General features: G+C 41.8%; 1 protein-coding gene across 1 annotated transcript; it reads right to left on the bottom strand.

The window, feature by feature from the left end:
• Nucleotides 1-9,108: 9,108 nt before the first annotated feature.
• Nucleotides 9,109-47,245, bottom strand: LOC141810185 (SH3 and cysteine-rich domain-containing protein 2-like). The gene is made up of 11 exons (XM_074697567.1): nt 46,675-47,245; nt 32,539-32,887; nt 29,303-29,397; nt 26,092-26,176; nt 20,362-20,477; nt 19,809-19,878; nt 18,179-18,309; nt 18,003-18,091; nt 14,581-14,632; nt 11,272-11,409; nt 9,109-11,009 (listed from the first exon to the last, which is right to left on the bottom strand). Exons 1-11 carry the CDS (start codon nt 46,759-46,761, stop codon nt 10,911-10,913), a joined length of 1,311 nt encoding a protein of 436 aa, XP_074553668.1. The 5' UTR covers nt 46,762-47,245; the 3' UTR covers nt 9,109-10,910.
• Nucleotides 47,246-53,727: the final 6,482 nt, after the last annotated feature.

Here is a 53,727-nt window from a genome sequence, read left to right as displayed (position 1 = left end):
TCTTGTGGAGGATGTTGATTAATGACTTCAATGAAGCTCATTAAAAGGCGTTTAGTGTGAAAGACTCGGAGCTTCAGGCTCTGAGGAGCAGACAAGAGCTTCTTCTCAGGCTCAGTTTCATTTCATGTATCTGTTGACTAAAGAAAAGGTCAGCTTTGTAGAGAGAAGATGACGTGAGTTGCTGCTGTAACAGCTCAGTGTGTGTGTGTGTGTGTGTGTGTGTGTGTGTGTGTGTGTGTGTGTGTGTGTGTGTGAGTGTGTGTTATACACAGAGCAGCACTTCACTTCTGGTGACGCCTCTGGCTGCAAACTCTTGGAGAGGGAAGAAGAGCAACAGGAGAGATAGAGGGCGAATGAGCCCGTGGGGCTGCTGCGACTCATGTTTCATTAATCGAGCGCTTCACGTAGTTTGTGTTTCTCCGTGTGTGTGTGTGCATGGGGCGACACGGGGTCACAGTTGCCTCTAATTAGAGTAAGAATGTTAAACAAATGTAGGCCAATCACTGATTTGCAGGAGAGCAGCCTCGACGTTCGTTTTCATCTAATCAGCCGTGATCAGGGCGAGCCGAGCGATGCTAATGTCGGGAGACGCTGCTGAAGAGTGATGAGGCAGGAGCGGGTTTGAGACATCAGTCATCATTACGGCCTGAGTGCTGAATCACAGTCAGACCAGCGTCTCCTGGTAGGTTTTGCCTCCTCTGAGGGACGATGAAGCTACGAGCCGTGCTGCCCCGTCTCCCTCCACGTCCGTCTGTCACTTCCAATCATTATATCTGTAATAACCTGGGACACGGCGTGGTCATGGAGAGACTGACCTCCTCTTCCACCTGCCGGTCCGTCTGTCTGAACTGTAGTTTCAGACAGAAGTGGTGGAAAAACAAGAATCTAAATGAAAGAATATTTGCTTCAGATTCAGTTTGGATAGAGCTCAAAGTTTCAAAGATCAGGTAAAAAAAATTAACTTAAAAAAATCCCAAAGCTCAGTTCAGTTCAGTTTGGTTCGTCTCGGCAAGGCATGCATTATACGCCGTGGAGCTACAACACTACAGACGCTTGATTGGTTGAAAGAGTCGTCACTTCCTTCCTGTATTTTCTCCTAGCGGCACACAGCTTTCTCTGAAACTTGATTGCTCTTCGTTGGATTTATTAGCGGAGTACACTGTGTCGCGCTGCTTTGACATCACGTTTTTATTTAACTGATGCGGCTATGATCATCTGGCTTAGCCGTCGCTTACTAGGGGTGGGAGAAAAAATCAATATACAATATATCAGGATTTTGACATAGACTGTATAAAACATGGACGTAGTTTCCCCGAGATCACCCGTCTGTTTCTGAAACCGTAATTGAAGCAGATCAGCCATAACGGCCATATTGGAAGTGGCAAGGGCTTATATCTATATGAACATAGATATATAGCGTATATCTATAGGGCGCCTGTTGGTAAAATAATAAATTTTAAAAATAATGAATAATAAAAATTGCAAAAAAAAATCGTAGATATCGAAGTATCGCAATTCAAATCAAATCCACAAGGGGGCACAGTTGGCTATGGAAACGCAACAAAAACAGGCTTAACCGAGCCAACTCGTACTGATCTAAACTGCCAAAAACTGAAATCTTATCAAGTGTTTTTGTCTTATTTTCAGTAGAAAATGTCTTTTCAGACTTAATATGAGCGACATTCACTTGACCAGTCCAGAAAAATGTCTTATTTCAAGTTATTTAAGGACAAAAACAAGGTCTGAATTGGTTGTTTCAGATTATTTTTTTCTTGTGGCAGCAATTCAGACCTCAATTTTGTCTTCAAATAACTTAAAACAAAACATTTTTTTTGGACTGATTAGTTGAATGTGGCTCAAATCAAGTTTAATGTGACATTTTTTTACATAAAATAAGACAAAAACACTTGATAAGATTTCTGTTTTTTGTAGTATTAACAGGACTGCCAAGTGGAAACGGGGCCTAAGTCAACATTCATGTTCAATCTCTGCTAACATTTTAAGTGAGCTGACCTCCAAACAACGGCTCAGACGCAGCTCTTTGATCTCACCGGGTGCAGAATCTTAAATGTCAGGAAACGGATAAAATGTCAAAACACTACAGCCGAGCATCTTTCCAGAAACATCGCCCTGATTAGAGCCTTATCGTTCCCTTCAGAGCGGCACCAATCCACATCTCTTCTCTTAATTCATAGTTACCAGCCGTCGTTTCACGTGATAACGCTCTGCTGCGAGTACAGTGTATCCAGCCCCTAAATAATGATGTTTACATTCTCTGAAAACGTGAAGCTGACCAGTCGTCCCATCTCCTCACACCCTTTTTTCTCACACATGATTTAAACGCCGTTCTGCTGCAAAGACAGAGGCGTCACGTCTCCTCAGAGCTCGCTGAAAAACACCGTCACTGATTCTGGAGAACGTCAGTCTGGATTTCGTCTGCCTCTTATTTCTCCCCTGTGTGTACTCCCTGCTCCTCAGCCCTCGTTGTGTCGTGGTGTGGGCCTTTGAGGTTTGATGTATTGAGGATATTTGCATTTTTTTCAAGCCTTTATGTCTTATTTATCTTCTGTTAATGTGAGATGAAAGAAGCTTTTACAGCGGGGGATGTAACGGATAAACCTGTGCAGCATGTGCCATCTTTAAACCACACACATGTGACAGCGTTTGCTTTTGTCCGTGTGTGTGTGTGTGTGTTTCTGACAGTGTGTGTGAGGTAATTTAATGTCAAAAGCCAGTGATTGCATTGTATTCATTCCTGTGTGGGTGAAAAAGAAAAGGTAATAGTATGTTGTACTCACAGCTGACAGCCACTATCAGAGGTGTGTGTGTGTGAATGTGTGTGTACGTTTGCAACCTGTGATTACCTGTTGTTCCTTCAATAACTATTCATTAATTCAGCTCGATTTCTGCACTTGGATTCTCCTGGCTGCGGCTCTTTTAATGATCACTTGCAACAGGAAGTGAGAAAATTACACACTTGTAAACAGATGCATGAGGAGAACTATGGTTATTATGTCAGAGTTTCCTCGAGTGGAAGTTAAACTTTGGGGTTTTGATTCAGATTTTAATAGGGCTGCAACGACAAACCAATAAAAATCGTCCCCAAGTTTTTTTCATAATCAACGCACTGTGCGGCGCTATTGCTGTATTAGTTTGTCTTCAGTTTCTTTGTCTTCTTCCTTTTGTTAGATTATTTAGAGGTTGGCAACTAGCTGAAGATGCATTACCGCCACCTACTGGACTGGAGTGTGGATTACCTGGGCTGTGAGGCTGTATGCGTCACATGTAAAGTGTTCGTCCAAAAAAACTACAGAGTTTGGGAGATTTTCAGGGTGTGGATTGTAAAGCCTGACCGATATGGGATTTTTGGGCCGATGTCAATACCGATACTGGGGGCAAAAAAAAAGGCGATATCTAATATATCGGATATCGGCCGGGATATATACTGTATATGATCACAAATCATTATAATACCCATATTATTCAAGACATAGACAGAACACTATTAAATTAAAACAAGGAGTTTATATTATAAAACTGTCAACATAAAAATTGTAGCTTAAACCAAAGATACATAAGAACAAGCTGTAAACACAATAATAAATAAATAAGTCAGACTGTAAACACCTTAAATAAATAAGTCAAACTTTAAACACAGTAAGTATTAAAAAAATTAAAAATGTTAACACACAATGAGAAACTTAAACGATGTTTAAACGCCAAATTATAGTCTTACATTAGATAATGGTTGACGTGTGAATTAACAGTAGCATTTATCTCTGTTTATCTCACAAAAAAGCAACTAACATTATGTCATTCTATAGCATTACATTAGATAATGGTGGACGAAGGGGGCGGGCACTCGGGCAGCGTGCAGCCCAACACACAGGAGCAGGAGCCACAGAATCTCCGTGGAGCAAAAATTTTTTTAATCGGCTACATTTTGACCCATGTCGATTCATCAGTGACAGGCATAATCGGCCCGAGCTCTAGTTGATTGCAACATTTGCAAAAACGACCTCAGATGGCACGGCAGTACAACTGCAATAATCCAGCACTTAAAACACCGACATGTTAGGCTAATCGATGATGAGCCAGGAGCTCAAGAGCGAAGTGAGGAGCTACAAAATCCTACAAACACTCCTTTATATGTTGCGAAATGCATGGTATGTTCTTATGACTCATTTTGTCTTTTTATTAAATCATCACACCGTTTGAAAACTACGAGGAGTTCATTAAACAAACGTTAACGTTAGCATTAGCGTTGGCTGCTACAGATAGTGGTAGGGCAGAGGGGGTGAACTGTTTGACCTGTAGGTGAAAAGACTGAGGACACATTTTTATTTATTTGCCTTTTTGGCCCACTAAGTTCTTAATCCGATGACATAACAATATATTTTCTGTTATTTTGCCCAAACTGTTGATTCTGTAGCATCTGGTCAGTTTAATTATGTTCAAATATGTTATTTCTTTGTGTATATCTTTAAGCAAACAATAGTCATCAACTAAAATAACAACACAAGTTCAGTTTTTCATGTTCATTTCATTCTTTTTTTCCGATTCGATTAATTGCAAATATAATCATCAGAGTAATCGGTTCCTAAAATAATCATTATTTGCAGCCCTAGAGTTTAAAGAACGCTAATTCGCCAAAACTACTTCTGTCGTCAAAACGCATCACATCTCCATGATGACGTAGATAGTAGGCTTGGCCAATATGCTATCCTCGCAATTCTATTCTGTTACGATTTTTTGGGCGCCAATTCGATTTCAATTGCGATCCTTTGATGTTTACAACTTTTGCGATTTTTAGTTTGATTTTTTTTACACCAGACCATGTGAAAAAGTTAGATAATGATGATTACGTCTACAGACTTTATCAGGAGCCATATTTTACCATTACATGAGTCAGAGAGAAACATTTCGCCCCCTGCTGGAGAAAAGTGGTAACTTTTTTTCAATCCAGTTAATTAACAAAGACTGAAATGAAGACTTTTTGACAAAGAATCATGATTTTGATATTGGCAAACAAAAAGATCCTGATATATCATAGATTGATTTTTTCTCCCACCCCTAGTAGATTGTAAAATCATTACACAGCTCAGAGATATTCCCTTTTTGTTTGACGCTGTATTCATTTTTCTATAACCTAACAAGATAATGATTTTAATCAGGACTGTCAACTATCCGCTCATAGTCTGGACACGATCATCCGCTCTGAGCTTCTGGCTCAAAGCTGTCAAATTAAACTATCTTGTTCCTGTCCCTGGTACTGTCTCTCAAGTCGACTCCCAAACCACACAGCAACCTCCAAACCCCCGTGCACAGAAAAACCACATGAACGACAGAAATCAGAGGAGGAACACGATGTTCAGAACAGCATCTCTGTTCCCTATCGATGTAACATCTCTTCACCAGATTCGGGGTAAGGCAAAGAGGCTGTTAGTCCTGACACTCGCTCGGAGGCACCTCGAAAAGGTCACGAGGCGTAGTAATATCACCAGGGGACATTCTGAATAATGATAGTGGACGTTTATTATACAGGAGCTAAAGCAAACCCCTGCAGGCTGCGTGCGGGGTCAGCCAGATACGGAGCTCAGCCACATTTCAGAAATAACCACGTCTACACCAGGCCTTAATTGCCGCCCTCCTGACGCTTTACTACTGTTGTGGTCGAGCGGAGCATTAGCAGCCGGCTGAAATGAGGCCTCGTTAATGGGTAATTTTGCTTTCAGCAGCTTCCCAGGCCCCCCTCCCTCCGTACGTGTGTTCTTATCCAATAAAGCGAGCCCAGACTGAGCTTTGAAAACTTCAATCATACGTTAAAACGAGAGCACAGGAAATAGACATCCCCTTGTTTGTGTCTCTAAAGTCTAACCCGAGACATCGATGGAAACAGAAGACGTGAGATTGAGTCTGAAGATTAAGGGAGACGGAGAAAGGAAGAGAAAGAGTGATGGTGCGTGTAACCGTCTGAAGCGTGAGAGTTAAAACGAAAGCAGAGGGAGATGAAGAGAAAGAGAGAATAAAAAATGGAGGACTGAGACAGAGATTGGACTGCTCAACAACCCTCACTCACACTGGGAAAGTTTCATCAAGTTGAGAGGACTCTCTGTCCTCTGAGTCACAGCAGATGGGCAGCTCTGTGGAGTGCTCATGGACGTCCATCGATGGTGAAACGCAGCCAATTCATCGACCACCAGAGATCCTTTCTGTTAAAACACAGACCAGTGTTTACCTGACGCTCGCTGGTGCCAAACAAAAACAAACCTCAAATCAATAACTTGGACAAGAAAAGCTGGTGGAAATTTACGGAAACGAAGCCAAGAAAGAAAATGTTGGATAAAACAAAGGCATCTAAACCTCAGAATGTGAGCTAGTTTTTTTTAGAAATCCACAAAAAAACCTATTTCAGAATCCATCAGAAGTATGTCCAAACCTTCTAAAGTAGTAAATGTGAAAAAATTGTAAAAATGGAAAGAAAAAAAAATATTCCAGTTTATAGCTGTGATTGGATAAAATAGAAGTTTCTTTTACACTGATGCTGGAGCCCAAGTATTAATATCAGGGTTGAAATAGGGATCGTTTTCTTCTTATGTCCAATTTTTGTGCATCTGAGTCCAATTTTTCTATTATTTTTCATAGATGCACAGGGGTGGTATGCACAGGGTAAGGATGCACAGGGTAATGATTTACAGGGTAGGATGCATGGGATAAAGGACAGAGGTGGTATGCACTGGATAAGGATGTACAGGGTAAGGATTAGTGCCAGTACCGATACTGGGGGCAAAAAAAACTTGATATCCGATATATCAGCTGATATATATAATAAATTCATTAACATACACAGGATATATACTGTATATGAACACAAACTATTACAACACCCATATGATTCAAGACAGGGACAGAACACCATTAAATTAAAGAAGTCAAACTTTTAACACATTCAGTAGAAAAAAAGTCAAACTGTAAACACACAATGAGCAACTTACACGACGTTAAAACGCCATATTATAGTCTTACATTAGATAATGGTGGACGTGTGAAATAATAGCACCATTTATCTCTGTTTATCTCTCAAAAAAGCAACTAACTCCACGTTAAAACGCCGTTCTTAAGTCTTACATTACATAATGGTGGACGGAGGGGGCGGGCACTCGGGCAGTGTGCAGCCCAGTACACAGACGCACAGGAGCAGGAGTGACAGAATCTCCGTGGAGCAAAAATTTTTTTATAATCGGCTATATATATTGGCCGACGTTGATTAATCAGTGACAGGCATAATCGATTAATCGGTCGGGCTCTAGTAAGGATCCACAGGGTAGGATGCATGGGGTAAGGATGCATAGGGGTGGTATGCATGGGTTAGGACGCACAGGGTAGGAAACATATGGTAAGGATACACAGGGAAAGCATTATATGGGGTAGGATGCAAGTTATAAGGATGCATAGGTGTGGTATGCATGAGATAAGGATGCTTGGGGTAGGATGCACAGGGGTGGTATGCAGGGGGTAGGATGCACAGGGTTGGATGCACATGTTAAAGATGAATAAAGTAGGGTAAGGCTGCATAGGGATAAGAAGCCTTGGATTAGACGAACAGGATAAAACAGCACAGGGGTAGGATGCAAGGGTTAAGGATGAATGGGGTAAGAATGCACAGGGGTAGGATCCACAGGATAAGGATGCATTGAGTAGGATGCACAGGATAAGAATGCAAAGGATAGGAAGCACAGGAGTAGGGTTCACAGGATAAGGATGCACATGGTAGGAAGCACAGGGGTAAGATGCAGGTAGTAGGATGTGCGGGTTAAGGATGCACATGGTATTTGGATTTTTGGGGCTGGTCAAAAAGTGTCAAGTCTCAGGGCTCTGCGCAGAAGGTAGAGAATTTCAGAGAGTAGGGGTTGCCTAGCTGGAGGCTTTGTCGCCAAAAGCCTAGTACGGGGTCTAGAGAGCAGGCCTAGGTCAGAAGTCTGTAGGGTCTTAGATAGAATGTGCTGGTGGAGGAGGTCAGACTGGTACTGGGGGGTTCGGGCTTGGAGGGATTTGTAGTAGACAAGGAGGTGGCTCATGTGAGTGAGACCCTTCATACTCCACTGCGGTAGTCCATCTAGTAGGCAATCAAAGCATGATGGTCTGAGACGGCTTCTTGAGGTGAAAGAAGGCCGATTAGGTGTTTTACTGGAGTGACAGGGTTGCGTCATGGATCACGCAAGGGTTGCAGACTTTGGGAGATGGGGAGGTGGAACAAGACGAGATCCCAACCTTCCAGAGCAGTTCTTTGGGGGCCACAACCATAAGCTTGGTCTTTTTCAGTCACGTGGTGACATATGATCTGACTGAGGGGAGCATGTGGATGGTAAAGAGTAGGGGACCAAGTATGGAGCCTTGGGGGACACCTCCCCGGCTTTGGTTTCGTCTGATACCAATGTGATTCAAAGCTGATCCTTGTAATTATTTTATGGGATTGTGCAAAAGCACTGTGAGTAAATCTCCAACATTAACAGGAAAAACAGTTTAACATGGATAAGTAAGGTGCTTAGCGTGTACATATTGCAGATTACCTCCAGAGTTGCTGGTGTAGCTGCTCCTCTATCACGCTGTTTTAGCTCTGCTGATCAAAAATGCCTCAACCTGCAGATGAAGTTATTTGATCCATCCTCTCAGGAACATTAAGCAGGAAGCACACAGACGTGAGAATAGCTTCATTTTTTCATTATCAACAGTGTTAAAAACATCTTATCCTCACAGAAAGACTCTGCTGCTTATTGAGTCTCCAGTTCTGACAGCTTAATTTCACACAAGTTTTTGTCGCAGAAAACAAAATAAAAAAACATCAAATTGAGTTTTTCTACTTTTCTTCAACGTCTTCTCTGATGTGATTTAATGAAAACAGGTTCCTCTTAGTGACTCTGTGTGTAGCTTCCTGCCATCAGCAGACTTAATAAGCTGTGAATACTATTACAGATAGCATAAAACACACTGTCACACAGGCACACAGGCACACACACACACACACACACACAGGCAGGAGTTTCTTCCACGCATGCTAGCAATGAGTCAGAAGCTGTTTTGTAAAGATGTTTTATTGAGGTACGTGGCCAAACAGAGTCAGAATACATCAGACACACACTTCACTAAGACTCCTCAAAGGTGTGGACGAGTGGTGCAACATGAAACGAGACACAACACAAGATAACAAAGAGTCAAAATGATGAATCCAGTTCTGGCCTGACTCCTTTTTTTGTCCTAGATGGCTGCTGTTGCCATATCCTTTATTTTATTTTACATTTCTGATTCTTTTTTTTAAAACATCCGACACACAAAGACGACCATCAGCCTGAAGCGAAGTGACGCCCGCAGCGATCACTCTAAAGGACAAACCTCCACGAAAGGACGACTTATTCTGATAACACAAAGTAAAGTGCTAATCTTGTTATTACTAGAAGAGGAAGCTAGAATCTCACAGTCTCTAAAAGCTTTCACTTACACTGAAATGTAGACCAATGAAAGAAGACGATGACATTCATTTCAACGTTATTTTAAGTGCCGTAATTCAACGTTTCTGTGCTTCAAAACATTTCTTTTCATCTTTCCCAAGTTTCTGAAAGCAAAGTCTCTTTGGAGCGTGATGTTCTTTTAAAGAAATACTCCAAGTTCCTGAATAAATCGACTGTAGTCCTGAAAAGTTGACTTTCACACCTTTCATTTCGTGTCACATCAGATGAGACACGTCGATGCAGAGAGGACAAGACAAGCCGAGCGGGAGGAGGAGATAAAGATGACAGTTTGACATTTGATCGGTGATGACTCGCACACCCACGGGTGCATCACTACCTGCATGCTCCAAACGCTTCAACCCTGATGTAACTCCTCGTAGCGCGATGCTTTGGCAGCGTTGCCAAAATGTCAGTGAACTTTAAAACACCCCTGTTGTTTTGTTTCCTCAGACTGGCCGTGGTTTATTTCCTGAAGCAGCAACAAGTCAACAGAAACCTCAAACTTCTCATGATGCAACACCCAAACAAAAAAGCAAACACGACATTGAACGGAGCATTTTAATAATTTCCTGGAAGTTTGAGTCCCACCTTGTTAAAAAATAAGGTAAGTTTGGGACACAACTTTTGATTTGAGTGTAAAAGATCCCGATGGTTTTTTTGAAGCATATTGTCATTGTGATGTCTGACTGAAAAAGTCCGAAGACATCTCTTTCAAGCTTCCTGTGAAAAGCCCCTCAGAGCATCCAATTTTCCCTTGAAAATCTTCTCATTTCTGCTCTCTCAAGTTTGTGAGCGCAGCGCTAACTCCGTCTGACACTTTTGAAGCTTTTTTGGGATCACGTGTGCTCCTTTCAACTGATTCTCCTGTCTGTCTGGGCGGCAGTGGGTGTCACTGGCGAGTGCTTAAAGTCGTGCAACATTGTACATGAAACGTGCATCTGCCTCCGGGCTTTCGACCTTGACATGAGCAGACAGGAATGAGACAGAGTCTGTTGACGAAGAATAGGAAAGTGTCAGGACTCCCACGTCAGGAGGTTTCTCTGACGGAGAAAAACAGAATGAAAGTCTGCTTCTTTGAGCCTCTTGACACGTGCAGCCTTGGACTAAACATTGGTTCGTGTATAGGAAAGATAAATCTACAGAAACACTCGACTGCTGAAAAACAGTTCCTTTCAAAGAGCAGGACTGCTGCAGAACTCCATCAGAGCCTCCAGGAAACCAGTTCAGCTCCAGACCATCACAAGTCTTTGCTGTGTTTGGTTTGAAGTCAGTCAGGAGCGGTTGGAGAGGCTGCTTCAGTCTTTGAGCCGAGTGAAGGGTTGGGGGTTGGGTTGGTAACAGTTTGATCAAGGGTGCGTCCCGCGGGACGAAGAACTGGAAGGATGGTGAAGTGTGTACAAAGGCTCAGATCTCCTCGATGGAGTCAGCTGGGACCAGCCCTCTCTTCTTGCCACTGCTCAGCTTCAGAAACACCTCGCCATCCTCTGACTTCCCCACGCAGATCTAAAGGGATGAGACAGACAGTCAGCCGCCTTATCTTCTGTCAGGGAACATGCTGGAATATGGAAACAGTCTGAACTGTCAAAAGTTGTTTAAAATCTAAAGAGTTTGACACATAAAACAGACAAAACTTTATGAGGAGAGGCGAGGCGAGGGTTGAATACTGCTGTTCACATATTGGAAAATGAAGTTTATCCTTGCAAAGATAAACTGTGAGAATGAGAAAATTAAGGATGCAGGAAGGAGCTACGGGATAAAGGTGTACCTGGGATTCCCTCACAGCCATGTGTCCCTTCTCTCGGTCGCCTGAAAGACCCTGGACGACCCGCCAGACTCTTTCCCCAGGCCTGACCCTCTGCACGAAGTTGGCAGGGAAGAATCCGACTCTGTCGCCGCTCTTACCCTGAGAAACACACAACGTGTCAACCATCAAGTTGATACAGATTGGAAAATGTCACTTTGGTGCAACCATGCGATCTTAAGAAGTGACCTGGATGCTAACCAAAACAGGGATTACAAAAGAGGAACGGATCTTTATTTTGGGCCAAGTGGACACTAATGGCTCTGGAAATTTCACTGGTTGTTATTTAACCTCTTAAAGGCCCATTTACAGATAAGGACGGGGCTTTCTGTTTGTGCTTTGCGTTCATTTCGTCCATATTTCTGCAAATTTCCATGAAGCTTACGGATACAGACCAAACAGAGCAGTACCACCAGAAACCATGGGGCAGTGTTGCTGTTACTCTCTGATACAAAGCTTTAGTGAGACACGAAAAAGAAACAACAATGGCGGCACTTTCACGATGTATTTAACAGCGTCACCGACCACCAACTGCTACAACGCTGCCTCCATTTTTGTCTTCTATGCAAGCGATACATTATTAATACCTCCTCCACAGTCGCCATGCTTGTTTTTGAGTTTTGTTGTCATAAACATTTGACTCTAGGCTGCTCCCCCTGGTGGATGTATTGGTTAACTGCAGTGCCAACGTAAAGAACGTATGTGAATGAAAGTATGTGAGCAGTGACGATAACATTGTTTGAAACGGACTGTTACATTTTTGTACGTAGAGGGAGGAGAAATGGGCCTTTAGATCTGAGCTTTTGTCTGGTGTGCATTTTTTAATCACCTTGCTATTTGGGATGAGCAAGACCTAATTAGTCTAATAACTTAACTTGGTTTTTGTACGGGAAGTTTGACCAGACGCGTCATCTGAAATTGTCATCTGACAAGCTTCCATTCAAGTCGCAGTCCGGCTGCTTCCCTGCTCTGGCAAGTTGCAGCAGATAAACAACAGACCTATTTTTGACAGATGCTGAAGGAGCGATGCGTCAATTTTTCAAAAAGCAGATTGAGTGGGTTGGGACGTTGTGCATGGAAACCAGCTAAAAAGGAGTCAACGGGTTTGAGGTTTTACAGACAAACAATAATAAGGAGAGGATCATCATTGGGGTGGAGATCCAGGGAACTCCTTGGCCTGTCTGGAAGTCCTGATACATGCAATGCAATGGAGCAGAGCCACGCAGGGTTTTCTTAGTGTCATGGTTTCATATGTTTTCTTGTGCTCTTGTCTAGGAGGAGTCCACATTTCAGAACAGATACAACATTTCCCTTTTTAAAAGTGAGATAACTAATTTGAAGTAAACTTGTCAGGAAATCAAGTTCTTGGGTGTAAACCAGCATAAAAACAGAAGCCAGGCTTGAGGGATAAATATTTGACAAGTGTTTTAATCTTTTTAGTCGGGATGCACTTATATGAAAACTTTTTGACCGATACTGATCAGATACTATTGTTGTTATGGCCGATAACCGATATTTACCAATATCAATAAGATGATGTGATCAAAAAAGGTTTTTTTTTCTGTTTTTTTGATCAAAAACAGGAAGACATAAAAGAAGAGAGTCCACTTTTCTTAGATAGTTTTGGTGTTTACATAGTCGGTGAAAACAAGATTATTCAGGTCTTGAAAGATCGATCAAGATGCTCTGTAAATGTCGGCGGCTAATGAGTAAACATCGGACAATACCAATATGTTAAAAAAGTGACCAACATCGGCCGATACCAATATTGATGCTGATATATCATGCATCCCTACTTTTTAGCCTGGCCTCCTCTTTGGCTGCTAACATCAGGAAAGCAGGGTGTATGACCTTTACTGCAACCAGTCAGCAGAGGGAGCTCTAAATCTGTTAGCTTCAAAGCAGAAGAGCTCCTACAGCATCTGTTCAAATGTAGACTACCAAAAAACTGAAATCTTATCAAGTGTTTTTGTCTTACTTTCAGTAGAAAATGTCTTTTTATACTTGATATGAGCCACGTTTGCCTGACCAGTCTAGAAAAATGTCTTGTTTCATGTTATTTAAAGACAAAAATGGGTCTGAATTTAGTAAGAAATTATTCTAGTTTTAAGCAAAATTCTTTTATTGTTGGCAGATTTTTTTTACTTGTTACAAACAATTCGGAGCTCATTTTTGTCTTTAAATAACTCAGTACAACACATTTTTCTGGACTGATAGGTTAAATGTGGCTCATATTGAGAATAGTTAGACATTTTTCACTTAAAATAAGACAAAAACACTTGATAAGATTTCTTTTTTTTGCAGTTCGGTATAGATAGCATGATAACTTCATATTCAGTGTTGATAAACAAAAACATGTGAATCCCTTCTGGCTCAACTTTCCTGAACTCTGATAATGTCAGCGCTGTCATCGCCCTGTGACTCAGTACGAACATAAAGCCATCTCTTGTTGGCGTTCCTTTCTCCATTATGAACGCTAATGAACAATTAGGAACAAAGTGAGACAGACGGCGACACATTAACTCTCCCTCAGTGCACTGACGAAGTGTGGAAACAGCTTATAAATTACACAAATTAATGTGGATGTTGTTTTCAAACCCAAACAAGAAGAAATGTAACATCAAATCAACGTTTCTTTTCGTGTATTTCTGCAGAGGTTGGAGTTTGGTCATTTATTCGCAGCTGACGCCTGGTTCGACCTCATTATGCAGCAATATTTCTCTGTTTATCACCTTCTGCTTCAGGTGTTTGTATTTACCGAGTTGATTCACAAGCTATGCATAAGTAATGAGTGGATGAGTCACAAATTATACATAATTTACAGGCTGCAGTGTTGATTTAAGGTGTTAAACGGCTGCTGCTTCACGGAGACTGGAGGAGAGCTGTGAGTAAACGCTGGATCAGTGGGAAAGAGGAGTCTGAACTTTGGTAAACTCTGAGTTTTTCTGTGTTTGACACAAACACACACTCACAGATGCACATTCATCCCCATTGGGAGATGGTGGAGCTCGTTACAGACTCAATAAAGAGCTCTTTGAGGTTTCAACACTAGTCGAGTTCATTATGTTAAACTCTGGGTAATTTTCTGGGAAAATTGTCTTCTATTTCCGTCCGCGGCTGCCTGCGTGTTTATCACAGGGAAAATGGAGCAGGTGCTCTGCATTAACGTCCTGATTTACAGCCTTAGATTAATACACACGCCTAATAAATCCATGCACACCTATTTCTGTGCAAACACACACTCTTTTTATTGGCGAATGATTTATTACCCACCTTCCACCACTCCTCGTTAGAGTCATCAGTGACCTGCACCCGATCACCGGGACTGGAAGAGATAAGACAAGAGAAGATGAAAGAAAGGAAGCATGAAGATGAGGTGATGGAGGTGGAGAGGGAAAGGGGACGGGAGCGGGGAACATGATGGGGAGGGTGAGAGTGCGAGGGACGCGGCGAGAAAAGAACAAAACCAGAGTTGACGGCGTGCATAAAAGATAACGTTATCAAACAGGCACAGCAAGCTGTTGTAACCACGGTAACAAAGCCGTGGAGGTCGAAGTGACGAAGAGTCTTTGTGTCCTTCTGCTGCGGTGACAGAGCAGCCAACTCCAAAGTCATGAGGTCGGCGTGAAATATGACTGTGGAGCGCGGCGGCAGCAATGAAAGCTGGACCTGAACCTGGCCTGCATGCTAATGATGGGAGCGCGTTTTGATTAGACTTTTTTTTTTTTACCCAAAAACACACACTTACACACACATTCCACAAGCTTAAACACACACACAGTGTACTGAATGTCCCAGATATACCGGGGCAGACTGCTGTCCCAGTTGCTCTTCTCTACGTTTCATCTCAGGGGCGTCTTCTCTCACTACTGCCCCATATGATCATTGTCACAAACACACACTCACACACACTCTCACACACACAAAAGTTTGCAAAGTTACATAACCTTCAAACTAGGGTGAGACCCACATGTTTCAACTCTTAAAGCAAACATTTTGCTTCTGTAAATATTTTTTCTCCATGTCTCTTTTTGTTCGTTAGTCACGTAAACTCTGCATCAGTAAACTCACTTTAATCCTTAAGACTGTGGGTCTACCTCGACAAAGTTTTTCCTTTTGATGCCACTTCTTTGCTTCTGATCACTGTTTTCTCCGGTAGCTTCAGATAAAAATGATAAATGATACTGCTGCGTTCCAGTCAACCCAAGACTAGTGTTTTTTTCCACCTGTAACTTGTGAAAGTAATTCACGACTGGAACGGCAGTCGGACTCCTCGTACCAGATCAGTGTACACCGAGTTGTGATGTCACTTTAAAAAGTGTTTATCATGGCAAGGTATTGCTCTAACACAGGGGTCTGTAACCTTAACTTTCATATGAGCAATTTAGCCTCAGCTCACCTGGATTGAAGTCATTCAGGGGCCACTAAATCTCAAAATCGACCTTATTCTCAAAATAACGACTTTACAATGCATAAAATTCTATACATAGTTAAAATCTAGTGCATTATTATCTAAACAAGATGTTGTTTGAATTTATAAGTTGTACGTGTGATGTCTGAAGGTTTTTTTCTTGTTTTTGATAAATTTGTAAATTTTCAAAAACTTTTGAACTTTGCAAAATAAAATAAAATAAAATTGTAAAAAACTTACAAAAAAAATCAAAAGTTGCAATATTAAAAAAACAGTTTTTTTAAAAAAATTGCAAAAAATGTCACTTTTTTGATTTAAAAAATTTGAAAAAAAAAACTTCAAAAATTTCAAGAAAAGTTGCAAAAAGTAAAAACAGTTTAAATGATCGAAGATAAAAGAATAATAATTTCAAAGATTTGCAAAAATGTTGCAAAAATTTTCAGTCCCATTTCAAAAATTTGCAAAAATTAAAAAAAAATTCTTAACACTGGTAATAAAACTTTAATTTGATGACATATTTTGATAATATTGCTAAGCTAATGATAATTTTGTTGTTTACCAATGTCCTGCCATATATCAAGCATGTGAATTAAATTGGCACTTTGTCAGGTCAATGAATCCATCCACACAGTATTAGATTAAAAAAAATCAGAATAACCTAAAATTTGAAAAATTGCAAAAAACTAGTAAAAATTTGAAATTTTGATAATTGCAAAAAATTTTAACACTTTTGAAATTTAAAAAAATTGCAAGAAGACAAAGACATTCAAAAATGTACTTTTTAAAAAGAATACTTGTATTTGATAACATATTGATAATGTCGCTCCACTTATCATTTTCTGTTGTTTGCTAATGTCTTGCCACATATCAAGCATGTGTATTAAGCTGGCACGTTGTCAGTTGATTTTTTTCATCCACACAGAATTAAAATCTGTGTTTTCTTCCAGATTAGTCTTTTTGTAGATGTAGTTTTCTTCCCAGGGCTGTAAAACTTGAGGTTAGCCACAGGTGCATGGAAAGTTGGTGGGATGTTGATGTTTTAGGAGGTGAAGTAGAGCGGTGGCAGGCTTTATTGACAGATGGGATGAAGATTTAGTTCAACTAAATGATTTTATTTAGTGTCAGTGTCTTTAATCATCAATACCCTCTGGAAGAAATAAAAAAATCTTTATTTGAATAATATTTTTTAAAGCTACAAGGAGCCACTGCAAAGGGGTCAAAGAGGGGTTGCAGACCCTTGATCTAACGTTATTCATCTGTTATTTCATCTTCTGTTACATGTGATCTGTTTGGATCCAAATCCTGCATCACTCTTCAAATCCTTCTCATTAGTTTATCGTGTGTTAGTTTTGTTTCCTGCATGCACTGAACACAAAGAGATGCATTGTGGGGCTGTGTTTAAAAAGCGTTGCACACCTTGAGTACAGGGTTTTCCTTTCAGTTGTGAAAGTATTAGAGCTTCACAATAAACCCCAGTTTCATTATTATCACAAACAATCAACACAATACAACCGAACCCTTTTCATAAAGTGTACGAATCATTTAGAGACTGAAGGCTGCGTCGCAAAACTGATTTCAGACCCAGCAAATGAGATTTTGTGACCTTACCCACCAGAACAGCTCCAATTATTGCAGCACCTTTGTAGCGTTGCAGGGCTATTAACCGCAGACATGCTCTCTGTTAATCTGAAATGGTTGTAGAACGAATGCGCGCAGTTTCACAGAGTGTCACACGAATACGACGTGAGAACAAACTCGATGCGGTCTGAAATATTTCATCATGTTCTGCAGCCCTCTGGTCAAACTCACACAGAAGCTCAGAGACACAGAAAGCTTTCATTCAGTCACACATGCAGAGCCACAGCACAGATGGCTGCTAATAGTCCCATGGATCTCCTACCTTTGTGAAAGCTGTCCCTTACAAACACACACAAACACACACACACATCCTGGCCTCATTTCACTGCTCTGTCCTGCCTGTTTTTCCTTTTCCTCCTTTGTTTCCTCCACCTGCCTCAGAAATCACCTTCCTGTCTGTGCTTTCATATCTCAGTTGCTCAGTCACTCTCTCCACAAAGGGGCAGTGATAGCCTCTGAGTTTATAATTAGTCGTCCCTCAGGGTGTCGTGCACCGTCCTCCACAGTTGGTGGGGACATTTTCTTCCTGCAGGAGCAGCCGCCGCCGGGGCAAAACAAAGAAACACGCACAGAAAGAAAGAAAGAAACAGAAACCAAGGACTCATAATGATTTCACATCCTGCTCAGCCTCTCTGGCTCTACTCACTGGAGTTCCAGGTCGTTCTGCTCCTGAGGCAGGAACTTGTAAAGAGCCACATAGGTGTGGATGGAGTGGACTTCAATACGCCTGGGTATCTGGAAGGAGTGAGAGACAGGAGTTAGTGAGAGGAGCGTGAGGAGTAGGAGAAGGAGTGAGAGTGTGCACACGAGGATTAAAACTACCTTCACGCTGCTTTCCTCTGCAGGAGTCTCAGCTGGAGTGCTGCTCTCCTCGTCCTCCTTCTCCACCTCAGGCTCAGGAGCAGGAGCAGGAGCAGGGACAGGGACAGGGACAGGGACAGGAACAGGGATGTCTGAAAACCAGTGAGATTTATTTTAGTCTGTGCAAAGAGCAAACATGGAGTCATGCAATCTGAAAATCACACTGACACTCTCTCACACTCTGACAGGCGTGCACAGGTAGACACACAGGTATGCACAGACACACGTATGTATGGAAAACAGTTTGAGCATAAAACTGATATTAGTGATATCAAGAATAGTTCAGCTCAATTCTCAATTTGGGTTTACTGCCGCGGATGTAGACTGTACTAATAAAGCAAAAAGTGTCACTAGTACTATTAGGGTTAAAAAAGTTCACTAGTACGACTAGTTAGCCTTATATGCTAACAAAGGGGTTGGGAAAACCATACAGGCTTCCCATTGGCTTTTGGATATAAACCAACCAATCAGGGAGCTGTATTTGTTTATGATCCCTCTTACTTAATTTGCAGTAGGTCTACTAGTTCTACTAGTGACTCTTTTAGCTTTACTAATACTACTAGTAGACTACAGTCTACTAGTCGACTACCAACAGTCTAGCAGCACTACTAGTGAGTTGACCAAAATGTTGTTTAACTAGTAGAGGTTTTTGAAACATTAGTGTGTGAGTAGACCTTACTTGTAAAGTTAAGTCATATACTAGTTGACAGTTTTGTGTCACTAGTAGTCTTAGAAAATGTTACTAACAAGTAAAACCTCAAAGCTGTACTAGTACTACAACCTTTCCTAGTGAAAGAAGATTATGGTTCACTAGTACTGCCAGTAAACTCAAAATATCTCACTAGAAGTACTAGTTGACTGTTTGTAGTTAACTAGTAGTACTAGTGAAGCCATAAGTCACTTGAAGTACTAGTAGACCTAATGCAAATAAAGTAGGAGGGGTAAACAAATACAGCTCCCTGATTGGTTGGTAATCTTTCAAAAGCCAATGGGAAGCCTGAATTGTTTTTTCCCAACCCCTTACTAGCATATGAGGTTAACTAGTATTTTTAGTAAACATGTTTAAGTCTATTAGTAGGGATGGGAACTGAATTAGGTTCTTTTATAGGTAACAACTTATTTTTGTGAAAAGTACAGAGTACTGATTCACTTAAAACCAAAAGGTTCCATGTTTAGGGAGTGGAAAAGTGGGCGGTTTTCCATGTTGGACATGAACACAGCATTGCAAGGTTATATATTGAAAAGTAAATATGTCAGATTAAAAAAAAAAAAAAAATTATCATGAAACAAACTGATGTTTTTTACCACAAAAACACAAAAAGTACCAAAAACTGGTGCTGTTGAGTACTAGTACGGATTGCCAGGTACCAGGCATTGGTACCCATCCCTATCTACTCGTAGTACCAGTAGACTTAAAACAGTCTCCTAGTTGTACTAGTGACACTTTTTTGCTTTACTAGTTCAGTCTACATGTGCACTAGTAAACCAATATTGAGAACTAGTAGAGCTGAGCTGTGGTTGATATCACTGATACAAGTTTATGCTCAAACATCTTTTCATACGAATGGAGACGGCGGCGTGTTTGGTTTACCCCCAGTCTCCTGAGTTAGCTCCTCCTCCATGCTGCTCTGTCTCTGCTCCCTCTCTTCACCTCCTTCGCCCTTTGCAGAGAGGAGGACAGAAGGAAACGTTAGCACCAGGAGGAGAAGGAGGTCGTGTTTGATATGAAAACTTTTTCCTCTCTGAATTATTCAGGATGCACAGCACACACATCATTAGTTTGCAGAAGTATGCGCACTGACTCAGCAACACGTCTGGAGAGGCTCCTACCATCATTCCCACTGTAACAGATGATCCTGTTACCAATTATAAAACTCCTCAAAGTGCAGAGATGGATACGAGAAGCCTGATTTATGACACGTATCTGTCCTCATCCTGAAACTTTAACCTTTGTTTTCACCTTTTTTTGTGCAGATTCAAAAAGTGAAGATGGATTTGTTAGTTTGTCTTTCAGAGGGGAAGTGAAGCAGACTTTGTTGCCTCAGTGTGTTTATACTTCATTAATATGTTGATTAAAGCTCTAACAATAGAAAACGTTAAAGCACGTCTCCATCAAACGCGCCCAGAGGGCGGTGACGTCATACCAGACTGCGCGTCGGCGACTCTGACAAACTGCCAAAACTGGAGCGGCTCATCTGTGCCAAGGACGTCCCGTAGCGCAAGGCGGCATACACAGGGTCTACACGCATCCTCGCAGCCTCTGAAACACACACACACACACGTTCATATAAGCCACACATACACACACTGATTCAAAAGTAATTTACTAGCACACATTTTTAATGGCTCTAACTGACACTGCTGCACACACACTTCACTTTCTACACACCAGGATTACACTGAACATCTTTATTAATGTGTCTGTGCCAATCAGGGGGAGGCAGAGGGGCTAAATTTAACTGTAGGAACCAAGTCCAGGACCAAAGTGACCCACTTTAGACCAGGGAGAGGACTACAGCCAGAAGTTAAACACATCAAGATGCTCTCATTATCAACACTTTGATTTATTTCATCACTTATCATCGTTAGACGTGCTTTAATTTAATAACTGTAATATATCTGGAGTAGTTTTTGAAGGAGGGAAGGTTTGAAATATGGAAATCCTTAGAAAGTCTCCACCGCTGCTGCTGCTGCTGCTGCTGCTTGTGATGATGATGATGATGATGTGGTTGGCAGCGCTGCAGCCATTCGAGCAGTTTTGAAGTTAGGAATTAAATTTTCCGCTCTTTTTCCGTCTGGCTCAACACGAGTTTAATGGAGGGCAGAACGCTGAGTTTTTCTGCAGGGCCAGATGTGCTTTCTCCCTGTCTCTTTGTGTGTGTTTGAGTGTGTCTGTGTGTGTGTGTGTGTTTGAGTGTGTGTGCAGGATGAAGTCATCACACTTTCATATTGAAGTCAGTGCCTCTGCTCTCGTCAGAGAGATGAATAATTTAACAGGAACGTTAAAAATTCTTCAGACTGAGCGTCTTGAATCGGCATCTCGAGCCAATGAAACATGCAGACGGTCGCTCTATGCACAACAAATAACTGATGGAGCGAGTCTTAACTTTAATATCTGGTTTGTTGACCTGTTGCAGCAGCTTTTGTCTCTGAATTATGTCTTTTCTTTGAATGTTAAACAGATTTGTCCTCTTTGTTTTACAACTCGCCCTGATTTGCTGGATGGGGGTGAAGTTCAGGGTCCTGACCATCATTTCTAACGTTTCTTTGGACAGGTCCAATTTGCCACCTTGTGTCCCACCAAATGTTGATTCGTCTTGTGTTGTATTAAGCCCTGTTTCCACTAAGCAGTCCGGTTTGGATCAGACCGGGTTGGCTTGGTTAAAGCTGGGCATACACTGTGCGATTGTCGGCTCGTTTGAATTCCACTGATCACAAGAAAATTAAGGATAGACCGATTATTGACCGGGCCGATTATCGGGGCCGATATTCTGCATTTTGGGGCATATCGGTATCTGCCTTTTTTTCAATCCGACGGCCGATATGAAACCCATTCAAAACTGTGTTGTTTTGGCTCTGATGCTTCTCTGCACAGAATTTCTTCCTGTCTACACTATGGAAGCCCGAGGTGGTCAAAACATTTAAGATCAGTCATGTAAAACCAAACAGAAAATTAATTCAACTTCATTACACGCCTGTAAAAGACAGGTTTTATTGCAGTTACATACAAATTTTGGAAAACTTTATTTACTGTAGAAAACGTTAGCTATTCATTTTTAAAGTTTTCATTTAACTTTATAAAACATGCTGCTGAGCCTGGGAGCTGTTTGATAAACATATGCTTAAAGATATTTGAATGAAGTTAATTGTTGGAGTTTGAATTGTTCAAAATTTTTTACACTAATATTTTCACTTTGACTGCAAATGAATTTCGGCTTCAAATATCGGTTATCGGCCTCCTTCCCTACAAATAGTCAGTATCGGTATCGGCCCCAAAAAAATCCATATCACACAGTAGAAGCAGTACCACGAGCCAACTTGCCTCAACCTCTCACGCAGATCATGCACTATCTCCAAAGTTGGTCTAAAATTGGATTAAGTTAGTCTAAAGTTTAATTCAGCTGTCACTTGGTACCTCCTGTTCTCACTTAAGAATTGAGAGACCATATTGCTGATGTCTGCCCGGCCAGTTCTTTGTCTTTACACGTCTTCTTCTTCTTCTTTTTTTTGTTTTCTTTTCACACAGAATGGCACAAATTGCCAAGGGAGTGCGTTTGTTTTTGTTTAGCATCTTCGGTGTGCGTCTCCCACTTCTAGGTTTTTTCTTCTCCTGCTTTTGACGATGCAGTGCTGGATACAAGAGTCCAGCTCCCAAATGCCATAGAAGAAGGATACAGAGTCTGATGCGTGGATGTATAGTGTTGGCAGTGAAGACACATCCGAGCATTGAGTCGTATAGTGTGAGAACATGATTCGTCCATGCGAACTTTTGGACTCAGCGATCGAGTCGTGCAGTTTGAGATGGAGCTGAGTCAAACGTTTTAAAATATCGTACAGTGTATGCCCGGCTTAATCCTGATTCTGTTTTGCCTTTCCTCAACCATTACTCCTAATTAGTGTGTGACAATTCAGAAAAGTTTAGAAACAACTTGTCACATAGGCCAGAATCTTGACCTAATCTGTGTAAAAAATGATACATGTGTCAGAAATTTTGTCAGGAATCCACTCATGTAATTTTAAAGCTGTACAACTTTACTTTTTTGTACAGAGGCCCAAATGCGGCACCAGCAAGACCTGAAATGATTTTTCCCATCTGTTTACATGGAGGGAGCTGAAAGCGTTCACTGACTTTGAAGGCTCGCCGTTCAAAAACCGGGTCAGAAATAACAACTTCCTGCATGACTTTTGTAAAGCAGAGTTTACTCTGTCATGTGAGCGAATTTCAAGCCAATATGACTTGTGATTTCGGACAAGATGATTTTGACAGAAAGGGTAAAAATGTGGCGAAATCTTATTTTGAAAGGCAAATTGCTGGCTTCCTATTGGAGATAGGTCAGGGGTATCAATGTATGATTTTTGCGTCTTAATGGGACAAACATTTTGATGTTGGTTTCATCTCTCTATGACATTCCTACTGGCTGCTAGGGCCATTTTGGTGCACCTAGGTGGCGCTAGAGAGCTTATTACGGGATGTAGGGGGGTCATGTTAGGTATTTTATCAAATTTTGGGGTCCGTGCTGGGGTGCGTGCCAATTTTGGTGAGTTTTTGAGCATGTCTAGGGGGTCAAATTAGCGTTCATTGCTCAGGCCAAGGACCCTGATAATGACTTAGTAGATATGTCATTCATTTTATCCAACAAGAACAACCTGAACCTCTTAAATATCATAGTGTTTTATTCATTTTGTACATGACTCTGTAAGCTGATAGACTCTTTAGTCCTGGTATCTATAGGAGGTATTTTTCTGAAGCTTTTACCTTCAGCTTTCTCCAACAAAAGGAGCATTTAGAGCCTGATTGGTTTTTGTAACTGTTGGGAACAAACTTTCATCAACCTCGAGATCTTTTTCATCAAACAGTCTGAGCCATTTAACAGATTACAGCTGCAGAGGAAGACGGATCCCTGCTTATGTAACTTACATTAGAAGGACGTCTGAGTTTTATTATGACACGGTTTCAGCTCGGAGCTTTCTCCATTATTCAGCCTGAAATGAAGTTACATTGAGGGGTAATCACCAGGCCTGTGAGGGAATCTGTCGTTTAATAAGCGACCTCTTTTATTAACGCTCATAAACACAAGCTCGCTGCTTCAACAAGCCTTTTATTTGCAGTGATGATGATATAACAGTGAGTTTGACAGGTTGCAGTGTCAGCTGGCCTCGGCACAGGCTGGGGCGTCATGGTGCCGACGGAGCTGGAGGTTAATCTGGTACCCTGATTCATGGAGAGCATGAGGTGCTAACCCTGATTCATCGAGCCGCTCAGCGACAGAGATGAAGGATTGCTTTGGGTTTTCTTTGTGATTCATCCAAAGACAGTGAGAGGAAGAACAAATTCAGCTGTTTTAGGGCAGTGAGGGTAAAAATAGTCTGTGTTTGTTTCTGTGTTTTTGCCTCAGGAAGGTTCACTTTACAAGGAGAAGAGGAAGTCATTAAAACACATTGAAGTTCAGGGTTTTTCTGGGTTATTTTGGCGTTTTCTCTGTGAAAAGCAGGTGCACTATAACACCTCATACTGTACAACTTGTTCTTATTCTTCTGTACGTTTTTTTTGCTCGCTACTTCTCGTACAAATTTTCACAGATTTTCACTGTTTTGATTCTAAAATGTTCAACATGTTCAGGAGAATTGTGTGTGTACGTTTCACATTTCTAACCCCTACACTTTTTAAATATTCAACATTTTCCAAAAATTTTTGGCCCATCAAAATGAATGAAGTGATCTGTCACCACGCTCCCTATCACCATGGAAACCACTCAGCTGAGGATGTCATTAGGGGGTTCTGAGGTGATAAATAGGACAGGTTAGGGTTAGAGGGTTAGGGCTCCGCATTGCAACATCCAGTATTTGCTGCAATAAATGCGTCTCTAGTTTACGGTAAGTTTATAGTAACTTACTGAAAAAAAGAAGTAAATAAAGTAATTTATTAAAATAATTTACTGTATATTACTGTAAAAACTTAACTCATTGTTATCTAAATGTATTTTGCTGTAGTTGCAGATACAATATTTTGATAAGATAACTAAATCTACAAAAGGACAAATCTGGAGGAAAATACAGATTTTAATTCTGTGTGGATGGTTTCATGTGGCAAGATATAAGCAAACAACAAAAAATGATGAGTTGAGCGATATTATCTTTTTTTTTTCAATTCAAGTATTTTTTCCAAAAATTCAAATACTTTTTGCACATTTTTTAAATTTATAAAAATTTTGAATTTTTTGTAAATTTTTAAGTTTTTGGAATTTAAAAAAATGAAAATGTTTGCAAAGTTTGGAAATTATTTTATTTATTTGTTTATTTTTTTTTTTAATTTTTTGTACTTAAATTTGTGAAAATTTTGCAAATTTATTGAATAAAAAATGTTTTTATTTTTTTTATTTTTTGCAAATTTTTGAAATTTTAGAATTCATTAAAATTTTGAAATTTTCAATTTTTGGGGGGAATTTTCAAAACTTAAAAAAAATGTCAAAATCTTTTGCAATTTTTGCAAATTCTTGAAGTTTCAACATTTTTGAATTTTCTTGCAATTTAAAAAAAAAATCAAAAACTAAGAAATTACATTCACAATTTTAAACATATTAAAAAAATCTTGTTCGATAATTTTTTTTACATGATTTCAACTGTTCAGTATTTTATAAAGTGTATTTATTTTATTGTGAAGATAAAGTAGATTTTGTGGCTCAGGAGTGACTGTTCTCTAGGTTAGCTGAGGAAAAATGTCTCTCTGAAAGTAAAGGTTGCAGACCCCTGGCTGAAATGTTCATCACTCTTTAAACATGCAAACACAGTTTTTAAAACACCTCATACAATGCAAATCATGGAGACAGACGTAAGAAGCAATCACATTAGAGCTTATAAATATTTATCCACATACTTCCAGGGTGCAGATCGTACATCTGCCGCCACGAGAAGCTGAATTTGTTCTTCCTTTTTCTATTTTTCCACTTCATGCTCCTCAGGCTCGTTAGACGAGACGAGATGAGACTTTTTTTTCTGCTTTTCATTACAGAACACGCACAAGTGCACAAACGTCTGAAAAAAACCCACAGGACTTGACGAGAGCAACACTGCAAAACAAAAGCACAGAGGACGGACACGGAGAGCGCTCTCATTCACACACACTCGTACACACACAGGCACTCAGGTGTGCTTACCTTGACTTGGCTGAACTTCCTTCACCACAGATAATTGGTCGTTGACGAGCATCGGTGAGCTGAAGTTTCGCTTGAATGCTCCAGACTAACGGAGGAGAAAGGAGAGTGTTTCTTTAGGTTTTTATGACTTCCCGCGGAGACAGGAAGCAGGTCTGTGCAGCGATGGAGAAACATTAACAGAGTCATTTATGAATCAGGATTTCAGGCACGTCAGGACCCTGACAGATGTGAGAGGAATACTAGTGACAGAAATAATCCAGTGAAAGCTCCGGCTCTCGTTTTTCATCTTCACTCATGTTTACGTCTCACACTCGCCATGTGATTTTGCATGTGTGTGTCCACAAGACTGCAATTTCACACTAAATTAAACACAGTAAGTGTTAAAGCTGAGACGTCCAATTGTCTGATTTGCAAATGAGCCTCTCACTTCGTCATCTTGCACCGAGTGGACCCACCAGCTCTGAGTGGAGGGTAATAAGTCAAACGTTGGTCACGATAACATGTCCAAACTGTTGTCTGTTGACAGCGTATCTGAGCTCTCCTCCTCCCGTCTTTGTGTGTCTCTGTTTTAAACAGCGCTGTTTAAATTTTCCAAGTGGCCCTCAGAGGGTCTGGCCTCTGGCTGCATGCTAATGTCCTCTGTCTGCACTGGAGGATAAACACAAAATCTCAGACTGAAATCATTCTCAATTTACTGCCCCGTGCTCTCACCTTCCTGCAGCGTCCTTCACCTTGTGTCCAAATTCACATTCCCACAAAGGGGCGGACGATGCTGCGTGAAGAAATGCATCATTTTCTGAGACAGAGACATCATCAGGGACTCTAGTCTCAAGGTGACAAGTTTCTCTTTATTGTCATGGGTTCAAACTCCAGACAAAGATAGGGACATAAATCCAGTGTCTGCAGTTCCCCCCAAAGCATTTCATAGTTCTCCAGTTGAGACGTCAGCCTGTGTTAAGATGTTTTTATTCTTCCTCTGAACTCTCCTTCTCAAATATTTGATTTGTTCAGAAAGTTACAGACAGACATCGTAGGGTTAAAAAGTTTCCCAACTATAAAATATACAAAGTTAAAATGTGTGAAAGTATGTTCAATTGTTTTGTACAGCTCAAAAAGAAATAATTTTTCATGGAATTACCAAAAAGACAAAGTTCAATTCAATTTTACATTGAGTTAATGTTGTTTGATGTTTCAGACTCATGTCGCCCACTGAACACACCAAGCCAAAAAAGTGACTTTTACTTCCTTAAAAAACATATTTACTGCCTGGTTCCAAAAACAGCTTTGGTCTGATTAGCTCATTCCTCTATCGACACAAACAGCACACCATACAATAGAGGTGTGAAAAAATAAAAAAAGATATCAATATTTCAGCTAAGAATATAATTATTTTTGTAAAAATAAAAATTCTACATTTTAGCCAAGTTGGAAGTAAAATACAACTTCACTTTATTATGCACTTTACTATTTAAATCTGCTAATCAGATTTTTTTTTAGAAATATTGTTTACACCAACTGACATTTATCAGTTTTACCAATTGACCACTTCTTTCAACCAATCAGTTTCATTGGCAAACTTGATGCACTTCATGTTTTCAAGCTTAGCGTATGTATGTAACACTGCATTTGACTTTCAGTATTTTAAAAACAATAAATAGTAAAGTTGCTTCCAATAAAACTGTTTTGACCTAAATTGTCCTTTTAATTTTAAGTAATATTGTGTGATTTACAGAAACATCATCTTTAATTTTTTTCTTAATTATGTAGAATATCGCAATATATCACCATAATCTGATATATTGCGATACATCATGATACTATAGTATCGTGACTAAAGGTTTGTGATGTGTATCGTATCATGGGGGTCTTAATTATACTCAACCCTACTGTACAAGGTGGATAGTTTATAATTCAGTGGTTTAGAACAGGGGCGGCCTCATGGGTGGGTCCAACAGTCCAAGGCCCACCTCAAACTTTTCTTTGAAAAACTTTTTTTTTTGTTTTTGTTTTTTGTTTTGTCACTTTACGCTTGTTTTGTTATTGTTAGATGTCCTGTCTTTATAAAATGAGCCAAGTTTGGCAAACTTAGCCAGCTGGTAAAAAAGTTATGATTCATTCAGCCTCATGTTAAACGGGTAAGACTCGAGGATGATCTTAGAAAAGCCTGAAGATTTTTGTCTTTTATTTAACTGTAGTTAATGTCGCTGTTAAGTTGAGGTGGTGTAGCCCATTGGTGGGTAAGAGCGCCACTCTTTGGCTGATACCATTGGGAGCCACTGCCGTTTGATTCTCTAAAATTTTATCAAATATTAAAGGATCAAAATGCCTAAATCTGCTTTAAAACATACACAGTAACAGTATACAGTTATTTAATAACTTTTGTCATTTAAGGCCCACCCAAAATTAAAATCCTGGCTCCGCCCCTGGTTTAGAAGATACTAAGATCCCAAGTTCATCCAATCAGAGGCTTAGCTCAGCTGCTATAGCTGTTAGCATGGAGGCTCCAAGCCGCCTCATTTCCAATATGGCCCTCATCAACGAAAGGCATCAAAACACCGTAGCACAACAAGCTATTCCCATTTATTCCACAGTCTAAGGTCACAATCAGAATCGAAGCTGAAAAATTGTTGGAGGACAGTCAGGTAAACAGAAATAAACAGAGACCAGGCTGAGAAAGGAGAAACTTGTAATTTGCTTCACAGTAATCATCTCCGCTCATTTTACATCCTGTCAGCAAAAAGAGATTAGATTATTTTAGAAAGACAGAATAAATCCAGTCTCTTCTGAAAGGTTGACGTGTTTTTCTTCATGGTGTGGTCATGTTGACCTCAGTCAACAAAAAGACTCAGCTCCACCTGCTGATTTCGGTCGACGTGACATGAACGACATTTAACCCTCGATGAGAAGGAGCTTTTGTTTTGTTTCGCTGCATGAATCACACAAAAAGCTCCTCAAAGTCAAACCTCTCTCTTGTTCCCCCAAAGAAATTCAATTTACCCTGAATCTGTTTTGACGTCTGAGGGTAGGGCGTCCTTAATCTGTGAGAAATCTCCCAGAATGCTTTGTGAATCATCGGTAAGATTGTTTTTAAGCAATGAAAGACACAACAGGGTGTAATCTTAGTTTGATGAGCGCTGTGGTTCTGATTCTTCACCGTGTTTAGAGGCGTATGGATCACATCAAGGTGAGAGTGAACTCAGAGTGTTTTTACCTTCCCATGACACAGCTGCTGCGATAGCTCTGAGGTGCACCACAGGTGAGCCGCCATCTTGCATGTTTTGCAGCGCAGAGCCTGTTTCGAGTTTCCTGCAGAGAGGGACACAGATGACGGGGTAAGAGCTGAGGGTGGAGGACGTGGAGGCTGCCACAAATAGAAACTCACAGCAGGCTGCACACCTGCAACAGGCAGCGCGCGCTAACAAAACCAAAGTGGACTTCTTCAGACGTGAGCAGGTTTCCTCTCTGCGCTCAGAGCCCAGCGCTAACAGCTTCATTATCAGCTGCTCGTCTTCCTCAGCTACCTGCAGAGACCCCGAACCAGCTGGAGATGTCTCAATCATAATCAATTTGACTTTGATCCCTCTTGTGTTTTCATCTTTGTTTTGGAGTGCCGCGGAGCTATGAGCCTCAGAGTAATGAGAAATGCTTCCCTCCTCTCTCCGGTCAGGAGAAACCTGGATTGATTGTTCGGAGGGGGCTCAGGATCAAGTGGTTGAGTCTCTTTTCATCCGACAAACAAACACAAAGATTTCCAGAGCTGATGTGCACCGACAGGTCTGTTCTGGCAGAAACAGAGCTCCAGCTGGATGCTCTGATAGAAAAAAAAAACTGCTTTTATTCTGATGAAAAAAATCTATTCTGTGTCATCAGGCTTAACAATGAAAGAGGAGCTGGACGCAGCTTTGGGACTGCTGGAGGAGTACAGCTGGAGAGAGGTGATGCATTACATAAACAGAAACACAATGCATGCAAAAAAAAACACGGACACAAACAGCTGAGGAGCGGGCTGGAGTCTGTAATCCATCATCGTGACAGGAAGTAGATTTAGCAGAAATAATGGCGGGCCCTTGCAGTTTGTGCATGTCGAAAATTGGGAACAAAGCACTTATATTTCAGCACAGAGCAGTCCCTCTGACTGAGCTACTGCTTTCTTTACACTTCAGGAGATACAGGAGTTTATTTTGAGTCTTATTTCGAAAATCTGGATCATTTAAAAGGGTTTTCATGAGTTTAGGAGAGTTGTAAATTATTCTAATGAGGCCACGTCTTTCAAAGTATCTGATCAAGTGTTTTTGTCTTAGTTTAATTAAAAAATGTCTTTGTAGACTTGATACGAGCCACATTCAACTTATCAGAGCAGAAAAATGTCTTATTTCAAGTTATTTAAAGACAAAAATGAGGTCTGAATTGCTGTAACAAGTTAAAAAAGAATCTGCCCATGGAACAAGAAAAACTTTCACGGGAACAATCCGTCTCAGTCGTCTCCTACGGGCCTCTTGACGTGTGTTTCAGTATCTCCGTTTTCATGACCCCTTTTCACAAAATGAAAGCAACATTTCTTAAATTTTGAAACAGTACAATAGCACCTTGTCGGTGTTTTCATTACGACTAGAATTGAGCACAACTCAAGTAAAGTAATACCTAACGTCTGTTTGGATGCTGCACTTACAATGATGCTGATTCTTGAACATTAGTGTTTTTATTCACTGGTCAAACTGTCGGCCGTGATCACACCAACTCAAAACAGGCAGGAACAAAACACTGAATAAAATTCATTCTGTTACGATTTTTGGGGTGCCAATTCAATTTAAATACTTAAATATTTACGATTTCTAGGGATGGGTACCATTTCACCTGGCAATCGCTATCGGTACTCAGCGGTACCAATTTCCGGTACTTTTGTGTGTCAATGTGGTAAAAGATACCAGTTTGTTTAATAATAAAATTTGAATTCTTTTTAATTTAACATATTTATTCTTCAATATATAACCCTGTAATGCTGTGATCATGTTCAGCATGGAAAATCGCCTACTCTTCTACTCCCTCACAGTCACTAGGATGCATTTAGATACCTAAACATGGCACCTTTTGATTTTACGTGAATCGATACCCAGTACTTTTGATCGTAAAAGTACCTAATTTGGTACCCATCCTTAAGAATTTCTGCAATTTTTAGTTTGCTTTTTCAGACCATGTGAAAAAGTTAAATGATGATGATGATGTCTACAAACTATATCAGGAGCCATATTTTCCCATAAAATGCACATCACGGGGATCAGAGAGAAGCATTTCACCCTCTGCTGGAGAAAAGTGGTAACTTTTTTCCAGACAAGTTTATAAACAAAGACTGAAATGAAGAATTTCAATTTGAAAAAATATATATTTTTTGGACTAAGAATTCTGATTTTGATTATGACAACAAAAAATCCTGATTTTTGAATTTTTTCTCCCACCCCAAGTTTTCATTGCACTTTTGCGACAAACTTCAATATCCAAACTTCTGAAAAGCCACCACATGAGAGCCTAAAAACTTCTAATCAAATTTTGAGAGGTTTTTCAAAATTTAGGGTTTTTCCACTTCTCGTTTTTTATTGGGATATTTAGGTTTTGCGCAATTCTAGGTGTTAAGGCCTTTGCACACTGAGTCTGTTTCTTTCGTCCGAAACTTACGCACTTAAGAAAAAAAAATTAAATCCCATTATGATATGTCAATCATGTTTACACACTTGCAACGAAACTTTTGTCCGTCATTATTTGGTTCAATTTTTTGCGTTTTTTTTGCATCTGCCCGGTTGTTTCCTGGGTAGTTTCACTATTCAGAGACTCTGTAGGCTGCTTGCAACATCACATTGTCACATTATCAGACACATTTTCTCCACACGGTTTAGATGATGTATACAAAATTAATTCAAAGTCTGCGGATCCAAAAAGGCATCCGAAAAAAAACGGACTCAGTGTGCAAAGACCTTAATGGAAATGCAGCTAGTGTCTGTATCTGCCTCAACCCCTTTCTCTGCCTGTTTGTTGGTGTTTTTGGTTGTTTTGGGGGGAGAGTAGCTGTTACCTCAGCCAATCACAGTGCAACCAGTGTGCAAGCAGCTTTGCGTGTTGATGATGGGTGAAGCTTGGCTCAACTTTCACTCACTTAGAGAGCAGCAAAGAGCGATGTGAGTTATCCATTTTTCTCAGCTTCCAGAAAGCAAAACCATGTGATGTGCAAAATGTCTATCTTTGGTTTCTGAGGTATTTTAAGGTCTAAATCTTGTTATGGTGATGATAAACGTCTCCAGCACAGGAGGTGACACTCTGTTCTCAACATATTTGTCGGTTTGCACTCGATGCAGCGCCACGTAAACACAGACAGGGAGGTCAGGCATCCAGTGCAAACCGCAGCTAAGTGTTTGCTTGTAAACAACAAATAGTCCAGAGAGCAGATGACCACCTTACCCACGATCATGTGCTTGCAGTGCTGGCAGTTGGTGGGCTTGCGGAACACGTGGTCCTGGAAACAGTGGGTGATCTGAGGCCGGGGAGGCTTGGCGGGCAGCGACGGGGAGAGGCTGAGGGACGGGGAGTGGGAGGCGATGGAGGGGTTCGGGCTGAGAGACGGGGAGATGGACGGGGAGCGGTCTCCGACAAGAGGGGAGCCGGGCAACAGCGGGGGAGAAGGAGGCGGGGGGTCGGTGATGAAATCCGGAGGCAGGCGGGCGTCGCTGAACGACCTGTTGAAGAAGTTCTCCACACTTTTGCTGCGCATCATGGTCTTGAAGGACAGCGAGCGCTTCAGCCTCTGGAGCTGCAAACACACATGGACACACATGGACAGGGAGTCAGAGAGGGAAAAAGTGCACGCTGAGAATAAACACAAGACAAGCAAACACACTGCGCCGCTTTTGGGAGCAATAGCAGATGCCGAATAAGCCCTCAGGACAGAGCAGGCAATATCCTGGCATCTCTAAACACAACAGAGCTCTGATGTGCACACCGCTGGGGAAGAGGGTGACTCATGAAATATGACCTCAGAAGGAAACAACACATTCATGGAGGAGCAATCTGCAGCTCTCATCCAGAGATCAAGCATTCCTTTCTCGTGCTTTAGACGCTGCTTACACCAGATAAGGTCTTCACTTCGAGGACGCCCAGGGCCATACGTTAAGGACGTCAGGGGAGCTACTGCAGCGACGGGAAACAAGGCCGCTGACACAGCCTGCCCCGCTATCCACACACCATCTCTGCAGGCTCTTAATCTGATGATGTTTGCTCCTCGGATCAGCTGATCCTGCTGCAGCTTTGCACAAACCAGGGCTGATGGATTCAGAAACATACAACGGTGTCACATGTCCTTTCTCTTGACGGCAGAGTCGTTTGTTTCTGCCTCTGCGGCCATCAAGCACTGATTGGTCAGATAAATGCATGTTTCCTGACATCTCCCTCCGGCTCTGTGTCCAGATGATGATGCTAGTTTCCCCAAAGATAGGCGCCCATTTGTTACCCTGACACCGTTTGTTACCCTGACGTGTGGTTGGCAGGTGGGGAGGCGGCGTGAGGGCGTGGCCGTCCCCGCGGGGAGAGACGGACAGGCAGGCAGACGGATCATCAGCAGGCTGAAGGCGCTCTGTGTGCACACGCTGTGTCCGCCTGTCTGCACCCGCTCTGCTCGACGCCAAACATAATCACCTTACAGGGACGTGCTGTTTACAGCTCTGCACGTCTGGGAGTCAGATATGAAAACAGTTTGTCTATCTGTGTGTGTGTGTGTGTGTGTGTGTGTGTGTGTGTGTGTGTGTGATCCATGGAGGTGGAGAAAGAAAAGTCTCAGAGTGTAAGCACGCTCAGTCCGTGTGCTTCTCATGGCTCTGAGCAGAGGGATATAGGAGGACCAAACAACGTCACCCTGAAGCTCCTGATCCTGGTTTCATGAGTTAAACAGAAATATTCAGACTCAGATCAGATTTAGGATTCAGGATGTAAAGTAAAGCTCTTGCGTTTATCTGCAGTAATTACCATAAAGAGTGTTTTTATCTGCAGGAGATGAGCACCGTGTCTTCAGGCTCTGTGCATGCAGATGTTACTAATTGTTGGATACAGGGGATTATTGAGCTTTCTGCAAATGTAAAAGTGGAGCTGAGGATGTCGTAACACAAAACCTTTAATCTCTGATAAGATACGAATACCTGTTAACGCAAAATTACAACTTTCCTGTGCCTGAAGACAAATGTGGGCATGGATGTATTTCTCATCGCTGGGAGAAAACATCTTTTTAGACTGAATATGAGCCACAGTCACTTGACCAGTTCAGAAAATGTCTTATTTCAAGTTATTTCAAGAGAAAAATGAGGTATGAATTGCTTGTGGACAGAATTTCTAGACACAGTCAAGTGGTGGACGGAGTCAGGGGTCTCAGGATCCTATTGGCCTCATCAAACTCCGGCATGCATTTTATGGCGTTTCCCCAGACCAATCCTGGGACAGATCCCCAAATAACCGAGACGAGCCGTCCCACTTTTTGGGACCCTTCCGTAGGGGTGCCAGACTAAACCAATCCGATCTCAGAAGGTGGAGCTACAACACTGTAGACTGTTGATTGGTTGAACTGCTGGATGTCTTCCATCACATTTTTCTTCTTCATTGGATTTATTAGCGAGGTACACTGTGTCGCACTGCTATGGCACCCCGCTATTATTTAACTGTTGTGGCTGTCGGCATCCTGCTTACACACCCCCTACCACAAGGGGGCACGGTTGTACTGATCTAAACTGGACTGCTTGGTGGAAACGAGGCTTAAGTCCGAGGCCATGGTTCTCAGTTGAAAAAGAGTGGACTGCCCACTTCAGGTCAGGAGAGAGTCTTTGACCCAAGTGGAGGGGTTCAAGTATCTTGGGGTCTTGTTCATTAGTGAGGGGAAAATGGAGCGAGAGATTGACAGATGGATCGGGGCGGGGGCGGCCGTGATGTGGACGCCATACTGGTCCATTGTGATGAAGAGAGAGTTAAGCCAGAAGGCAAGGCTTTCAATTTAGCGGTCAATCTACGTTCCAACCCTCACCTATGGCCACAAGGCTGTGGGTAGTGACTGAAAGAGCAAGATCACAGATACAAGCAGCTGAAATGAGCTTCCTCCGCAGCGTGTCTGGGTTCAACTTAAGCCCTAGTGCAGCATAGTGTACCCCGCTAATAAGTCCAACGAAGAAGAAAAATGTGTCAAAGTAAACAAAAATCAACCACGGAAGACATCCAGCAATTTGATCAATTGATGGTCTGCAGTGTCATAGCTCCACCTTCCGTGATTGGAGTCTGGCACCCCTATGGGAGGGTCCCAAAAAGTGGGACGGCTCGTCTCGGTTATTTGGGGGATCTGTCCCAGGATTAGCGGGAACAAGCCGTGCTGAGATGAACCGAAACCAACCGCTTGGTGGAAACAGGGCTTTAGAGAAAGGGTTTGGAGCTCTGACATCTGGGAGAGGCTCGGAGTAGAGCCACTGCTCCTCTGCATTGAGAGGAGCCACATGAGGTGGTTCGGGTTCTGGTGAGGAGGCCTCCTAGAGGACGCCCTGCCGTCCAGCTGGGAGAAGACCCAGTGTTTGAGACTCAAAGTGTGCAAAAGTTTTGAATGTATCAGAAAATAACATCTCATCCTCGGTTTCATGCTTTCTTTTCACGAGCAGCTCTTTCTCTCCAATCTATGATGCTGTCTCTCCTCCTCTCCTCCTCTCCTCTCCTCCTCCTCTCCTCCTCTCCTGCTCCCTGCGGCTTTAAAGGCCTACCAATCTGAACAATTACATCTACAGGAGCAGAGGTCCCGGTGATTACAGGAATTACAGGAGAATTTGAGGACATGTAATCTGTTAATCTACCAAAACATCTCTGTACAGCTTTAGTGAGACGTTACCAGCTGAGTTTTTAATTTTTAACTTAGTTTTTATTTTAGTTTAGGCAGCTTAAACAATCAGTTTACACTTTGCTATATCAGCTGTTACAAAATTTCACAGAGATGGGATGGGAGTAGGGATTTAGGCGCTTTAACCCCTCTGCTGTTTCAAAGAGACTTTCTCCACTGAATGGGTCTCAGAAACCTGCTCAGACCACAGAGGATACGGGTTCAAATTTTAACCACATAATAGTGACGCATTTAACCACTGGTGTCAGAGGTATTTCTTAAAGGTTCCCTTTGGTGTTACACTGATCATAATCCACACTTTAAAAGCAGGACTGGATTGATTTACGGCACGTCAAAGTCTCCATGACAACACCACGCTAGCCAACGAAGTTTAGTAAGGAGAAGAGAGATCTGTGTTTTTCTCTGCTGAAAACAATTTCTGTGATTAATTTTGTAGTGATGGTGGACACTGGAGCCTAACTGTCAGACAGAAAAAAGGACAGAAGAGCAGAAGAAAGAGAAACAGGAGACAGATAGAGCATGAGTTGAAGGCTAAAACACAGGCTAAAGGCTAAAGCAGGAGATAAAGCTTAAACACATGCTAAAAGCTTAAAAACAGGCTAGAGACTAATACAGAAGCTAAAGACTTAAACATGAGCTAGAGACTTTAACATTAGATAAAAACTAAAACAACTGCTAAAGGCTAAAACAGGAGCTATAGGCTAAAACACGAGATAAAAGCGAAAACAGGAGCTTAGGGAGAAAACACAAGCTAAAGGCTAAAACATGAAAAAACAGTTTTAACGCAGGCTAAATGATAAAACACACGCTAAAGTCTAAAACAAAATGTGAAGCCTCAAAAACAGGCTAAAGGCTAGAAAACAAGCTTAAGTCTAAAACACAGAACTAAGGCTTAAATATGAGCTAAGGACTCTAACATTAGATAAAAGCTAAAACAACTGCTAAAGGCTTAAACATGAGGCAAAAGCTAAAACAGGAGCTAAAAGTGAAAACACAATCCAAAGGCTGAAACGCAAGGTAAGGGCTCAAAAACAGGCTAAAGGCTAGAAATCAAGCTAAAGGCTAAAACACGGGCTAAAGGCTAGAACATGGGTTGATCGGTTTGTGCTAATGTTGATTCCAACCCACAGTCAGCAGTTATTCTGCAGTGATCCGTTCAAACTTGAGAGTCTGTCAATAAAATGAAGAGCGGTTACGTTAGCTCTGATTGGTGAGGTTGGAGTTGGTAGATGAGCTCTGGTAGGACAGAACCAGGATTCACTGACGTTACACGTTACAGACACGTCTCAGAGCACCGGGCTGTGAGTAGCGCTAAATATAGCCGGCTACTAAACTGCGGTGCAAACTGACAAAGTTTGCTTGTTGTCACGTTTCCAAGCGTAGCTCTACCTAACGGTTGATAAACACCTTACCTGGTGGCATTGGATCTGGTAAAACAAACACAAGCCTCGTCAAGAGTCATACCTTCATCACAGTGTAATTAAATCAGATCCTCCTCACACCAACCGTTACACCAACAACATTGAAAAACATTTGTATTATGTGGTATTGCTAAGCAGATCAGCTGCTCCAGGAACAAAAGAGTTTTTTCCTCTTTGACCATTTCTTGGCAGAGTGTTTCCTCAGCCAGAAGGAAAAGAGGAGGGTAATGGGTCAGCTTTGATGGACCCAGCTTCACTAAGGGGTTTTGGCTTGATACGGACTCAACATGTCAAACAGGGATGAGCCTGCAACTCTGCTGAATATCGACAACTATTTCAGTTGTGCTGATAAATCTTGTGACAACTTCCTGCTGACATTCCCTCCAGAGGTTTGAATCGGTGCCTTAGAGCGTATTTCCTCCTGTGATGTCTGTTTCAATCTCTGTTTCCTGTCTCTCTTCTATAAATGTCTGGCAAAAATAACAGATCACTTTTTCTCCCTGTTGTCTGATTGGATTTTTATCAAGGACGTTTCGATTAAAGAGGGCTTCACAACTCTGCTGTAGATCAGTTAAACCACATATTTTCTCAAATCTGGATCAAAGTAGGAAGGTATGAAATCCTGTATGAAGTTACAAGAAGTAGCTTGATGTTGTTTCGACATAAACTAACATTTTAACCACATCCTCATCCTTGTGTATTCTGTGCAGCGCCTCAGCCTCGAGCCAATCTCTCAATCAGAGCAGACGACTGCCGGCACAACAGCTCCGGCTGCAGCACATGTCTCAATTACAGCTAATCTAATAATCTGTCAGCGTGGAAGCCTAAAAAGCATTCCCCTTTGCTTCCTTTGAACATCAGCCCAGAGCATCATACTTCTGAGTCAACGCCGGTGTGATAGCACGCTGTATTTAGGTCATCGACACACACACAGCCTCCATTCATCTGCATCATCTCACTTCTATTTCTGTGGCAGGTGAAACGCCGATGCTGATGAAGATCAATCAGGACGAGCTGTGCCTCTCTGCGTGTTTTTCGCCGGCGTTTTCATGTACCAAGCAGTCCCACGTGTATGATTATTGATCCACAGCACTTTCATGACAATGCTTGTCAGGCTCAGCGGGCCCTGACTCAGTCTGTCTGAGATTCTGACAAGTGAAATAAATAAAAGCTGTCAATGCAGAAGTTTCCAGAAGAGAAGACACAGATTCCTAAATAACTCACAATGCCATGCAGAGCCTTGACGTAGCGTGTAATTATCGCCCTTACAGTCGATACTCCTCCACAGCGTCAGCCTCAGCCGTCCTGTACAACGCCCTCGATTCTCACGTCTTCGATCCGCACGGAAACCTGCCGCCGTCCTCACATGTGGCGGTAAATGTCCAGAATCAATGCTCCATAGGGACAGCGGGGTGTGAGCGCACATTGATGGAGCGTGTATTTCAGAGGAGAGTGTGGCTCTTCCTCCGCTCTCAGAGTTTAACGGGGCCAAGGGCCAAGCTGAGAATGCTCCCATCTGTCAGGAGGTGAAGACTGAACAACAAACATGGATTCCCACTGGAGATATGACCATAAATACAACGAGAGGCCGTGATACGCTTCAGAGGAGCAGCTGGAATTGAGTTTTAAATGTTAACCACTTCATATAACCGGCTCTGTCGGCTTTTAGTGTCCATAAAGATCAAAATATTTTCCCTAGGTGTAAAGATCTTTGATGGCGTATGTTTGTTTACAGCTGAGGTCAAAAAGACAATATTTCAAGTTTCTGCTTTATCTTACACGTTACACACAGGATAAAAAGCTCAGCTCAGGCTTTGAGCTGTTACTAGAGCGCCAAAAACTAAAGAAATCACATCAAACTGGACTTTAAAATGAACTATTGGTGCCTAAAAGCAGGAGAAGGATTCGGTGAGTCATTGCATGCACAATAATATCCGTAGGTTATCAGTTTCTGTAGGTGATCGGCTCAAAAGTGAAATATTGGATATCAGCCAACACCCTGATATCCGCAGATAAAATAAACAGATAAAATAATGAAGCTGCTGCAATAAACAAATACGCAGTTTTAAAGGTCCCATATTCTGCTCCTTTTCTGCAGTTTAATCTGGATCATTGATGTCTTCATGAAATGGTAGTAACATGTTTTGGTCCAAAAAGCCAATAAATCAAGCACAGCAGCATTGTTTCCAGGCTCTCATAGCCCCTCTGTTCAGAACGCTCTGATTTAGTGGGCGTGGCCTTCATATGTAAATGAGCCACCGCTGATACCGCCCCGCTCTTCCACGTCACTGAGAGCGGCGCCACGAGCTCCGAGTGCACAATGTTTAGAAAACAGAGAAGCTCGTTTACCGTAACATTACAGGCTAAAACAACAGGCTAACCGCAGCTAAAGTTAGCATCTTGAAGCTAACACAGAGACAGGGGGGACACTGAGGAAAAGCTCTTACATCTGCTCCACAGCACACAGCATTTAAAATACTCACATTTCCAGGGTCCCAGGTTTGTTGGAGGATGGTTGGTAATGCGCCTGGATTCAGGACCAGTCTATTGGCTAGCCCTCTGTTGGACTGTCCAAAGTTGGAAAAGCAGTCAGCCGTGAAGTGACTAGCACACACATGCACAGTTTTACTGAGTGTAGCTGGAACATTTCCTTGATAAATGAACTCGAGACACTTAGTCTGTCTTCTTTTGAGATGGGAAGCTTGTGCGTGGAACTATGTGGCTGTTTACAGCCAAAAACAGAGCAGTGGTGGCTGCTGGAGCAGCAGCGGGGAGAGGAGTGGGCGGGGAGGGGGTTCGGGGGTATCTGCTCCGGTGGACCAATCAGATCAGACTTGCTCCTGATTGGTCAAAAAAGGGAATCGCTGACGTGGGCAAAGCTCGTTTTAGGTCAGGATTTTACATTCACAAGCTCTACTAAATACAGGTTTGGTCAATAAATATCACATTTTGTGGGCTGTGAGGAAAGACAAAGACGAAGAAGATAAAGTGATTTTTTTTCACAATATGGGACCTTTAAAAAAATGAACTGTAGATGCCTAAAAGCAGGAAGGATATACAAAGTTTTCACAATATCGTTTCCAAGAGTCATTGCATACACAATAATATTATTATCAGTGCTGATATCGGCTCAAAAATGAAATATTGGATCTTGGCCACCACGCCGATATCTGCAGATAGAATCAACAGATAAAATAATGTGCTGTGTTTTCGGTCTTTCTGCAGCCAGCCTCAAGAGGATTCTTAAAGAACAAAAACTTTCAGCACTTCCACACAGGCTTCATTTTCCTAAACCCGATGTTGCCCCTTGCCCAAAGATCACCATGGAGATGCTTTAGTGCCCAGGTTGAGAGTTGAATCATGTAGAAAGAAGGATGTGTGAAGATTTGGAAAGAAAACCTAAAGCAGTTAGCAGCAAAACCTGGTCTGGGTTTAGGTTGTGGCTTCACCTTCCAACATGAAAACCTAAGTTCTGACCCTGGTGGATTTTGGGTTTTGTGAAATAATTTTGTTTCTGTGCACAAAGTAAAATAATCTAAGCATCCAAAATAAAACCAGGAACTTCAACTTTAAATATCACAGGGTAGCTAATGATTTTGACCTCAGCTGTAAGTCTCTTTCTAAAACCAACAACCTGTCAGCTGTGGTACTTTATTTAGAGACCTGTCAACACAAACAGCTCTGTGGAAATAGTTCATTAATTTATCTTGTCTCTCTCTGTGGAAATGCAGCAGGAAACAGGAACAGCCCACTTTCATTTTCTTCTTTCATTTCATTTTCTTCTCTCGTCTGTAACTTCAGCGTTAAAAGCTCTTCCCAGCATCATCCCCCGCCTTAAAACAAGGTGTGCTATAAAAAACTCCTTCATCATCACGGTGGACGTCACAGTCTCCGACCTTGTGCTAAGTGAGCGTGTGTCAGCCTGGATCAGACCTGTGTGGTCCACGGAGAGTCGCCGTTTACTGTCTCAGTCTAATTTCAGGTCATCAGAGGAGTTGGTGGCTCCAGAGGAAATAATTACCCTCGGTTACCAGGCGCAGGGTTTATTTCGGGATGTAATTATGTACATCTTCGCTTCGCTGTGTGGCGTCGATTGTTTGTGTGGATTATGTAAACTTGGAGTAAGGAGGAGAGAATAGCTGCAGCTAAAGAAAGGTGCAGGTTATTTTATCACAGATGACTTCATGTTTCATTTCTCTGCTCAGGTGAAGTTTGCCAAACTCTCACTATGAGGACAAGGATCATAATCTCAGGCTGCTCCATTGTTTTCCCCCGTCACACACACACACACACACACACACACACACACACTCCTCCAACCCTCTCTGTGATTGTTTCACAGCCGAGAAGCTCAGATCCAGATAGTAGTGTGGATTACAACCACTTTCCTCATCGCCGTGCAATCTTCACACACTCAGCTCTCACCAGCGCCCAGCTTTACCCGGCAACTCATTATCCACCTATTTCTCCCGCCCAATCACTGTCCGCACACAGGCACAAACGCCACAAACGCTACAAACTCAACTCCACCGCCGTGACTCTTCGGTGGCTATTTCTGAATGAGCATCACCGGCGAGGAAAAACAAATCTCTGTGTAAATATTTTCCCGCCCCTCATCTCGGCCTCAGCTTTTATTTTTAGCTGCAGTTGTAGCGTTCCGGCTGTATCCTCTGTTCGCACCTTTCCTGTTGTGTCACATTAATAAACATCGCAGCAGGGGAGGTGTTAGATTCATTAATGAAGACCTCGGCTCCCTCAGGCCTCCCTCTGCAGCTGACTCCTCAGCTCTGTGTCACAAAACCTTCATGTGAGGAGCCGGCGAGGGGAAGTTAAACGAGTGAGGGGATGACACATTAACGTAGTTCATTAGACACATGTGAGTATGACTGTGCTAAGTAAGTGAATAGGAGTGCTACTGAGCAGTGGTGTGCACAGAGGGGGGGCAGAGGGGGTGGCTGCCCCCTTAGTAGCCAAATTGTAGAAAAATAGGAGCCAAATTGCACGATGACATGTCTCCTTTATGGCCAAAATGGGGCAAAGTAGCCTCTTTGGAACAGAAATGCCACAAAAGTGTCCTTTTGGAAGCCGAAACAGAAGCAAAAGTGACCTCTTGGATGTTAATTGCTAAAAAAGTGCCCTCTTGGGGAACAAAATGTGTACTTATGTTCCCTTTTGAAAGTCACAATGTGCGCTGAAGTGCATCCTTTAAGGCCAAACACGCTACAATATACTCTTTTAAAGCCAAAATGCAACAAAAGTGCCCTCTTGGGAGCAAAACGTGAAAAAAGGGCCCTCCTGGAAGTCAAACTATCACTATAGTGCCCTCTTTGAAGCCATAACGCCACTTACATGTCTCTTTTGGGAGTCAAAACACTTGCAAAAGCACCCTTTTCGAGCAAAATGCAAAAAAAAGTCCCTTTTTAGGGAAAAAAACATGCTAAAGTGCTCTGTTTAAAGCCACAGTGTGCGCAGAAACACTTCCTGTAAAGCCACAGCATGCAAAAGTATCATCTTAGGAGCCAAAATGCTACTAAAGTGTCCTTTGAGGAGCCAAAACAAATGCAAAAGTAATCTCATGGGTGCAAAATGCAAAAAAGTGTGCTCTAGGGAGCCAAACAAGCACTATAGAGCCATCCTTGGTGCCATGATGCCACTTTAGTGCCCTTTTGAGAGCCAAAATTCTTGCAAAAACCCGCTTTTAGGAGCAAAATGCAAAGAAAAGTGTTCTCTCGGGAGCCATCATGCCCGTTATGAGCTCTCTTGGGCGCTAAAAGTATGCCAAAGTACCCTTTTGAAATTCACATTGTGCGCTGAAGTGCTCTCTTCAAAACCAAAACACACTATTGTAATGTGTTTGGAGACACAATTCCACAAAAGTGCCCTCCTGGAAGCAAAATTTAAAAAAAGGGCTCTCTTTAATGCCATGATGCCATTTAAGTGCCCTTTTGACAGTCACAATGTGCGTCGAAGTGCCTTCTTTAAAGCCGAAACTGGCTAAAGTAGCCTCTTGGAGTCAAAATGCTAAAAAAGTGTTCTTTTAGGGGCCAAAACAACCGCAAAAATGCCCTCTTTGGAGTCATAATCCCACTTGATTGCCCTCTTTGGAGCCAAAACGCATGTTAGTGCCCTTCTGAAAGCCAAATTGCTCCTCTAAGAAACCAAAATGCCACAATAGTGCCCTTTTGAGAGCCAAAACACATGCAAAAGTGCCCCTTGGAAGCCCAAAGGCATGCTTACGTGCTCTTTTGAAATTCACATTGTGCGCTAAAGAGCCCTCTTCAAAGCCAAAACACACTAAAGTATCCTCTTTGGAGCCAAAATTCTCAAAAAAATGTCCTTTTTAGGAGCCAAACGAGCACCATAGTGCCCTCTTTGGAACCAAAACGCATGTTAGTACCCTTTTGAGCCAAATTGCCCCTCTAAGAAGCCAAAATGCCACAAAAGTGCCCCTTTTTAGAGCCAAAACACATGCAAAAGCAACCTCTTGGGAGGCAAAACACATGCTTATGTGCCCTTATTAAAAGTCACATTATGCACTAAAGTGTCCTCTTTAAGGCCAAAACACACTAAAGTAACCTCTTTGGAGCCAAAATTCTCACAAAAATGTCCTTTTGGGAGCCAAACGAGCACTATAGTGCCCTCTTTTGAGCCACAATGCCACTTAAATGCCCTCTTTGGAGCCAAAATGCATGCTAGTGCCCATTTAAGCCAAATTGCCCCTCTAAGAAGCCAAAATGCCACAAAAGTGTCCTCTTTGAGGCCAAAACACATTAAAGTATCCTCTTTGGAGCCAAAATTCTCACAAAAATGTCCTTTTGGGAGCCAAACGAGCCTATAGTGCCCTCTTTGGAGCCAAAACCCATGCTAATCCATTCTGAAAGCCAAATTGGCCCATGTGGTTGCCAAAGTGCCACATAGTGCCCTTTTGAGAGCCAAAACACATGCAAAAGTGGAAGCCAAAAGGCATTCTTATCTGCCCTTTTGAAATTCACAGTGTGTTAAAGTGCACTCTTCAAAACCAATACACGCTAAAGTATTCTCATTGGAGCCAAAATTCTCTCAAAAATGTCCTTTTGAGAACCAAACTAGCACTACTGTGCCCGCCTTAGAGCCATAACGCTACTTAGGTGTCCTTTAGGGATCCAAAACACTCGCTCAAGTGCCCCCTTTCAATCCACACAACACAAAACTGCTCTCTAGGCTGGTTAAAAAAGACTGCCCTTTTGGGGGCCAAAATGAGTGTGTGCCTTTTTATTTTTTTACCCCTGCCCTAAAATAACTCTTTGCAAGCAACTGCTCTGAGATAAATCTGTCTATCTGAGGGTGGATTGTATTAAATTTAACCTAGCTCATCCAAAAATGACAGATAAAGCAGTCGTCTCAAAACAAACTGTGTTTTTGTGCGATTAAAAACCACTAAAGTGACATTTTTAGGTGTAGCAAAGCTCTGTCAGCCCTCTGTAAAACTCTGTAGGTGACAGAAGTGACCTGATGCTGTTCATCCCAGCGTGTTTGTTAAAGAGCGCGCTCTACATGAAGAGGACTGGCATCCTTCCTATCCCTGTCATCAAGCTGTGCCGATCCTCCAAAAACATGTTACAGGGACTCATTTCCACTCTGAGCAGCCATCTCCAGATTGTCCCCGATTGCCCCCGTCTGTCCGGGAAAACAGAGGTCTGTCTGTTCACTTCTAACAAAGTGAAAGCTCCCTGAAGCATCACCAACAGCTCTCAGTGAAGAGCGACTCTATTTCACCCTGATGGCTGCTCAGGTGTCTCATCTGCTCCACCAATCACGTTCCTCAGCCTTGGCATGGATCACGGCACATTTTTGGGAGATGGTCCATGCTTGGTTTGCTCTTAATCCTCTGGCACTGCTTCCCCCTGTTTCTGATCTCTGGGATCCATGTTTGAGGGGAATTTTCTGGTGGATTTTGAGGAGCATCTGTTACCACAGCAAGTCCCTCCCTTCCTCCTCTCCCTTTCCCTCGCTGTCATGCTTATTCGATTACAAACATCACGGACACACGGCCGCGTGTGTGTGTGATTCTTTCAGAATTTACACCCTCTGGCTTCATCCCAGTTTCAGCCCGGCTCTTTGAAGCTGCTAAGAATAGAAACAGTGTTGATTTAGGGCTTGGAAACAAATAAAGCAGCTGAGATAAAATAGTTACTCACAAGCATTGGATGCTTTCTAGTTTGCCGGCCCAAGCTGTCAGGCTGGCTCTCATTTCCTGAGTGTGTTAGCTCTGCAGCAGCTACTGTTTGCTAACCCAGTTATGATGCAGACTCTACTTTTACAGCTTTCATGTGGATTTAGACTCACGCTGACCCCCCATCGGCAGGAATCCTTTGAATCCTGAGCATTTAAAGAGAGTTCAAAAGATGTTTAGGTTAACTTTTCACCTTTACATCAAAGATCCAGGAGCTGTGACAGCAGCAAGTCAAATCTACCCCACGTCGAGCTGCGGTATTCAACCTGAGCAGCCTCAATCGATTATCAGAGCCGGGGGAGATGATGTATGGAGCTGGTGATTGAATGGCTTGCTTGATTAGTTGGAGGGATAAACGGCTGTGATGTGGTAGAAAAAAAAAAAAAGAGGGCCGTGTGAATACCAATCAGTCCGGCTTGGCACGGATCATCCGCCAATTCACTGAGGCAGGAGCAGCAGGTGGGGCGTGGGGAACCAGAGCGGACCAGATGAAATGGCTCAGAGTGATGCTGATTTTAAGACCCCCAAAGGGAGGGATCACATATTTAAAGGATCAGCTGGTGAGGAAATGTGACTGTGTGTGAGTTTTTCAGTGTTTAGGCCTTGCTTTGAGGAAGCTTGCACAACCGCAGCACCTGGCAACAGTCAAGTTAACACATGAAGTGGCTTCATAAGGACACTTGAGAGTGCTACAGTAAGAAAACAACCATACAGCAAAGAAAAGAGGTGTCTGAGTCTCTGTGTGTGTGTGTGTGTGTGTGTGTGTGTGTGTGGCACAGGAAGTGGGCTCAGAAGGGGGAGACAGAGTGACATCAGACCTTACGTATGAGGTTACATCTAGTGACGCAGTCGTGATGACAGCAATTGTGATGTCCTGTCGTCAATAATACATAACCCACCAGAGGGAAGTAGAAGTAGTTCAACAAACTGCTCAGTAACAGGTGAATAAATGCAGAAATATCCCTTTAATCACTCTGAGGATGTCTGTTTTTGATGTGCACAGCGCTAAAGAGAAGTGAATTCATTTTTACGCACGAAAACCAAACTCTCACCTTAGACGTCATGGGCTGGATGGACATGGTGCTCGGGGATCGTTGGAGTTGCGAGTCGCTCTCCATCTCGTTGATCTCAGTCATCATTGATTAAAAAGAAAGGGTAGAAACTTCTCAGTTCCACGCGGAGCGAAATCTCCCGTCACCAAAGTGTGACCGATCTGCGCGCGCCGCGAGCCCAACACGCCGTGGACATTTGCTCTCCACGCGCCAATTTACAGAATCTAGGTCGGTGAAACTCCCCGAAAACACTCACACACACTCTCCAGAAGTTTGTGTGTCACCTTCGCCGTGCAGGGACGAGCATTCAGGAGGAGCTCAGCCTCGCGTCTCCGCAGCTGAAACGCCCTTTGACGCGTATCCAATGTGGCACAATTCCGTCCTCCAGCTCCGTGTGGGAGACGAACAACCAGCGCGTTTAGGCGCGGAACATCAGCGGAACATTAAGATCCAAATGCAGCTTTCATGAGGTGTAAATCCACAGCGAAGTGAGCCCCTCTCTGCTGCTCAGACTTAAATTTAAGCGCACCGTGAGGCACGCCTCTTTGTGCGTCTGAGGCGCATGATTGGGGCAATTTTTACAACTCTGCCAGGATTCATTTAGACTCACTCAGGATTCATGGGAGTGGGCGGGGGCATATTTTACACCCAAATATAGATCAGCTCACAATTTGTGAACAGAGATTTTCTCTTTGAGGTGTTAAGTGGGTTTAAAAAGGAACAGGATGTTTCCTCCCCTATGCTCAGCTCAGTATCTCTACAGTTTGTCTCCCATTGGATGGATTGTGAAGTTTAAACACAATATTTAACTCTGTAAAGCCCAAACCATTAAATAATTGACAGAAAATTCCAGTTCTTTGAACTTGGAACTTTGATTGGTACCTCTGAACAACCCCTCAAAAATTTTCAAATATCACTTTCCATATTTGAGTTTCAATTTGTATCATATTTGATACATCAGGTCACAATGCTTAATGATTGTTTTTTCCTGAACAAACAAAAACATAACAAATCTAACAAATTTGTACTTCCAAACACAAACAGTGCTACCATCATGCAGTCATGAGAAAGCCACCAATGGAACTGTCTGGAAAAAAAAAAAAACATTTTAGTATTTTAGTCATTTTGCAGTTCATAACCTTTTATTTTGCATGGTGGAAGGCCTGGAAACAGTTTCTCTCCTTGTTTAAGCAAAGATGCTCTCTGCATTTCTGACAGTACACATGGGTAAAGTGGCCTGTGCACTGCTTGCATCTCTGTCGGGTTTCACATGTTGGGAAACGATCCAGGCCATCCTTTCATACAGCAGTACAGCAAGTTTCATACTTAGTTTTTAACTCTAAATGTACCAAATTATGTATTTAAAAAATAAAAAGACTGTATGTTATGGAAGCGTATTGCATTCACTTGAAGAAAAAAAAAACAACTCAAGTTTTCCAGAGTAATTTATTCTTCAGGTTTTTTTTGTGGTGATTAATTTTGTATTCTGATCAAAATTTTTTATTGGTTTGTTTTTTGTTATATTTTTTCCTGTTTTTATGAGTAATTTTTTTGTGGAAATTAATTTCATTTTTCTGATTAATATTTTTTATTGGTTTGGTTTTTTTTAATATTTTTTCCTGTTTTTATGAGTAATTTTTTGTGGTAATTAATTTCGTTTTTCTGATTAATATTTTTCATTGTTTTGTTTTTTGTTATATTTTTTCCTGTTTTTATGAGTAATTTTTTTTGTGGTAATTAATTTCGTTTTTCTGATTAATTATTTTTTTATTGGTTTGTTTTTTGTAATAATATTTTCTGTTTTTATGAGTATTTTTTGTGGTAATTAATTTTGTTTTTCTGATTAATATTTTTTATTGGTTTGTTTTTCGTTATAATATTTTCTGTTTTTATGAGTAAATTTTTTCCTCCTGTTTTTAGGAGTAATTTTTTTCCTGAAGCATCGAGCTACTTCGAAATCCCGCAAGAACCTCCAACCTGCTTTTTTGTGGTAATTTTTCCCCCCTGTTTTTAGGAGTAATTTTTTTTTCCTGAAGTATCAAGCAAAAAAAAATTACTCCTAAAAACAGGAGGAAAAAATTACCACAAAAAAAACAGAAAAAATTATAACAAAAGACACACCAATAAAAAAATATTAATCAGAAAAACAAAATATATTACCACAAAAAAATTACTCATAAAAACAGAAATAATTATAACAAAAAACAAACCAATAAAAAAATATTAATCGGAAAAACAAAATTAATTTCCATAAAAAATTACTCATAAAAACAGAAATAATTATAATAAAAAAACAAACCAAAAAAAAAATATTAATCAGGAAAACAAAATTAATTACCATAAAAAAACAAACCGGAGAATAAATTACTCTGAAAAACCTGAGTTGTTTTTTTTTTCTTCAAGTGAATGCAATTCGCTTCAGTAGTATGTTGCTTGATTTTAGATATAATGCATGAAATACAAGTAAATGGTGATTGACTGTTTTAGAGTTACATGACCTTATATACCCGCTGTATCAAATTTGATACGTCATCTTCAACACGGATTACTCAAACATATATTGTGAATTTTTTAGTATTTTTACTTTGCATGAACCCAGTAACTGTTCGTATTGATGTGCCAGTAGATATTGTAATGTTTTTCTTACCTTCACCTTTTTAAACTTGGCAAAGTTCTTGTTGAAAAACCACCTGTGTCCAATTCCTGAGTCATGGCAGTCTTAGAGCGTCACTGGAAGGGCGGTTAATGAGTGACTTCCTACCCAGTTTGTTTACCTGTGCACTGCATGTATCTGATTGTACACATCAGGTTTTTCAGGATAAAAAATACCACACTGCTTATGTGGAGGGCTGAAAAAGTCATGTATCAAATATGATACGTTTGGCATTATAGGGTTAAAGCTACAATTTGTTCTAAAAGCTTTAAATGACACAGTTTGGTATTTATCTGAAGATAATCTCAGATGTGTTGACACCAGATGCACATATTCTGGCATAACTCCATCTTTTGTGCAGCCAATTTAAAGCTATGGTGTACGATTTGGAAGCTTTGTGCATCTCAATAACACCGTTTATAGGGCTGTTATGATCCTATGGTCCAATCTACACAATATAAAGACCAAAAAGAACGAAAAAAATACATTCAGTATATTCGCTGCAAAGCTCATGCCCATTGTCCCACCTCGTCCTTCCCCACTACCCCTCTCACGTCAGCTAGCTGCTCAGCTACAGAAGCGCCAGAGAGGGCCGAAACCAGGAAGCTGACACTGTTACCCTCCACAGGGAAGAAAACGAAAAAGTTTCAAAGAAAAGGCTGAAGCAAGGAAGAATTATAAGCGATACAGGTGCCAACAGAGACTGAATATTGGAGAAATGTACGACCGGTGGAAAAAGCTGCAGAGGGATTTGGGACTGAAGACTGACGCTGAGACAGCTCAGTTTCTGTTGAACAGGTAATGACTTTGTTTACCACAGTGGGAGATGTCAGCTGAATAACTCTGGTTAGTCTGAGCCTGTACTGGCTAATGACTGAACGCTGCTTGTCGGAACGGGTCGGCTCTGTCGATAGATTTTAGCATAAGTTAGCCGCACATCTTTAGCATTGTAAACTGAGCTGGTGAAGACACGTCGAGAAAGGTAAAGCCCCGCCCACAGTCGGCTCTGCTCTGATCAGCTGGTGGTGGTGTTGTGCCAAGGTAGCTACCCCCCACCAGGATTCCTACCCCCTCTGCGGCAGAGACCGCCCCAGGAGAACGCCTGTGCTGGGTGACGACTACGGCGGATACAACAAAAAATTGAAACGCTTCTAAACTCACAAACCACAGTGGATACATCAACAAAAGCGAGCCTGCACTAACTATGGCTACGGACGCATACAAGATTTGGATTCCATGTTTTATCATGTGAATACTGCCAGAATTTCAACCATAGCTTTAACATCCCTGCGGCTAGGGATGCATCAGAGTGTGCAGGATTGTTTTTAACAGCTGCAATAAGGCAGCGGTGATATAATCTTATTTGCATCCTCAGTCTTACATCCTCCTGGGTAGGGCCTCCACTTCTCGACTTTAAAATGCATTTCAGATGAAAAAGAATGAGGCAATAAAGCCGTAGCTGCTGATTTGAGGTGATTAAAGCAGGAAACAGGATTTTCTGAATGACTTCTTCTCTATTAAAGCAAAGTTCACGGTTCCTCTCAGCCGAGCCTGACATCAAACGCTGCTCCAAGCTGTCACCCAAGTCTTTGCGTGTGGGTGTGTTGAAGAAGAAGAAGGAAGACAAAGACAGAGAGAGCCTGTGTTATCAAGTTAATTATTTCTCCCCTCAGAGCCGGGGCACGGCAGATAACAGAGTCACTGTGAGGAAAAAAAACACAACAACAAAGTCAGAAGTTTTCCAGAGTCTGGCGTTGTGGCTCTGCTGTCAAAAATAAACTGAAACACAGCGTCTCAGCGAGGAGCTGTGCAGTGAGCTGTGATCTGCTCCGTCTCTGTTAAACACACAGAACACAGAGTTATTCTGGAGGACTCACACACACACACTCATACACTCACAGGAACATTTAAGTTCCTCCCTCAGAGATTCCTTTCTTTCATCCTCCATGAGAAAACCCCAAAGAGCCCGAACACCAGGGCTGAAAAGAAACGTTAAAACAGAGACAAAGCACAGAGATGATGTGGAGACGGGGAAGAAGAGGAGGATGAAAAGAGTCCCAGTGGTGACAGCAGTCATCATGGAGCAGACACAGGGCCTGAGCTGATGAGACCGAGTGGAGTTAACACACGTGTGAAGATTTGTCCCATCATGAGTCTGACACGTCTGAGTCACAGGAATCCTCACAGAAAGACGTGTTAAGGTGCGCCAAAGGAGTTCAAAGAGCAGAAGGACGTGAAGAATACTGTGCAAAACTTCAGTTTTCACATCTACACCCGTAACAGCAGGTGTTGCTCTAACATGAGTCTGGTCCTACTCAAGGCTTCTGCCTTTAAACCTTTAACGACCTCTCATTTTGACCCTTTAACTTCCACTTTTTAATGTAAGGGACATGAAACCTATTTAAGAACACAAACACACATCCACCCTCCCATGCCATCATCACACAATGGTCACAATTTACAAACAAGGAAAATAGAAATAAAAACTTAAAAAGTGCACAAATATTGAAAAGTTAGATATAACAGAGGCAAACATGATTAATGACAAAGGTAGGTAAAGAGAAAATAGATATAGGAAGTATCTCAGGAACTGGTGCTATCGCTTTCAGGTGTTGGATTGAGGCTGTCCACAGAGCTTATAAAAGTTGCAAGGGGCCTCAAATATTTCAACATTTGATTTTGATTTTTTTTTTCCAGTCTTTTTTTATTTTATCTTTTAAAAATTAACATTTTATTTATTTTTTCAACCCTTCAAACCCCTGTTTGATCACACTTAAGGGTTTGTATTAAACACATTTTTATTATTTATACAAATAATAAATGCTTTCAGAATAAGTTTTGTTTTCTGGACAATAATTAGCTGTATCAATGCTTTTCTGCAATAGTAAAGTCATCTGAAAGCTCTGATGGAGGATTTCAGCTGGTTTACTGCTGCCCCCTGCTGCTCAAACACTGGTACTGCTACATTCCAACCACATATAAAATCACCACAGAGGAAGCCAGACAAGTCTTAATAATATAGGTATATATTTATTCATACGTACATAGTCATTTATATCGGTTAATTGTAAAAAAAAAAAAAAAAAAAAAAAAAAAAGGAAAGATTTACAGTAATTATATTACTACAGTCATTGTCAAAGTTGAAATTTCTCAGGCGTAGATCTACCATGGACTGTCGCTGTAGATTCACCTCATGCCCACTGTCCTTCTCCTCCGCTGGAGTCCAGTGTTTAATGAAACAAGCGATTTAACTCGGCTTTGTGTAAACTTTGAGACGTCTGATTCTGCAGTGAAAACTCAGTCTGCTGAGTGGAGCCTGTAGTGTACGCTGTACCGTGACATGAGAAATGACAGGTGGTTTCTCCACGAGGAGTGGGGTGAGCATCAGTAAATGAAATCCACACACAGCTGACTCAACCTGAAGTGTTTGGAGAGGAAGAGAAGGCGTGATTCTCAGATTTCTGTGTTAAATCTGACGTTTCCTTTCTCCTGCAGCTGACGGTGTTAACAAAGACACGGCGCCATTTTGACTCTTCTCTAATCCCTGTAAAACCCCAGTCAAACAAAACAGATCAGCCTGGATTACTCTGGGTTCATCTCAGCTTGTATTATCAGGCGGCCGTCGCTGACACATCAAACTGAGGAGAATTCATCTTTGAGTCTTTTGCCTGTTGGATCTGAAAGCTTGAAAGTGGTCAACATTCCACACTGGGTTTGGGAGCAAGGTGCATTGTGGGTGAGCAGTACTTCAAAAAGCAAGGCAAAGGGAGAGAAATCAGATAAAGTGAACGGCCACTTCTCCGTGATGGAAACATTCAATATCACACATACATGTAGAAAAATCCAACTCTGATTTGAACATTTATTACAATTGCACTGGCGCCAACACTTCCCTGGACAGAGGCGACACTCTGGACATTTAGTAACAATAAACTCTGAAGAGAAACACAAACAGCATCAGATCTGATCTGAGGACTCAGGGGGGGAGGACTCAAACTCAACTTGGAGACACTGAACTCATGACTTCAAACACAAAGCAGGTGCAATCCAAACCACACCAAAACAGAACGGCTAAAGAAGAGGAAGAGTGGAGATCCAGAGGAGACGAAGACAGGGAGCAGAAAAAAAAGACACGTTTATAAAACAAAAGAGGAGAAGCAGGTGCAAGTGCAGGAGAAGATAATCCAGAAGAAAAGGCTTCAATACTTCATCGAGCAGGGGGCTGGAGTCCACGGCAGCCCCCTGCTGGGACAAAACTCATCCATCGTCTCTGCTCTAGATCCAGGAATCAGCTTCCTCTTTCAGTGACTCCACCAGTCTGATCCGGCCCCAGACGCACAGAGGAAGCCACAGGTAGTGACACAGGTCTGTCACTTCGTCCCTCGCAAGGCCTCATGGGA

This window comes from Halichoeres trimaculatus, unplaced genomic scaffold (genome assembly GCF_033239565.1).
Source record: "Halichoeres trimaculatus isolate MK-OKI-2021-1 unplaced genomic scaffold, fHalTri1.1 fHalTri1_scaffold_20, whole genome shotgun sequence".
NCBI classification, from domain to species: Eukaryota; Metazoa; Chordata; class Actinopteri; order Labriformes; family Labridae; genus Halichoeres; species Halichoeres trimaculatus.
This window is presented reverse-complemented; position numbering and strand designations above follow the sequence as displayed.

Bases quoted from the DNA above. Each gene is read 5' to 3' on its own strand.
- LOC141810185 (XM_074697567.1), bottom strand. From the start codon at position 46,761: ATGATGACTGAGATCAACGAGATGGAGAGCGACTCGCAACTCCAACGA. The intron at 20,478-26,091 runs GTAAGCACACCT...TGTGTGTTTCAG, and splicing joins GGAAGTTCAGCCAAGTCAAG to AGGCTGCGAGGATGCGTGTA. The intron at 11,010-11,271 runs GTACACCTTTAT...TCATCCCTTTAG, and splicing joins TGGCTGTGAGGGAATCCCAG to ATCTGCGTGGGGAAGTCAGA.